Below are 72,089 nucleotides of genomic sequence, written 5' to 3'. Positions count from 1 at the left end.
ACAGAGTCAAACTCTTTGCTAAGGTTTTTTTTTTTTTTTTAATGTATTTTGACCTCTTTCCCAAATGCTCAAAAGCCCTATCTACCAACTTCCACTACCTTCAAATGTCAGACAAACTTCTCATTGCTTTATTATGAAAAACACATTCTTATAAGGTCTTATGATTCCTGGTTTCAGTCTACAAAGCTCTTTTGGATTGTTTGCAAGAAATATTATCAGTGGAATTTTAGAAGCTGCAAGCTGACATTAATTCTGTATAAGTATAGGCAGTAATCATGGTTAAGACAATACTAGAAAGGCAGTGTAAAAAGTTCAAAAAAGGAATCTGTTTTTTTTAGTTTCATGACTATAATTTATTTCAAATGAGGATGTCAGGAAAGTTTATTTTCCATAAACTTCTCTCAGGTGTCTGTGCCTGAGAACTTTGATTATAAGAACTTGACAGTGTAGATCCTCTGAGTCCTCGCATGAGACACGACTACAGTAAAAGATCAAATATCCCCCAACAGAAGTGAGTCTCAATTTTACACAATATGCAATTTCAAATTAGTTAACTTGTAATATTGTTTTCTTTTTCATTTCTACCAAGAAGCTGAGAAGCTGATTTGGGATTCATTTACATTCAGTAAACAAAATGAAATCTGTCACTGCTCCCATCCTCAAAGACTAGAAGAATGTGGCGGAGATTAATGGTCATGATTAACTGCCTACAGGTTGTAGTTTCATGCCCCAGTGATTATTCTGTCATTATTCTGCATGAGATGCTACTAGAGCCATATATGCTTTCAGCCACAAAGCCAGACGAGACCAAAAGGTCAAGCTACTTAGTCGCTTGATATTCCCTCATTCTAGAATGTGTACTCCCAGCAAAAACCATTGAAATCATATAATTAAAGTATTAACATGGATATATTAGGTTATACAGTAGAGTCTATCGTGAAGGATAATAGATTAAAATCAAGAGATGAAGGAACCATTTCCTTTATAGCATCCAGCTTATCCACGTGATGAATGCACTGGACAACTGGCTTTGATCAATTTAATTAGGAGTAGTTTTGAAACCAGCTTTAACCCCTACACCTCCTCCCATTCTCTTTCCATCATTCTGCTTTGTGAATTGCAGATTTTGAATTTCTGCCTATTTCTTACGTTTCCACTTATTCTATATTTTAGGAAAATGGGGCATTTAGTCCTCAGTGTCTGTACTTTTCTCTTTCCGTTGGCAAGTCATTGTAATTCTGAGTTTATCATTCAAAAGAGAAGCTGTATTTTCTGTTACAAAATAAAATGGTCCTCAAATTAAATTCTCTAAAACACAAAGAGAAGATTAATTTCTATGCTCTATTTGGACATACAAATTTTAAAAAGCCTGCTCTTAAACTTTTCCAAATTCCCCAAACGGATTTTCACTAAATATTAACTTCATATTTCTCAGATGTATAGGGTATGGGGGCTAGGATAGCACAACTTTAAGTTGCTGCAGCGCAATGTAGCCAGATTCTGATGCCACAGAAGAATAAATAATATTTCACAAAACTAGAAACTTTGAACAGATTTTCTCATAGGCTTTCATTCTTCAAAAAATTATTTTTTCTCTAAAGTTTTTTCCATACACTTAAAAGAGTATATGGCATTGGTTTCATTTTGCCTGTTGGCTCTGGTGCTAGTTTAATTCTAGATGCTCAGTATTTGAATTATAAGGCATTTGATTCTTCATGAATTACAGCTCTAATATCTTTTACACCTTAAGATTTTTTTTTTTTTTTTTTAATTTATTTATTTATTTATTTTTGGCTGTGTTGGGTCTTCGTTTCTGTGCGAGGGCTTTCTCCACTTCCGGCGAGCGGGGGCCACTCTTCATCGCAGTGCGCGGGCCCCTCACTGTCGCGGCCTCTCTTGTTGCGGAGCACGGGCTCCAGACGCGCAGGCTCAGTAGTCGTGGCTCACGGGCCCAGTTGCTCCGCGGCATGTGGAATATTCCCGGACCAGGGCTCGAACCCGTGTCCCCTGCATTGGCAGGCAGACTCTCAACCACTGCGCCACCAGGGAAGCCCACACCTTAAGATCTTAACCCTCCATGTTGCATCAGTAAGTTTTCTATTTCTTTTGGTTCCGGTTTAGTGTGTTTTTATAAAATCATAATTTATAGGAATACATATTTTATCAAATATTTTAAAATATGTCAAAGTACTGCTAATTCTTATAGAACAATATAGTTTCATTACATGTAAAATTAGTAACTTAAAAGTTAATAGATTTCAGTGCTTTCCACAATTTTAAGAAATCAGTTCTTGAAGGGATGTTAACATTGTTATAAGAATTAATAATATACTTATGAATATATTAATACCTCTGTTCCATAACCATTATTAAGTTGTAATCATACATATTCTGTTGCAATTTAATATAAATGCATACATTTTTGGAAACAAATAATGTATTATTTAACTCCCTATTACTTTATTCCCAAATTTTCTAGTAATGAGGAGAAACAAACTGAGAACTAGGATGATTGAATGATGCATGGGAAACATTACTACTTATCCTAAGGGAGAAGTAATGCTCATAACTTAAGTGAAAATTCAAACTGAGAAGTTTCAGAGTCTGAATACTTGGAGTTGACTTCATGATATAATTTCTAATGTATTCAAAATATTTGTAAATATAATGGTCTTCTGTAAATATAATCCAAAGGATCATTCCATAGGGCTTTGCAATTCAAACTAGGCTAAGGTAAATGGTGGGAAAGATCTTTGCATACTACTACCTGATCTCAGAAATGGAGCTACTATGTGCTGATTAAAAAAATAGAAAGCAAACATTGACTGTAGAATGGAACATTTTTCAGTGTTCATATTTGCTGTAAGGGCTTGATTTCATATTTGTCGAGGAATATTATTATAATTTTAGTTAAATATTTACCAGTAGAATTATATTTGTATATGCGCACCTACACACATGTAAATACTTACACACACATGCCCGTAAATGCACTCTAAAACAAATCAGAAAAATACAGATAAAAAAGCATTCAAAAAGTTAAGTATGTTGAAGAAAACATTATTATCTGATAACTAATTGGGCTAGTTACTAGACAATTACTAGCCTCTTGTGAAATTCTTGAGTGATTAAATGAGGTATGGAGTATTCTTTCAATTCTATTTTAAACCTCTGTTAGAGAGAAATATAATTGTGATTGGAGTGGGCACACTTTAATTTTATTCTGTGTTTAATTTCCCTCCCTTCTCTGACCAAAAATCAGGGTATGGGTAAATCTCATGCAACTTCTTCCTTTTTCTCCACCATTCATTCATTCCCAACACAAATTTTAATTTATTAGAAATTCAGTGGTTGGTCATACCTGTAGTGTTCACATCCCCTGAGTGAGACAGTGCATGGCTGGATCCCTGGGGGAAGATTGAGTATGAAGGCTCTAGGGGTGGTAGTATGCAAAGGCTGAGGGTACAATACAGGTAGGTGAGTGGGTGAGTCATTAGCTAAATGATCCACAAGAAACAAACTAGGTGTTCCAATGCAGTGTGTTAGGTGGTGAGATGGAAAAGGAAACATCACATCATCTTGTTCTCTTCTGAGAATTTGCAGCTATAACATAAAATACGTGTATGAAGAAATTAGGCACTTTTGAGCAAAATTATACATATAAATTTTCAACACTGTATCGTCTACTCTAAGATTGTGACAGAAAGAGAAATCCGTGAGATGGGCTAAAGCCTGGTGTACAGCAGGTTCTGAGAGAGACCTGTGGCAAAGGAAAAGAGGGGATTAGCAAGCCCACCCTCCCACATAGAGTGTCACTGTTGAGAATGGAGAGGTAAGCAGCTCTCCTCAATTCAGAGACTGTTACTTGCAGATTTACACCCATTTAGACCACCCAAGGCTCCAACTGGCTGTTTTTATGCAGAAGAAAGCTTTTCCATCATCATGCTCCCCCTTCCCAATATCTTCCATAACCCTAACGATCAAAAGTACTGTATTCATTTAAAGCTAAATGAAGGCAGAACCACTAGAGTTTCCTGAAGAGTTAAATTATAACAATCCAAGAGACTCTCTTACCACTTTGTAGTGTCCTGCCCTGTCAACTTCCTCTAAGTAGAAAGTCTTCTCTGAAACATGTTACATACAGTAATAACTTGTAGTGTCCTAGACTAACTCATTTTTATCAAGCTCCTCCTGGAACTCCCATTTATAACCATTTCTTGCCTGCTGATAAGAAGCGCTTTGAAGCACCAGTTCTAATTGCCAGGTGCCAGTCATGCCTACATACTCAGAAATATTAGGAAGGTTTAGTCTTGCCAAAACACTTTTCTTGCTGTTTTCTTTTAGCTGTTTCCTCATTGTTGTTCACTGAATTCCAAACTCTTTGGGGGAACAATGAATATGTTCATTAAATATTGAATAAGTGGATAGAAGGACTTTGCTGGCAGTGGTGAACTATAAGGGAAAGCAGAGAACTGGTGGCATGGGGTTCTTTCTGAGGATGATTTGACTACCAACAGTTTTAGCTATTTTTAGTGGCAGAAGAGAAAATTAGGAATTTGCCAAATATTTTGCAGTTAAAAATATAATTTAACCTCTATTGATTTTTTTTTTTGGTAATTAGATTTATGTTTTCCTTTTTCCTCATTGAAATTAATACTTAAGAGAAGTTGTAATGTTATATCCAGGAATAGTGTTACATTCTAAAAACTGTTTAAAATTTATTGTGTCTTTTAATGAAAAGGAAGTCATGTATATTATAATAAACAGATGCCCATTTAAAGGAAGTTAGATTTATATTATCGTATTGAAGAATAAAATCATAGGAGAAAATAAGCTCAGATAGTGTTCATGGTCTCTGCAAAAAAAAAAAAAAAAAAAAAATCGATTATTTAAACAAAGCAACAGGATTTATGAAGGGGCCTCAGCTACATGTGGATAAATAAAACTTATATAGATATTTAGGATTTTTGATACTAATTTCCTATTTCCTTGCCTATTTGCTTAACTAATTCCTTCCACTCAAGAAGTGGTTTATAACACTAGGCATGTATTAGCATCATGCAGAAAGTTTTTATTTGTTTATTCACATTGTTTATTCTGATTAGATTAGATATCAGTATTTCTTTAAGATTTGCAAGTGGTTCTAAAATACAAGCAGGGTTGAAAAACATTGTGTTATGAGTAAGAAAGTCTCTCTTTGTGAATGATACAGACAAAATTACCTCTCTACAATAAATTGGTGGTTAGCTTTATTCCTCCAATAATGAATAATATCTGTGACGATCCCTCCATGTTTCAGTGTTTGGAAAAATGTGCAAATTAATGCTGAATTATATCCTCCATCAAGATTATTGATATCTGTCAATCCAGAATCCATGTAAAAAATGAGCTGTGCCCATTTTTGTATAGGACAGGTCTGTCTTCTTTGAAATACACCCTTTTAACTTATGAAAGGATAAGTGGGTCTCCTGAAATAGCATGCTTCACTACAAGAGAAAAGGAATTAGGTACTTGGTAACATCAAATTCACAATGTATATTTTCCTAAAAGGGTTTCAATTACAAAGGATTTTCCAAACTGCAAATACATAGTTTAAAACCTGAACATCATTGTGCAAATCCAATTTTTGAGCAAATATTTCCTTATTAAAAACTATGAGGGTTTTTAAATTTTTTTCTCACTAGTATTACAGGTCTTTGACATACTCAGTATTGAGATCCTCACCACCTATTTTTTATGAAAACAGAAGAATGCCATTCAAACTGGAGCTATTTTTTGCCTAAGCATTTTTTTTCACTCTGAACCCAAACTGGTCCACAATTCTTTAGATTTTATAATCAGCTAAAAAATTCAGACTAATATAAATTACATTCGCCAACTAATCCACTGGTTTTTACATTATTAAAAAATGTAGTATAAAAATTGCTGTAGGAAAAATTTCTTTAATCAGCATATATTGAAGGACATCCGTTTCTGCTCATAAATATTAACTGCTACAAAAATTATCCTCGAGGTAAAAAATTAAAACTAGAAGACTAGACTAGTTTTCATATAAAAGACTATAGGAACCAATGATCTTAGACTTTGCACAATAAGCACCACAGAACTGTGGTCCCTGAGAAAAAGGAAATAAATGAGGTGAGGTATTTTCCAGGGCACAGCGTAGGAAGTTGAAAGCAAAGTACACCCTAATCATCTGACTGAGCTAAAGAGCTAGAGGCTAGAATTTGGTGAGGTAAAGATGGCTAGAAATTATGGCTCAGACCTCCAGAGGGAGACACTGCACGGAGACCTCCAAAAATATGCACTTCGGCCTGAGAGGAAATGAAAGAAGGGTAAGGAAAGAATCATTAATACTCAGTAGGCAAAACATTCCCCGGAGCTGGGAATAGTTTATAATCCCAGTAGTCAGAAGAGAGAGACCTCAGTTACATGGGGCATTGGCGAGACTCCTCAGAAGGGCTTTATGTGGTAGGCAGACTAATACTGTCTATCCCTCTCAAGGAATGTAATCTTCACACCCTGATCCTTGGTGTTGATTGTGTTACATGGCAAAAGGGACATTACAGGTGGAATCTAGATTATAGAGTTTAAAATAGAGAGATTATCCTGGATTATCCAGTTGGGCCAGATGTAATCTCTTGGTTCCTTAAAAGTGGAAGAGGAAGGCAGAACCATCAGTCAGAGAAATGTGGCAGCAGAGGGGAAAAGCCAGAGAGATGTGAAGCATGTGTGGCTTTGACCTGCCCTTGTTGGCTTTGAAGATGAAGCAAGGGATCCATGCGTGAGTCAAGGAATGAAAATGGCTTCTAAAAGCGAAAAGCAATCCTCGACTGGCAGGTACAAAGAGTATCATATTAAATTAAAGGCAGATCTGTTCAGATCAAAGTCACCATGAGTGACCAAAAAGTTTAGTTTTCAGTCATGAGGAAAACTTCGGATTTTTTAAAGAGACAGACAAGGAAAAAAAAAATCACCTTTCTGTACTCACAAATGGTTTAACTACTGCCCCCATGAAAATATGTATTTTAAAATTTCATTTTAAAAATATGTATTACTTGATTGTTTCTCTTTATGTAATATCAAAGCATTAAATTAGTATCTTTGACTATCAAGTCATATTTCATCAGACAATTTTTTAACTAGAGAAGTATCTACTTACATTGCAATTTGCTACATACACTAAAAGATTGTCATAGCTTCCAAAAGCTAGTATTAACTCATAAAATTTATTCAATGTCAAAGTTTTTTCAATTATTATTTATATTTGTAATTACTATTTACAAAGTGAGTGCTGTAAATTTTACAACCCAATGGAGAATAAACCATTTCATACAATGTCTTAACCTCTAATGTACTTCACATATTCAAGATGTTTTTCTTATGAAAATGTTGAAACATCAAAAAGGAATTAAGATTGTGTGTATGTTTGCATGTGTGTGTGTGACAGAGAGAGACATGGATAATACCATTTAAACATTTTAAACTTTATTTAGACCCTCAAAAAACATTTTTTTATGTGAAAATCGGTGCCATTTTAAGGCAAAATATGGGTATTGTAAGTCTTTCTATGGAGATTGCTAACATCAGCAATTTAAGTTTTTGATTAATATGAAGTTCTGATTAAACCCTTTTTATTGTATCAACTCTTACAACAATAGTGAAGTGAAAAAAATTCAAAGAATAAAGAAACAAAAATCAGAGGAGCTCATAGAAAAGAAAATGGCATGCCTATTTACATGAAGGACATAAGATATTTATATCTTCTTTTGCAAAGTTAAAAGGATAATAAATAAAATATCTCAGTAAAGAGATCTACTTAACTTAATGAATGCCATGAAAATGCAGATAATGTTGATGATTTGTTTATAGCCAGAAAGAGAAGCCTATACATCTATTTAGACTTTGTTTCAATGTAGCACATTTAAAAATTTTTTCTACTCACTTGATTTACAAATCTAAAATCAGGAAATTTTATGCTATGTATTTACTCAAGTAAAATTAAGGCTCAGCATATTTAAATACTTAAATAAGTCAAACCCCCCTATTATTTTGCATGCCTACTGCTTGCCTTGTACAAGCAGCCTGATTTTCAGATGTAGTGAGATGTTTTTTTCCTCCTTTGAGGGGTATATTAACTTGCTAGAGCTACCATAATCCACAAACCGGGGTGCTGAAACGGTAGAAATGTGTTGTCTCACAGTTCTGGAGGATAGAAGTTCAAGATTAAGCTGTTGGCAGAGTTGGTTCCTTCTGAGGACTGTGAGGGAATTTGCTCCCTGCCTCTCACGTAGCTTTTAGTGGTTTGCTGGCAATGTTAGGAGTTCCTGGCTTGTAGGAACATCGTGCAGATCTGTGCCTTCTTCTTCACATGGATTTCCCCATGTGTGCGTGTCTACTTCCAAATTTTCCCTTTTTTGAAGAACACTAGTCATATTGGATCAGGGCCGGATCTAATGACCTCATTTTAACTTGATTACCTCTGTGAATACCCTATCTCCGAATAAGATTATGTTCTGAGATACTGGGGTTAGCCCTTCAACATGTGAACTTGGGGGTGGGCGGTGGGCGGCAATTTAACCCTTAAGAGGGAGTTTCAAGTCTCTGATGGAAAAGATTGTTTATGAAATAATATTAAAATATTGCAAAGCTGTACAAGAATCTACACAATAATACAGAACAAATTGAATATTGAGTAAGATGATTGAATTGTAAACTAAACGGAAATACTGCAAAAGACTATTAGACTCCCTAGAAAGCTTGAGATTTTTAGTTAATTTGTTGAAAGAGTTCCTGGTAATGAACTGTCAAAAAATGTATTGGCAGAAAAAAGACTTAGGAAGAAATATCATGGACATACTGAAGCATTCTTAGGTAAGAAACAGCAAGAAGTGGGATAAAAAACATGCAGATCATCTTAGATCTCAGACTGTACTTGGCTTCAGAAATAATGTTGCAGGTCATAGAACTATGGAGAGATCAGTTGGGGAGGTCATGTGAGCTTGGGAGTTATGACTGAAATACTGTAGTATAAGAAGTCACCTGAGTTGAAGAGCAATATAATAAAAATGTTTGTGGGAAATTATAACATTATGTACAAGAAAAAAAGAAACTGAGAGAACTTAAGCAATGATAGATAGCAAACACTTGTTGGTTACAGTTTAGTAAGTATAAGAAAGTAAAAAGTGGCTATAGATAGATTGACAATAGTTTACAATCAGCAGGACTTAAAATCTGAAACCTGAAATGGGTTGGAGGTAGGGTGGGTATTTGTATGTGTAGGTAAATACACATACACACACAAAAACACACATGCATTGGATACTCTAGAGAAATCACACTATTTTATGGAGAACCTTTACTCAACTTTTAGTTTCCTTCTCTCCGTTGATTATCAGTGAGAGAGTAAGAAGTAGTACCCATTCTTATGTCCTTTTTTTCCTATTAAATTTCCAGTGTAAAATTTTAAGTTTATTTATTAAATGCCTTAATAAAAATATTTAACATATAGTATGCGTGTATACACACACAGAGATACACATATACCAGTATATACATATATTTAGGCAGTACATTTAGGACCATTCTATAATTTGGACCTAGAAGAAATTGACTGAATTATAACATTCTTAACTGACAAATATTGCCTCTTGCCATTCTCACTGTCACACAAGAGACTCCCTTCTTTAAATTCAGAGAAAGAAAAATTCTGAGTTTGAAAAGTTCTGAGTCATAAAATAACCTAAATATGAGTGGATGGATGAACCACTTAAGATCTTATCTCAGTATATATTTGTATGTGAGTGTGTGAGTGTGTGTGTAGTGTGGATATGCATAACAATTGGGGTGTAGACCTACACCTTATCTTAGATGAGCAGTTATAATACAATTATTTTACCTTTTGCTGATTTGATTTTCTTCACAAAACCCACATGTTGATTAATTGGAGAAATAATTTTGTCAACTCAATTTAAGTTTAGTAAGATAAACTAATTTAAATAGTCATCTTTGGTCCTAATATGAATAAGAAGCTCCATCTCCCAGGTGATGGGCTAGCTAGCCAACTCCTTCCCTCTTTCCGTTGTTCTCGCCATGAGTAGGAGAAGGATGGAGAGAGAAGCATGTTTATGGGTGGTACCTAGAGGAGTGGGGCTGCCGGGCCATGAGGTCATCGGCCCTCTCTAGTCCCCAGGATACTTCTGTCTGCCTACAGGTATTGTGGCTAAATTCTGTGGCTACTGTCAGTCCTGTATGGAAAGATGGGATTCTGCCTTGAATTGGATTCCTCTCTGCACTGCTGACATTGTAGGCCCCTAGAGGTCTGGCTCTGATGACCATTGGGCCCGCCATGTTCTGGTTCATTTAGCAGCATTTCCTAAAAAGACGTGTCACTCTTTCTCTGATGAACCTGTCTGGCAAGTTTCCCAGACATTGTCTCAGGTACCTGGGATTCCTCCAAGAATATGAGTATGTATATAAAGTTAAAGAGCTAAAACCACAGAGTCTTGGTGTGATTATACAGCATTATTAGTTTTGTGACTCCTCACATTGTTGCTTTCCAATTCCCAACAGGAAATAGGTTCCTTAACCACAGCAACCCTCAGGGCACCTTCCGTCATCTTAGGAACATGGCCACCTTCTCCCCAGGCAAGGGCCTCGAGGAGAATCCACCTAGCTCTAAAAACTTTGCTGTCTTCTCTTCCTCTTTGCGTCTCCTTCCCATCACTTCCAGGACTTCTTTCTTGCTTGGAACTTCAGGCCATTGCTGATTAACAAGGAGCTCTATGTTTCTCACGCATAAACATGCAGACTTGAGACCTCCAGGCTTGGTTGTTGATAGCCCAAAGAGTCACAAAGGAACCTGGAAAATCCTTTCTCTCTCAACAGCACTTGTTTCTCACACCTGGTATCTTGCTGTCAAATCCTAGTTTTCATGTCAAAGCTGAACTTTACCAGCTTTTAAAATTTTCCTTTTTTTAAACAATATAATTTTTTATTTTTATTTTTATTTATTTATTTATTTTTGGCTGTGTTGGGTCTTTGTTTCTGTGCGAGGGCTTTCTCTAGTTGCGGCAAGCGGGACCACTCTTCATCGCGGTGCGCGGGCCTTTCACTGTCGCGGCCTCTCTTGTTGCGGGGCACAGGCTCCAGACGCGCAGGCTCAGTAGTTGTGGCTCACGGGCCCAGTTGCTCCGCGGCATATGGGATCCTCCCAGACAAGGGCGCGAACCCGCGTCCCCTGCATTGGCAGGCAGACTCTCAACCACTGCGCCACCAGGGAAGCCCCAACAATATAATTTTTTATTGAAGTATAGTTGACATATAATATTATATGTTACAGGTGTACAGTATAATGATTCACAATTTTTAAAAGTTATACTCATTTATAATTAAGTATTGGGTATATTCCTGTGTTGTATAATGTGTCCTTGTAGCTTATTTTACCTAATAGTTTGCACCTTTTAGTCCCCTACCCCTATATTGCCCCGTCCACCTTCCCTCTCCCCACTGGCAACCAATAGTTTGTTCTCTACATCTGTGAATCTGCTTCTTTTTTGTTATATTCACTAGTTTGTTGTATTTTTTAGATTCCACATATAAGTGATCTCATACAGTATTTGTCTTTCTCTGTCTGACTTATTTCACTTAGCATAATGCCTTCCAAATCCATCCATATTGCTGCAAATGGCAAAATTTCATTATTTTTTTATGGCTGAGTAGTATTCCATTATGTACATATATACCACATCTTTTTTATCCATTCCTCTCTTGATGGACACTTAGGTTGCTTCCATATCTTGGCAATTGTAAATAATGCTGCTATGAACATTGGGGTTCATGTTTCTTTTCAAATTAGTATTTTAGGGTTTTTTTTGGATATATACACAGGAGTGGAATTTCTGGGTCAAATTATATGATTAATAAGGGGTTAATATCCAACATATATAAACAGCTCATACAACTCAACATCAAAAAAATAAAACAAAAACATAACTGTTAAAAAATGGGCAGAAGAACTGAATAGACATTTTCCTAAAGAGGAAATGCACATGGCCAGCAGGCACATGAAAAGATGCTCAACATCACTAATCATTAGGGAAATGCAAATCAAAACCACAATGAAGTATCATCTCACAGCAGTCAGAATGGCTGTCATCAAAAAGAACACAAATAACAAATGCTGGTGAGGATGTTGTGCACTGTTGGTGGGGATATAAATTGGTGCGGCCACTGTGGAAAACAGTAAGGAGGTTTCTCAAAACACTAAACATGAATTTTACCAGATTTTTACTCTTGGGAGTTCTCTAAAATGCCAGAGTCACCACTGATCTCTCCAGCCATCTGAAACAAAGAGGGATAGTTCCATGCTGTGGAAGAATAAAAAGAAAGGCAACTTCATTTAAATTTTTCACCCATCTATAGATAATGCTACATATACAAAGTTAAAACTTACCAAATGTGTGGCATCTGGAAATACAATCATCAAATTCTGGATCACTGCAGAGATTAATGAAAGCCATATCTTTAAAGTCAGTCTAACCAGTCACAAAAAACACAAATGTCAAGTCAGAAAATTTATGTTACGTTCAGCTGATCATATGTTGAACCATGGAATTCTCAAATAACCACCAGGCGTCACTTCCTCCTTCTCCTACAACAAGAAAATTAGCTCTGGAGCCAGTGTTCTTTTGAGAAATGCAGTTATACAAAGGAAGGAACCAAATGCCAATTCTAGAGTAATCAATACACACACAAAACAAAACAAAACAAAGCTCACAACACATGTTATATAGACACAGGTTAGGTACAGGTAGGGGGTAATGGATATTTAGTTTTTATTAGAACAATGGTCCTTTCTTTATAAAATCAGTTTGGAGATCTCCCGGCTTACAAATGAAGCTTTCACTCTTCATCTGCAGAAATCAGTGTTGCATGCATTCATTAGTTCCTGTGCTCAATTGCTAGATAACAATTTATTTTTGAAAGGTTTGAAAAATTATATAATCTGCATGTAGTGTGAAATAATGACAATGTAGGGAAACATGATAAAAAGAACAATGACTTAAGATTTAGGCAGTCCAGGGCTTGGTCACATAACTATCTTTTTGAATGTGATATTTAACTTAGAGTCTTGTGTACATTTCTTCACCCGTTCAGTGGACATATGCGTATTTACCCGGAGGGACTATGTTAATATTAACTCTATAACTTGTAAGATTTCTGGCACACTCTCCTTCAGCATAGGCATTTAACACATGAGAGCACATATTGCTATTAATGAACTTTCTAGCAAACAAACACATAAAAATGATTTGTCAAAGTTTGAAAACATAAGGGCATTCAGATGCCTAGCTATGAAAATTGATAGCCACTCTTAAGTAATTGTAAATGATTATTTCAAGTGTGATTTTTTTAATTCAGGGGAAAATATAATTTGAGAAATGCAACTTAATTTTTTTTAAATATAGAAAAAGGCTTCTTAGTAAAGATAGGACTATTAAGCAACATTTCAAAGTACAGTTTAAACCCGAGGATGCACCCCAAGTTCTCCAAAGCCACCATTCTCCATCTCCCTGTGTTACTCAATCCCCTCTTAATCCTCCCACTTTATTAGCCACTTTATGAATCAAGCACCCTTTAACTTGCTATTTGTTTTACTTATCCAGCATCATATTTTGCATTTAATTTAAAAACTAGGTCAGTGAAATGGCTTATTTTGATCTATCTTAAAAGAAAAGAAAAAGAATTTCTCAGGTCATCACTTACCCTAGATAAATAAAAGAAAAAAAGAAGATAATCTTGGATGTTATCTCTAACATTTACATGAACTGAATCTGTGGTGGTGAAGTGAGATATTAGTGCTTCTACTGCTCCTTATTTTTATCTTAAGAACTTGGAGAAATTAGAACTGAATTTGTTGAGATTACCATTGGTGCCTCCCTTGCGTCTGTAGCTCCCGTGGTCACACTTTCTGAACACTACTTCAGGATTCTAGGAAAGGAGGGGGCTCCACCAAGAGTGGTTTGCAGATCCCCCTTCTCGTTCATTTCCCTGCAACATACTGGGTGAAATAAAGCTGTATATTCTATGGTATGTGGATTTATGATGATTTTGTCCAGATTGATTAAGCTAATGTAAATGTTATAAAATTAATAGCAGCTTTAAAGGATTCTTGCAAAGAAACTTTAAAGATATAATAAGGCAAGTAAGAAAAGTAAAAACAGACAACTTTCCTTTTATTACAAGCTTTTAATCAGTTACATTATAATATGTTAAAAAATCTGACAAGGACCAGTCCCATACACACACACACACACACACACACACACACACACACACACACGTGTATATTTATGTATATATATATATACACTTCAGTGAAGTTAAATAGGATATTCTGTATGAGCCAGAATAACATTGTTTATGATCAAATTTTCTCAACTTCATTGGACAGATAAGAAAAGCTCATTTCACATAGGTGGAATATAGTAATAATTTGTAAAACTTTAATACAAAGAAGATGAATTCCCAAGGAAAACTATATAAATTTACCTCAGCTTAGCCTGTTTGGACAAACAAATGTTATTTCTCTTCATCATTCCCTCCCTCCCTTCCTTCCTCTGTCTCTCTCATGTACATGCAAGCACAGCTTTTTTTTAAGTATAGAAATATCCAGTATTTGAATTATGTACCTGCATATATTTCCATTATAATATTCTGTGATATGAAAAAATATTTTGTACAAATTAATTACCCTGTTTAGTTTACATTTAATAGTAAACTGTGGTTCCATTGATCACTATAACAATTATGATGTAAAGGATCCAAACATGGATTCAGCTAAATTCAGACTTGTACAGGGTCAGCACGCAGCCTGTTACCAGAAGGAAAGAAGCGCTTGAGAACATATTTATTTCTCAGCCAGCATTCTTCCCAGATTTACAAACCGATCAAAATGTCAGTTCAGCTGATGGCAAAGAATAAGACATTTGCAAAAGGAATGCATGAGCAAAACTGCTTTCAGCAAAAATTTTTTTGACATTAGTGAAAATTAAAGTTTTTAGCAACATACCACTTGCAAAGTGATTGAAATGAGATTGCAAAGGCAGTGACTATCTTGCACAAAGAGGCACAGTGTTAGGTAACTGCAGATAAATGAACTTCAGTGTATTAAAATGAAGAATTTTAAGAATGTTCTCAGTTAAATTCCTGCATCTTGCGGTTCCATGGCTAGCACGGAAATAAGGCAAATTGTCACTTCAAAGAAGGTAAAACTCAAGAACTTTGATTCATTGGTTGCATATTAATCACTATTCAGTTAGAAGTCATACTCAACAGAATTACTGATATGGCTCTGAGTGATTTGATTTTTATTCCTCAACATGATGTGTAGAAGAGTTACAGGTGTGCACACATAAATTAGAAATAAGATTCTTTTAAAACTTGAATCATGTCTGTAATGAAAAACACTTCATGAAAAGTTTTAGACTTATCTGAGAACATCTGTTCAGAGAAGGTTTTTTTTTTCAGTATAAATTTATTGGTCCTGAAATGTTCTGGAAATAGCAAATAAGGTGCACTCTTGCCTTTAGGGAAGGATATTACATTTCAGATTCACCTTATGCTGCCTCAAATTAATATTATTCGACTTTCAAATGAAAAGAAATTCCATGTGGTTCCCTTTGGATAATCCATGTATTATCCTCACTATCATAAATATGGAAGTGCATTGTTGCTCAAGAAATATATTCAGGAGCAGTGAACTAAAATTAAAGACAATGCACATAAACTGTAGTTTTAACCAGTCATTTTTATTTGTATCACTTAAATCATATCAGCAAATATTTATTGAGTTCCTTTGATAGTAATTGCTGAGCAGACTGAAAAGGAGCATAACACCTGGTTGTTGCAGTCAAATGGCTTCTATCCTTTACTACTTTGCTAGGGCTGCTATAACAAAACACTGCAGACTGGCTGGCTTACGAAACAGAAATTTACTTTCTCACAGTTCTGGAGGATGGAAGTTTTTTTTTTTAATTAATTAATTTGTTATTTATTTATTTAACATCTTTATTGGAGTATAATTTCTTTACAATGCTGTGTTAGTTTCTGCTTTATAACAAAGTGAATCAGCTATACATATACATATATCCCCATATCTCCTCCCTTTTGCGTCTCCCTCCCACCCTCCCTATCCCACCCCTCTAGGTGGTCACAAAGCACCAAGCTGATCTCCCTGTGTTATGCAGCTGCTTCCCACTAGCTATCTATTTTACAATTGGTAGTATACATAAGTCCATGCCACTCTCTCACTTTGTCCCAGCTTACCCTTCCACCTCCCTGTGTCCTCAAGTCCATTCTCTACGTCTGCATCTTTATTCCTGTCCTGCCCCTAGGTTCTTCAGAAACTTTTTTTTTTTTTTTAGATTCCATATATATGTGTTAGCATACGGTGTTTGTTTTTCTCTTTCTGACTTACTTCACTCTGTATGACAGACTCTAGGTCCATCCACCTGACTACAAATAACTCAATTGCACTTCTTTTTGTGGCTGAGTAGTATTCCATTGTAAATATCTGCCACATCTTCTTTATCCATTCATCTGTCGATGGACATTTAGGTTGGTACCATGTCCTGGCTATTGTAAATAGTGCTGCAATGAACATTGAGGTATATGTTTCCTTTGAATTGTGGTTTTCTCAGGGTATATGCCCAGTAGTGGGATTGCTGGGTCGTATGGTAGTTCTATTTTTAGTTTTTTAAGGAACCTCCATACTGTTCTCCATAGTGGTTGTATCAATTTACATTCCCACCAACAGTACAAAATGGTTCCCTTTTCTCCGCACCCTCTCCAGCATTTATTGTTCGTAGATTTTTTGATGATGTCCATTCTGACTGGTGTGAGATGATACTTCATTGTGGTTTTGATTTGCATTTCTCTAATGATTAGTGATGTTGAACGTTCTTTCATGTGTTTGTTGGCAATCTATATATCTTTGGAGAAATGTCTATTTAGGTCTTCTGCCCATTTTTGGATTGGGTTGTTTGTTTTTTTGATATTGAGCTGCATGAGCTAATTGTAAATTTTGGAGATTAATCCTTTGTCAGTTGCTTCATTTGCAAATATTTACTCCCATTCTGAGGGTTGTCTTTTCATCTTGTTTAAGGTTTCCTTTGCTGTGCAAAAGTTTTAAGTTTCATTAGGTCCCATTTGTTTATTTTCATTTTTATTTCCATTTCTCTAGGAGGTGGGTCAAAAAGGATCTTGCTGTGATTTATGTCATGGAGTGTTCTGCCTTTGTTTTCCTCTAAGAGTTTAATAGTGTCTGGCCTTACATTTAGGTCTTTAATCCATTTTGAGTTTATTTTTGCGTATGGTGTTAGGGAGTGTTCTAATTTCATTCTTTTACATGTAGCTGTCCAGTTTTCCCAGCACCACTTATTGAAGAGGCTGTCTTTGCTCCACTGTATATTCTTGCCTCCTCTATCAAAGATAAGGTGACCATATGTGCTTGGATTTATCTCTGGGCTTTCTATCCTGTTCCACTGACCTATATTTCTGTTTTTGTGCCAGTACCATACTGTCTTCATTACTGTAGCTTTGTAGTATAGTCTGAACTCCGGATCCTCATTCCTCCAGCTCCGTTTTTCTTTCTCAAAATTGCTTTGGCTATTTGGGGTCTTTTGTGTTTCCATACAAATTGTGAAATTTTTTGTTCTAGTTCTGTGAAAAATGCCAGCGGTAGTTTGATAGGGATTGCATTGAATCTGTAGATTGCTTTAGGTAGTAGAGTCATTTTCACACTGTTGATTCCTCCAATCCAAGAACATGGTATATCTCTCCATCTATTTGTATCATCTTTAATTTCTTTCAACAGTGTCTTATAATTTTCTGCATACAGGTCTTTTGTCTCCTTAGGTAGGTTTATTCCTAGATATTTTATTCTTTTTGTTGCAGTGGTAAATGGGAGTGTTTTCTTAATTTCACTTTCAGATTTTTCATCATTAGTGTATAGGAATGCAAGAGATTTCTGTTCATTAATTTTGTATCCTGCTACTTTACCAAAGTCATTGATTAGCTCTAGTAGTTTTCTGGTAGCATCTTTAGGATTCTTTATGTATAGTATCATGTCATCTGCAAACAGTGACAGTTTTACTTCTTCTCTTCCGACTTGGATTCCTTTTATTTCTTTTACTTCTCTCATTGCTGTGGCTAAAACTTCCAAAACTATGTTGAATAATACTGGTGAGAGTGGACAACCTTGTCCTGTTCCTGATCTTAGAGGAAACGTTTTCAGTTTTTCACCATTGAGAATGATATTGGCTGTGGGTTTGTAATATATGACCTTTATTTTGTTGAGGTAAGTACCCTCTATGCCTACTTTCTGGAGGGTTTTTATCATAAATGGGTGTTGAATTTTGTCAAAAGCTTTCTCTGCATCTATTGAGTTGATCATATGGTTTTTCTCCTTCAGTTTGTTAATATGGTGTATCACATTGTTTGATTTGCGTATACTGAAGAATCCTTGCACTCCTTGGATAAACCCCTCTTGATCATGGTGTATGATCCTTTTAATGTGCTGTTGGATCCTGTTTGCTAGTGTTTTGAATCTATGTTCATCAGTGATATTGGCCTGTAGTTTCCATTTTTTGTGACGTCTTTGTCTGGTTTTGGTATCAGGGTGATGGTGGCCTCGTAGAATGAGTTTGGGTGTGTTCCTCCCTCTGCTATATTTTGGAAGAGTTTGAGAAGGATAGGTGTTAGCTCTTCTCTAAATGTTTGATAAAATTCGCCTGTGAAGCCATCTGGTCCTGGACTTTTGTGTGTTGGAAGATTTTTAATCAGAGTTTCAATTTCAGTGCTTGTGATTGGTCTGTTCATATTCTCTATTTCTTCCTGGTTCAGTCTCGGAGGGTTGTGCATATCTAAGAATTTGTCCATTTCTTCCAGGTTGTCCATTTTATTGGCATATAGTTGTTTGTAGTAATCTCTCATGATCCTTTGTATGTCTGCAGTATCCGTTGTTACTTCTCCTTTTTCATTTCTAATTCCATTGATTTGAGTCTTCTCCCCTTTTTTCTTGATGAGCCTGGTTAATGGTTTATCAATTTTGTTTATCTTCTCAAAGAACCAGCTTTTAGTTTTATTGATCTTTGCTATGGTTTCCTTCATTTCTTTTTCATTTATTTCTGATCTGATCTTTATGATTTCTTTCCTTCTGCTAACTTTGGGATTTTTTTGTTCTGCTTTCCTAATTGCTTTAGGTGTAAGGTTAGGTTGTTTATCTGAGGTGTTTCTTGTTTCTTGAGGTAGGACTGCTATAAACTTACCTCTTAGAACTGCTTTTGTTGCATCCCATAGGTTTTGGGTCGTCGTGTTTTCATTGTCATTTGTTTCTAGGTATTTTTTGATTTCCTCTTCGATTTCTTCAGTGATCTCTTGGTTATTAAGTAGTATATTGTTTAGCCTCCATGTGTTTGTATTTTTTACAGTTTTTTTCCTGTAATTGATATCTAGTCTCATAGCATTGTGGTCAGAAGAGACACTTGATACAATTTCAATATTCTTAAATTTACCAAGGTTTCATTTGTGACCCAAGATATGATCTATCCTGGAGAATGTTCCATGAGCAGTTGAGAAGAAAGTGTATTCTGTTGTTTTTGGATAGAATGTCCTATAAATATCAATTAAGTCCATCTTGTTTAATGTGTCATTTAAAGCTTGTGTTTCCTTATTTATTTTCATTTTGGATGATCTGTCCTTCCGTGAAAGTGGGGTGTTAAAGTACCGTACCATGTTTATGTTACTGTCGATTTCCCCTTTTATGGGTGTTAGTATTTGCCTTATGTATTGAGGTGCTCATATGTTGGGTGCATAAATAGTTACAATTGTTATATCTTCTTCTTGGTTCGATCCCTTGATCATTATGTTGTGTCCTTCTTGTCTCTTATAATAGTCTTTGTTTTAAAGTCTATTTTGTCTGATAGGAGAATTGCTACCCCAGCTTTCTTTTGATTTCCATTTGCATGGAATATCTTTTTCCATCCCCTCACTTTCAGTCTGCATGTGTCCCTAGGTCTGAAGTGGGTCTCTTTTAGGCAGCATATATACGGGTCTTGTTTTTGTATCCATTCAGCCAGTCTATGTCTTTTGGTTGGAGCATTTAATCCACTTACATTTTAGGTAATTATCGATATGTATGTTCCTATTACCATTTTCTTAATTGTTTTGGGTTTGTTATTGTAGGTCTTTTCCTTCTCTTGTGTTTCCTGCCTAGAGAAGTTCCTGTAGGATTTGTTGTAAAGCTGGTTTGGTGGCGCTGAATTCTCTTAGCTTTTGCTTGTCTGTAAAGCTTTTAATTTATCTGTCAAATTTGAATGAGGTCCTTGCTGGGTAGAGTAATCTTGGTTGTAGGTTTTTCTCTTTCATCACTTTAAATATGTCCTGCCACTCCCTTCTGGCTTGCAGAGTTTCTGCTGAAAGATCAGCTGTTAACCTTGTGGGGATTCCCTTATGTGTTACTTGTTGTTTTTCCCTTGCTGCTTTTAATATTTGTTCTTTGTATTTAATTTTTGATAGTTTGATTAATATGTGTCTTGGCGTGTTTCTCCTTGGATTTATCCTGTATGGGACTCTCTGTGCTTCCTGGACTTGATTAACTATTTCCTTTGCCATATTAGGGAAGTTTTCAACTATAATCTCTTCAAATATTTTCTCAACCCCTTTCTTTTTCTCTTTGTCTTTTGGGACCCCAATAGTTCGAATATTGGTATGTTTAATGTTGTCCCAGAGTTCTCTGAGTCTGTCCTCAAGTCTTTTCATTTTTTTTTTTCTGTATTCTGCTCTGCAGTAGTTATTTCCACTATTTTATCTTCCAGGTCACTTATCCGTTCTTCTGCCTCAGTTATTCTGCTATTGATCCCTTCTAGAGAATTTTTAATTTCATTTATTATGTTGTTCATCACTGTTTGTTTGCTCTTTAATTCTTCTAGGTCCTTGTGAAACGTTTCTTGTATTTTCTCCATTCTATTTCCAAGATTTTGGATCATGTTTACTATCATTATTCTGAATTCTTTTTCAGGTAGCCTGCCTATTTCGTCTTCATTTGTTAGGTCTCGTGGGTTTTTACCTTGTTCCTTCATCTGCTATGTGTTTCTCTGTCTTCTCATTTTTCTTAACTTACTGTGTTTGGGGTCTCCTTTTCCCAGGCTGCAGGTTCGTAGTTCCCGTTGTTTTTGGTATCTGCCCCCAGTGGCTAAGGTTGGTTCAGTGAGTTGTGTAGGCTTCCTGGTGGAGGGGACTAGTGCCTGTGTTCTGGTGGATGAGGCTGTATCTTGTCTTTCTGGTGGGCAGGTCCACGTCTGGTGGTGTGTTTTTGGGTGTCTGTGGCCTTATTATGATTTTAGGCAGCCTGTCTGCTAGTGGGTGGGGTTGTGTTCCTGTCTTGCTAGTTGCTTGGCATGGGGTGTCCTGCACTCTAGCTTGCTGATCGTTGAGTGGAGCTGGGTCTTGGCATTGAGATGGAGATTTGTGGGAGATTTTTGCTGTTTGATATTATGTGGAGCTGGGAGGTCTCTTGTGGACCAATGTCCTGAACTTGGCTCTCCCACCTCAGAGGCACAGCCCTGACACCTGGCTAGAATACCTGGAGCCTGTCATTCACGCGGCTCAGAATGAGAGGGAGAGAAAAAAGAAGGAAAGAAAGAAGAAGATAAAATAAAATAAAGTAAAATAAAGTTATTAAAAGAAAAAATAAAAAAATAATTATTAAAAAAATTTTTTCAATAAAAAAAATAAAAGAAGGAAGAGACCAACCAATAAACAAATCCACCAATGATAACAAGTGCTAAAAACTATACTAAAAAAGAAGAAAAAAAAAAAGGACAGACAGAACCGTAGGACAAATGGTAAAAGCAAAGCTATACAGACAAAATCACACACAGAAGCATACACGTACACATTCACATAAAGAGAAAAAGGGAAAAAAAAAAAATATCGTTGCTCCCAAAGTCCACCTCAATTTGCGATGATTCGTTGTCTATTCAGGTATTCCACAGATGTAGGTACATCAAGTTGTTTGTGGAGCTTTAATCCGCTGCTTCTGAGGCTGCTGAGAGAGATTTCTCTTTCTCTTCTTTGTTTGCACAGCTCCCGGGGTTCAGCTTTGGATTTGGACCCGCCTCTGCGTGTAGGTCACCTGAGAGCATCTGTTCTTTTCTCACACAGGACGGGGTTAAAGGAGCAGCTGATTCGGGGTCTCTGCCTCACTCAGGCCGGGTGGAGGGAGGGGTACGGATGTGGGGCGAGCCTGCGGCGGCAGCGGCCGGCGTGACGTTGCACCAGCCTGAGGTGCGCCGTGCGTTCTCCCGGGGAAGTTGTCCCTGGATCATGGGACCCTGGCAGTGGCGGGCTGCACAGGCTCCCGGGAGGGGAGGTGTGGAGAGTGATCTGTGCTCGCACACAGGCTTCTTGGTGGCCGCAGCAGCAGCCTTAGTGTCTCACGCCCGTCTCTGTGGTCCACGCTGATCGCCGTGGCTCACGCCCGTCTCTGGAGCTCCTTGAAGCCGCGCTCTGAATCCCCTCTCCTCGCGCACCAGGAAACAAAGAGGCAAGAAAAAGTCTCTTGCCTCCTCGGCAGCTCCAGACCTTTTCCCGGACTCCCTCCCGGCTAGCTGTGGTGCACTAGCCCCCTTCAGGCTGTGTTCACGCCGCCAACCCCAGTCCTCTCCCTGGGATCTGACCTCCGAAGCCTGAGCCTCAGCTCCCAGCCCCCGCCCGCCCCGTTGGGTGAGCAGACAAGCCTTTCGGGCTGGTGAGTGCTGGTCGGCACCGCTCCTCTGTGTGGGAGTCTCTCCGCTTTGCCCTCTGCACCCCTGTGGCTGCGCTCTCCTCCGTGGCTCCGAAGCTCCCGCCTCCGCCACCTGCAGTCTCCGCCCGCGAAGGGGCTTCCTAGTGTGTGGACACCTTTCCTCCTTCACAGCTCCCTCCCACTGGTGCAGGTCCCGTCCCTATTCTTTTGTCTCTGTTATTTCTTTTTACTTTTGCCCTTCCCAGGTACGTGGGGGAGTTTCTTGCCTTTTGGGAAGTCTGAGGTCTTCTGCCAGCGTTCAGTAAGTGTTCTTTAGGAGTTGTTCCACAGGTAGATGTATTTCTGATGTATTTGTTGGGAGGAAGGTGATCTCCGCATCTTACTCTTCCACCATCTTGAAGGTCTCTCCCTGGAGGAAGGAAGTTTAAGGTCAGGGTTTTGGCGGGTTTGGTTTCTCCTGAGGCCTGTCTTCTTTTTTTTTTTTTTAAACGTCACGTTTGTTAACTTACTTTTTTTTTTTTACTTTATTTATTTATTTATTTATTTATTTTTGGCTGTGTTGGGTCTTCGGTTCGTGCACGGGCCTTTCACTATCGCGGCCCCTCCTGTTGCGGGGCACAGGCTCCAGACGCGCAGTCTCAGTAGTTGTGGCTCACGGGCCCAGCTGCTCCGTGGCATGTGGGATCTTCCCAGACCAGGGCTCGAACCCGTGTCCCCTGCACTGGCAGGCAGATTCTCAACCACTGCGCCACCAGGGAAGCCCGAGGCCTGTCTTCTTATTGTGCAGATGGATGGCTGCCTTTTCTCTGTGTCCTCATATGGTCATCCCTCAGTCCGTGCACGTTTCTGGTGTCTCTCTTTACCTGTACAAATGTCCTCCTCTTAAAAGAACACTAGTCATACTGGATTGGGGCTCACCGTAAAGCCCTCATTTAACTTAGTCACTTCTTTAAAAGACCTTGTCTCCAAAAATGGTCAAATATTGATATACTTGGGGGTCAGGAATTCAACATAGGAATTTCAAGGGGGACATAGTTCATCCCATAACACACCTTAATTGTTCATAGTACGATTTGACCACATTGAATACAGTTGTTTATCCAAAAAATGTTTCTTTCCAGCTTTTATTAATTAGTATCATTGTCCAACACTTGCCAACACAAGGACCTTGCTCCAGAAATGATCTTCTCTCAGATTCCCTAGATGTTTTTTTAAACAAGTTTTTTAACTTTTTAGCTCTTACTTTTACAGATCTGAGATATTTATATTTTTGTACATGCAGTACCTTCCTAAAAAGTGCAAGAACCTTATAAGAACATTATAAGCAGGCATTATACTTTAAATATTTATATAACCTCAGCATGAATGCAAGGTTAGTTAAATGAAAGGAACCAACATTTATTGAACAATATTCAGGTTGTCAGATTTGAATTATTTGCCTGCTTTGTACTTCAAATCACTTGCTAATAATAATCATTGGTCAAGGAAGTTAAGTGATGTTTTGATTGAAAATCAGCTTATTTGTTTTATGTCAAATATTAATATACTCACTGTAAATGTCCATTAAGTAAATTTATTCCATCTATTATAACATATGCCTTTAGGAATAATATTAATTGGTTTATTCTGCTTGATTATTCACTGTACCCATTTTTATCTGATGCCATCATGACCTTTTACAGAAAGGAAAGTATATATAAACAAATACATAATTTTAAAAATTTTTTGAAGGGAGTGACAGGATTAAGGAGGGGTGCAACATGTATTAAAGAAAAAGAACTAAAGTAAATGTGGAAGATATTTACTAGAACTGAGTTGTTGATGCAAACCTCTTTGTTATATAATTGTAAATATATTTGAATATTTTCTAATAAAAATATTTTTTCAATAATTTTTACCAGAAAACGCCAAAGGAAAGCTAATTGACTAAAAGTTAGTTGGTTTGAAGAAAGCAGAACTCTTAAATTCACAAATAGTAGCAATAAAAATGGCTAAGACTTTCGGGCCGTGTCATTTTTTAAATAAAAATAAATAAAATTTTGTAATAAAAAAAATTTATGCTTCCTCTCTATATTCATGACTTAAAACTTAGTAGTTTTATAACAAACTGTTATTAATAAGTGAAATATATATTAGAATATAGATGCTAGTTAGTTCAGAAGCATGTAACAATCATCAATGAGTAAACAATAATCCTAATTAGGATTATTAGACATCATTAGGATTAGACATTGTTCCTAGAATTACACAGAAATATACATAATTCTCCTTTCTTACCTCAAGAATACAAAATGTGCTTTAAGTTTCATTCATTTTTGTTAAATTTCTACTCTGTGCAAGATTATCTGCTAAGCATTGTACTGTACTCTAGTTGGTTAACTTTCTAGAGAAAGAATAATCACACTTAAACAGTTTTTATCATTTAAAGTTTGCTTATTAAATAAGCAAATAATTCCTCAGCACCTTTTGGAATGAACAAAGTTGTAAACTCTGTTTCCTGTCTCTACAGAGTTAAGAAGTCCTTATGGGAAACTGAAAAGGAAGCAAGATATTACCTCAACACATAAAATTATTATAAGTATTCATATAAGCCACAGTGTTATACATTCCATATCAGTTCGTGATTTCATAGCAAGCTAATGAGAGACAAACAAACAAGTTAGAGAAAATATAATCTATAATCGGTTCTTAATATAAGGTTTCTCAGCATTGCCTAATTTCTCCATCCTCTCCATGCTGCCTTCTTTGCCTAGGTGCACAAAACCCTGATGTTTTTCATCACTTTCTATTTCCCAGTGAATGGCAACGGTCTAATTCAAAAAGTGAGCCCAAAGTTAACTTTTATTAAAATAATTTTTCTTAGTACCTCTCTTATAGCCTGTTGATGATTTTGTTTACATTCCCTCAGAAACGTGTATATTGTTTTCAGGAAACTATCTCACTGTATTTTCCACTTGAATTTTAGCTGTGTTTTATGTGTTCCTTATAAGATTATAAAACCTTTTCCCAACTACTTTCTCAACACTTCAGGGTTTCTTGAAGCCTGTTGCACTTCTGTGCATATAGAAGGTCATTAAGAAATGAATTAATGTGTTAATGAAAAGTTGCCAACAGTGAATTTCTCCACAGCTAATCCTACATTTCATTAATGTTCTACTAAATGAAAGAATTTCAATATAACACAGCCACCATTATGATTATTGCAAACCTCTTAAAATTATCATTCGCTGTTAAATATGTAATTTTATGGTGATATTAATAATGATATCTCATATGTCAAAATTTTTGATACTAATAACTTTGTGTTCTGTTGAGCCCCTCATGTTAAAGGCCTAATGACAAATTAACTGAAACGAACATGCTAGTCGTTAAAGTCACTCAGTGGCTATCAATCTGGATCTTAATATGTTTAATTACGTTAATGTTTAATTACGTTAATGCCAGTCAATTAGTCAAGCAGCTTAGCTTCATCTGTTTCCTGGCTCTGCTGATTATAGAATTGTAAACGTTTATACATGAGGAAGTGAGAAGTCTGCCAACACTCATCAAAGGAAAACATGGAATTATCATTAGTTTCTAAGACAGAATTCCCATATACTTCGGGGAAATTGCAAACTTTGGTGTTAAGTCAATTAGCTAGTTGTTGTTTCTAAACTACATGTGAAAAGACGTTCCAAGGTGAATATTCTGTAATACACTGTCAGCCAACATTTAAGATGGGTTTCATTAGCTACGTAACTCTAGTGTAAGGGATTGAATTTGTTTTGATTGAAAAAGCTGCCAAATGAGAATTGTTGGATCTTATTCAGCAGAATGGAACATATCAGTAGCAGACAAAAATGGGTGTCTAGGTGGAATTTAAATTGTATGTGTCTAATGGAAAGACAAATGGAAATGAAATCTTGGGCAACAGCACGTAGTGGACAGATGACCAACCGACGTGGTAAGCATGCTTCCTTGGCACGAGTCTAATAAACTACTTGAACATTCATTCTCAGTAGCACATAGGAAGAAGTGGTCATGACTTTCATTTTCTTTTCTTTTTTTTTTAAATTTGTCACTCTCACTCTCTTTCCCCTTCATCCCCTATCAAACATTGCTGCTGTTAAGACTTAGATTCTGGTTCATACCGAATACTGTTGCACATTTGACTAATTCATTCATTCCCCTTTTCAAACAGGTATCTATTCAGTTTACCATTGTGTCATATTAATATTCAGTCAAAAAGTATATATTGGACACATACATATGCCACACGATATGTTAGACTCAGAGCTTACCTACCTTTCCACTGCTGTCTCTTTCATCTTTTATGTTGGTATTTTCTTAGTGTGTTTTTTTTTTTTTTGTAATTTTTCACTCCCCACAATTAATATTATTGCTTCACTGGCATGTAGTCATCTTTAAGAAGATTGTTTAGGAGGAGGTATCCATGAAGTATGAGCTAGTGCAGGAGGACAATGTATAGTTAATCCCAAATTGCCAGTGAGAAACTTTACAGTACAGGATAGCCAAAGAATTTTAGTGAAGAGACACCAGAAAACACAATTTAAATAACCAAAATATTTTATTCTTTTCACTTGTCACTTTCAAGTTGCTTAATGTTTATTAATTCCCTGCTTTATTGAGCAGTGTATCATCTTACCATCTCAGCATCAATCCAATGATGTTATGTGGTGGGGCCTAAGAGGTAGTACAATAAACTTGTGTTAATTATACACAGACACACACAAAGAGCTTGTGCTCATGCAGTCAGCTCACAGATATGTCATTTGCTACCAAACTCACCCTAGTCAATTATCATCAAAACAAAGGCCTAAAGTCCTGCTCTCTAAACGTCTTCTTACTGAAGACGGGGTGAGATTTTGACATTAAAAAAAAAATCATGATGACTGTGCTTGATATTGGTATGATAACAATGAAAGGATATAAACTAGCAACCTGATCCAGGACGCTAGTACTTTCTCTGTGCTGAGTCATTGTAACAAAGGTTCTGTTACTCACTTGTCATATGATTCCAGGTGTACCACTCCCTCTGTCAGACTCAGTTTGCTAATGTTTAAGTCAGCCTGTCAAGAAATATTTATGGAAAGAAATACCTTGGTCAAACATTCTGGAAATGGAAAGGATGAGATATATAGGAAAGTAGCTAGAAAATACAGTGGGGTAAGGGAAGAAATTTGTTTTAACATTGGAGAGGTTTGGACATGTATAAAGGAGAACAATTTTAACTGCAAAGTGAATATAATAGCCATTCTACCTACCTTATGGTATTGAAAGACGTTTTACATTAACGTTTGTGAAAGTGCATCCTGAAGGGTGAAGCAGTGTAATAAATGCTATGTAAATTTAATCATTATCATCATCATGAATGCCTCCTATATATAATTGTATACTGAATGGCTAGATGTAAAGTATTCTTTAATTAGAAACCGGATAGATTTTTAAAAATTTCTTTCTTTGCTGCAGAAATTTTTTTTAGAAGATTAAAATGGTCAGGCCAATTTGCTGTACAATTTTTAGAAGAGATATATAACATCCAAATTAACTCTCCAAATTCTTCTAAATATCTTAAAGGAAAAAAACAAAGAGGACATTGGTATGCTGAGCTAATGGATGTTTGTAATGATATCTCTATGAGCATTAGGACAGAAAAGTTATAAGGAAGCATTTTATATATCTGTATATACATTCCTAGTATTTTTGAGACCTTTATTTGATCAATGTGGACATTTCTGCCTACTCATAAGATTTGAAACATGCATTTACATTGTAATATTAAAACAGTTACTTGAATATCTGTGCTTATGATGCATTGTTTATCATTCCTACAATTGATTTAATGCAAAACTTTGGCCACTGGTCAAAACTCCAAGCTACAATTTTCCTCATGGGAACATATAAATGGGTTTAGGAGAGAATTTACCATGGTGAGTCTTAGAAGAGCATTTCTACAGAGAGTGGAACTCCCTTGCATCATAATTATGAAACTAACTGTTCCTCTTAAGATTTTATTTATTTTTTTGTCCCTTCCATTTTATTAGCCTTTACAGAGAGAAGACTTATTTCTGAGCTTACTTCTTAATGGCAACATGTATATTCTTTGCTGTCTATGATATTCATTTATTTACTAACTCTATCAAACATTTGAGAAAATCTACATGGAATTATTGTGCCCAGTTCAAGAAAGAAAATAAAGAATCCAATAAAGTTTCAACAGCTCTGGGATTTTTTAGAAGGAGAAATCATTTGTGACTGAAGAGCAGATGTAGAAAAAATCTAGACTGAGACTCCTTAGAGGAGAAACATCCACGTTAGGTCACTTTTTAAGCTTTTAGAACACCTTAGTTTGCAAGTTATATGAGGATGGAAGGAGAAAATACAAAGATGAATAGAAATACACCATGGGTTTTACTTTCAAATAACTTACAGTCATATGGAATATGTCACGTTAATACATGATTATAACATGAATTATCCATTTTTTAACATGCAAAATTAAAAAACGGTCAAATTCAGTCATGAATATAGATACAAAAATATTTTTAAAATGTAAACAAATGTAAGGCAACAACAAATTGCATGAAAATTATAAGCGTGAAAATTATTTTAAGAAATTTAATATAAATCATCAAAAAATTAGAGATTAAAATAGGCTGACAAAATAATTGATAATTCTTTAATATATAAAAATTCTTAACCATCAAAAGATAATTAGTATCCAATAATCAAAATAAAATAAACTCATCAACAAACAAAATAAAAAGTTTAAAACAAAACACCTTATAGAAATGAGCACATTTAATAGTGAAATGGTAAATGCATGCTCATTAAATCACAAATGAGACAAGAAGTCCACAATCATCAGTTCTATTCAATGTTGTATGAGAAATCCTGAGTGGATAGACTGCACGTATGAAGCTTGAGTGTGAGAAACTTAAAAAAAAAAACTTATTTGCAAGTGGTGTGATTATATTAAATTTAACAAGAAATTTTAGCAAGCTTGGCAATTATGAATATAATTTTATTCACCACTCAGAGGGCTGATACCATTTTAAAGTACATCAAATGTAAATGTGAAAAAAAAAATGTAAATGTGCGTGTGCCTCCTATAGTTTCGACAGTGGACTATATTGTCAACACTTTTTTCCAGTGTTGTAGGTAAAAAAAAAGAAAAAAAAAAGAAAAAAAAGCCTTATCTGGTAGCTTTTATTAACATTGCCTTTATTATGAGAAAAGCTAACTCTCTTCTATGTAAGGACAGTTTGCGTTTATTTCCTCGTAACTATCTGGCCATACATTTGTCCCGTTATGGATTGTTAGTATTGTCTCTACTTTTGGAAGCTTTATCTAATTCATGTTGATCCTTTGCTGTAACTTAATATAAAATGAAAGTATTCTTTTCCTTTTTGTCATTTATTACAACTTGATTATGGTATTTTCCTTGCATACTCCCTATAATACAACTACATAGTCTAATCTTTTCTTCTGGATTGTGAGTCATAGCTGGAATTCACCATAGTCTGCCCCACCTCCCCTTTAAATTTAGATTGGATTCATTTAGAATTTATACTGACGTAAGGATATATTCGCCATATCTTTGTTCATGTGGCTATCCAATTATCCCATTACAACTTATTAAATAATTTTAGTGCTACTAATTTGAGATACCATTTTTAAATCTCATATTTAATTTCGCCATGCACTTGTGTATACTTTTAGATTTTCTATTTTGTTTTATTGGATTATCTGTCTATTCTAACGACATACTACACGGTTTTAACATCTTCAATTACTAGCCATCACCTTTACATGCCTTTTTTCCCCCTCAAGTTTCTTAGCTATTCTTGCTTGTCTAACCTTCTAGAGGAGAGGAAGTTTTTAGTCAACTTTGTATAGCTCCAATAAATAAATCCTGGTGGTGCTTTTATTAAAATTGCATTCAGTTTATAAATTAACTTAGGGAGAAATGCCACTGTTATAATTTTGAGTCTTCCTATCTGAGAACATGGTATAACCCAGCAGTTGTTGAAGACAAAACTTTTGTGCAGCAGGTAGAATTAGATAAGTAAATATTATGGGAATTAGAATTTCCATCACTGTGAAGAAGAGATTCAAACAATTAGAATCACTTAGTGGGAATGTGTGACTTTTTTTTTTTTACATCTTTATTAGAGTATAATTACTTTACAATGTTGTGCTAGTTTCTGCTGTACAACAAAGTGAATCAGATATATGTATACATATATCCCCATACCCCTTCCCTCTTGAGCCTCCCTCCCACCCTCCCTATCCCACCCCTCTAGGTCATCATAAAGCATCGAGCTGATCTCCCTGTGCTCTGCTGCTGCTTCCCACTAGTTACCTATTTTACCTTTGGTAGTGTATACTTGGCAATGCTACTCTTTCACTTCGTCCCACCTTCCCCTTCCCCCTGTGTCCTCAAGTCTGTTCTCTATGTCTGTGTCTTTATTCTTACCCTGCTGCTAGGTTCATCAGTACCATTTTTTTAAGATTCCATTTATATGAGTTAGCATACAGTATTTGTTTTCCTCTTTCTGACTTACTTGACTCTGTATGATAGACTCTAGGTCCATCCACCTCACTACAAATAACTCAATATTGTTCCTTTTTATAGCTGAGTAATATTCCATCGTATATATGTGCCACACGTTCTTTATCCATTCATCTGTCGATGAACACCTAGGTTGCTTCCATGTCCTGGCTATTGTAAATAGTGTTACAATGAACATTGTGGTACATGACTATTTTTGAATTATGGTTTTCTCAGGGTATATGCCCAGTAGTGGGATTGCTGGATCATATGGTAGTTCTATTTTTAGTTTTTTAAGGAACCTCCATACTGTTCTCCATAGTGGCTGTATCAATTTACATTCCCACCAACAGTGCAAGAGGGTTCCCTTTTCTCCACACCATCTCCAGCATTTACTGTTAGTAGATTTTTTTCATGATGGCCATTCTGACCGGTGTGAGGTAATACCTCATTGTGGTTTTGATTTGCATTTCTCTAATGATTAGTGATGTTGAGCATGTGTTTGTTGGCAATCTGTATATCTGCTTTGGAGAAGTGTCTATTTAGGTCTTCCGCCCATGTTTTGATTGGGTTGTTTGTTTTTTTATATTGAGCTACATGAGCTGCTTGTATATTTTGGAGATTAATCCTTCATCAGTTGCTTTGTTTGCAAATATTTTCTCCCATTCTGAGGGTTGTCTTTTCGTCTTGTTTATGGTTTCTGTTGCTGCGCAAAAGCTTTTAAGTTTCATTAGGTCCCATTTGTTTATTTTTGTTTTTATTTCCATTTCTCTAGGAGGGGTCAAAAAGGATCTTGCTGTGATTTATGTCATAGAGTGTTCTGCCTTTGTTTTCCTCTAAGAGTTTGAGAGTGTCTGGCCTTACATTTAGGTCTTTAATCCATTTTGAGTTTATTTTTGTGTATGGTGTTAGGAAGTATTCTAATTTCATTCTTTTACATGTAGCTGTCCAGTTTTCCCAGCATCACTTATTGAAGAGGTTGTCTTTTCTCCATTGTATATCCTTGACTCCTTTGTCAAAGATAAGGTGACCATATGTATGTGGGTTTATCTCTGGGCTTTCTATCCTGTTCCACTGATCTGTTTCTGTTTTTGTGCCAGTACCATACTGTCTTGATTACTGTAGCTTTGTAGTGTAGCCTGAAGTCAGGGATCCTGATTCCTCCAGCTCCATTTTTCTATCTCAAGATTGCTTTGGCTATTTGGGGTCTTTTATGTTTCCATACAACTTGTGAAATTCTTTGCTCTAGTTCTGTGAAAAATGCCGTTGGTAGTTTGATAGGAATTGCATTGCATCTGTAGATTGCTTTGGGTAGTATAGTCATTTTCACAATGTTGATTCCTTCAATCAAAGAATGTGGTATATCTCTCCATCTGATTGTATCATCTTTAATTTCTTTCATTAGTGTCTTATAGCTTTCTGCATACAGGTCTTTTGCCTACTTAGGTAGGTTTATTCCAAGGTATATTATTCTTGTTGCAATGGTAAATGGGAGTGTTTCTTAAATTTCACTTTCAGATTTTTCATCATTAGTGTATAGGAATGCAAGAGATTTCTGTGCATTAACTTTGTATCCTGCTACTTTACCAAATTCATTGATTAGCTCTAGTAGTTTTCTGGTGGCATCTTTAGGATTCTCTATGTATAGTATCATGTCATCTTCAAACAGTGACAGTTTTACTTCTTCATCTCCGATTTGGATTCTTTTATTTCTTTTTCTTCTCTGATTGCTGTGGCTAAAACTTCCAAAACTATGTTGAATAATAGTAGTGAGAGTGGGCACCCTTGTCTTATTCCTGATCTTAGAGGAAATACTTTCAGTTTTTCACCATTGAGAACGATGTTGGCTGTAGGTTTGTCATATATGGCCTTTATTAGGTTGAGGTAGGTTCCCCCTATGCCTACTTTCTGGAGAGTTTTGATCATAAATGGGTTTGGAATTTTGTTGAAAGCTTTTCCTGCATCTATTGAGACTATCATATGGTTTTTATCTTTCAGTTTGTTAATATGGTGTATCACGTTGATTGATTTGCATATATTGAAGAATCCTTGCATTCCTGGGATAAACCCCACTTGATCATGGTGTATGATCCTTTAAATGTGCTGTTGGATTCTGTTTGCTAGTATTGTGTTGAGGATTTTTGCATCTATGTTCATCAGTGATATTGGCCTGTAATTTTTTTTGTGACATCTTTGTCTGGTTTTGGAATCAGGGTGATGGTAGCCTCATAGAATGAGTTTGGGAGTGTTCCTCCCTCTGCTATATTTTGGAAGAGTTTGAGAAGGATAGGTGTTAGCTCTTCTCTAAATGTTTGATAGAATTCACCTGTGAAGCCATCTGGTCCTCGACTTCTGTTTGTTGGAAGTTTTTTAATTACAGTTTCAATTTTGGTGCTTGTTATAAGTCTGTTCATGTTTTCTATTTCTTCCTGGTTCAGTCCTGGGAGGTTGTACTTTTCTAGGAATTTGTCCTTTTCTTCCAGGTTGTCCATTTTATTGGCATGTAGTTGCTCTTAGCTTTTGCTTGTCTGTAAAGGTTTTAATTTCCCCATCAAGTATGAATGAGATCCTTGCTGGGTAGAGTAATCTTGGTTGTAGGTTTTTCCCTTTCATCACTTTAAATATATCCTCCCACTCCCTTCTGGTCTGCAGAGTTTCTGCTGAAAGTTCAGCTGTTAAGCTTATGGGGATTCCCCTGTATGTTATTTGTTGCTTTTCCCTTGCTGCTTTTAATCTTTTTTCTTTCTATTTAAATTTTGTTAATTTGATTAATATGTGTCTTGGCGTGTTTCTCCTTGGGTTTAGCCTGTATGGGACTCTCTGTGCTTCCTGGGCTTGACTGACTATTTCCTTTCCCATGCTGGGAAAGTTTTTGACTATAATCTCTTCAAATATTTTCTCAGACCCTTTCTTTTTTTCTTCTTCTTCCGGGACGCCTATAATTCAAATGTTGGTGCACTTAATGTTGCTGCAGAGGTCTCTGAGACTGTCCTCAATTCTTTTCATTCTTTTTTCTTTATTCTACTCTGTGGCTGTTATTTCCACCATTCTGTCTTCCAGCTCACTTATCTGTTTTTCTGCCTCAGTTATTCTGCTATGAATCCTTCTAGATTATTTTTAATTTCAGTTATCGTGTTGTTCATTACTGTTTGTTTGCTCTTTAGTTCTTCAAGGTCCTTGTTAAACGTTTCTTGTATTTTCTCCATTCTATTTCTGAGATTTTGGACATCTTTACTATCATTACTCTGAATTCTTCTTCAGGTAGTTTGCTGGTTTCCTCTTCATTTATTTGGTCTGGTGGGTTTTTTATCTTGCTCCTTTGTGTGCAAGATATTTCTCTGTCTTCTCATTTTGTCTAATTTACAGTATTTGAGGTCTCCTTTCCCTAGACTGCAGGGTCTTAGTTCTTCTTGCTTCTGATCTCTGCCTCCAGTGGTGAGGTTGGTCCAGTGGCTTGTGTAGGCTTCCTGATGGGAGGGACTGGTGCCTGCATTCTGTTGGGTAGAGCTGAGTCTTTTCCCTCTGATGAGCAGAGCAGTGCCAGGTGGTGTGTTTTGGGGTGTCTGTGATCTTAGTATGACTTTAGGTAGTCTGTGTGCTGATGGGTGGTTTTGTGTTCCTGTCTTGCTTGTTCTGCTTTTCTTAACAGTGCCTAACTTCCTTTAAAAACCTAGTGGGAAACCACGGACTTGGTGCCCATATGAACCGCTACCTCTTATTTATTAGGGCAGCAGAAAAGAGCCAGCCAGAGCTTCTGCCTCCAACCCTTAGATAAGGCAGGAAATCGCTTCACCTCAGCCGACATTTTTTACATAGTTATATTTCTGTTATTCAGGCAGAGATTGTATAATGTGATAACTGAGATGATACTTATGAAAATTCATATACTGTGTTTTAGTTCATAAAAAAAATTTCTTTAGGATTATCTTTTTGAATTGTCAAAGTAATATGATCTTACTAACAAAGGATATGGAGCTTCTAGAAACTAACAGTTTCCCCTAGGATCACAATAGATGAGTTTTATATAAAACTAGCTTTTTTATACAGCCATCCCTCAGTATCCATGGGGGATTGGTTCCAGGACCCCCATGGACACCAAAATCCTATGCTCAAGTCCCTTGGATAAAATGGCTTAGTATTTTCATACCACCTATGTGCATCCTCCCATATAGTCTAAATCATCTCCAAGTTACTTATTTTTTCAATTTATTTTATTGAAGTATAGTTGATTTACAATGTTGTGTTAATTTCTGCTGCACAGCAAAGTGATTCAGTTATGTATATACATACATTCTTTTAATGCTATGTAAAGAATTACAGTTTTGCTTTTTGAAACGTTCTGAATTTTTTTTGTTGTTTTAATTTGTGATCAGTGGTTGGTTGAATCTGTGGATGTGGGAACCTGAGACCATGGAGGGCCAGCTGTACCTACAAACCTCACTTCCTTCCCAGAGGATCATGCCAATCAATTCATTTTGAATTTTGAAGTCCCTCTTACCTAAAATATTATTTCCCAAAGTGGTATCATAGATCATTATTTCCTTGTGTGATTAATGTGCCCTTCCATTAAAATAAAGTCAACTGTAGTGAAATATATTTGAGACATGCTGGATTAAACCAGTTTTATTACCACAGGACTTCCCCAAAGATATATTATACTAATATAATTTAATAGCAAAACTTCCCCAGATAAAGTAAATATAATCGTATTCCTAAAACTTTATAAGGTTTAGATACCAAATTTAGAGAAAGACCCCATGTATCAAGCTAATTAGCATGTGTTGAATTTCTGAGCCTTGGATTCTAAAGTGGTAGAGTGTTTCGGAACAGTTTTATTATCTTCACAGAGATGGAGATATATGTAAGTGGAGTACATAACCACTTTTGCAGAGGAGTTTTACAAAATTTTGTGATACCCTCTATTTCTCTCCAATCTCCCCACTATTCACTAAACCTAAGGATGCTCATCATAGCGGCATTATTTCATTTAATGCTTTATTCTTTGATAAATCAAAAGCATTTAAACATTAAGACACATGGCAAGAGGAAGTTTCCTAGTACAGTAAGTCCCCTACATACGAATGAGTTCCATTCCAAGAGTGATTTCATAAGTCCAATTTGTTTGTAAGTCCAACGCAGTTAGCCTAGGTACCCAGCTAACACAATTGGCTATATAGTACTGTGCTGTAATAGGTTTATAACACTTTTCACACAAATAATACATTAAAAAAAATAAAACATTTTAAATCTTATAGTATAGTACCTTGAAAAGTACAGTAGTACAGTACAATAGCTGGTATACAGGGGCTGGCATTGAGCAAACAGGCAAGAAGAGTTACTGACTGGAGGAGGGAGAGGAGGTGGGAGATGGTAGAGCTGAATGATCATCAGGAAGAGGAGATGGAGGGCAAGCTGCAATTTCACTCACGCCTGACATTGATGGCACAGCTTCTGATTCCTTGCTGGATTCAATTCTATCTACCCTCTTGAAAAAACGATCCAGTGATGTCTGTACTGTACTCTATACAGAACTATACAGTAAAGTACACAAAAGCACAACCACTTGTAGAGGATGCACGCGCGTGACAATGTACGCCAGACACGTGAACTGACTTACATGATTGGACATGTGAATGCACGTTAGCTTCTTTGAAAGTTCACAACTTGAAGGTTTGTACATAGGGAACTTACTGTAAATAATGAGGCTGTATACTATTGTCAAATGTGAGTAACAAAAATACCGACATGTCTAGGTATTGTCTAAAGAGAGAAATAAAATGTTTAGGTTTACTAATTATTTAAAATTATATAGTTGAAGAGAGTTACATAAACGAGTATGCTCAAATGCCTTTATAAAGAAATATCATTAATGTACTAGGTGAGTAATATGTTTTTCCTTTCCAAAGAATGTTATATCTTTCTCAGTTAGAGACTGAAAGTACAGTAATAAAAACATGTCCTTTAAAAATAAAGATAAACCTAAGATATAGAATTATCTTTGCCTTTCTGCCAACACCAGTTATCTTATTAAGCCTCTTTTTTTTGCTATTTTCTTTTACTTTGGTGATATCTAAGCTTCCCACAATTTAAATTTTTTCCTCTTTGCAGATCTGCATCTCCAAATCCAGATATTTTCTCATGAAAATCTTTATCTAAAAATACATCTCCATTCCAAAGTATTTTTTTTTTTTTTTTAATTTTATTTATTTATTTATTTATGGCTGTGTTGGGTCTCCGCTTCTGTGCGAGGGCTTTCTCTAGTTGCGGCAAGCGGGAGCCACTCTTCATCGCGGTGCGCGGGCCTCTCACTATCGTGGCCTCTCTTGTTGCGGAGCACAGGCTCCAGACGCGCAGGCTCAGTAGTTGTGGCTCACGGGCCTAGTTGCTCCGCGGCATGTGGGATCTTCCCAGACCAGGGCTCGAACCCGTGTCCCCTGCATTGGCAGGCAGATTCTCAACCACTGCGCCACCAGGGAAGCCCCCCAAAGTATTTTTAATAAATTTCAGATCCTCATATTAAATTGCTTTTTGTAAATCTCCTTTAAGAGACTTAATATAACATTAATCCCTGCCAAAAAGATAGAGCTTCTGTATGCCAATTACACTTTTAGCACTGAGAATGTACACATTGTTCCTGATATTTTGATTGTCTGTTGTTGTGTAATCAACACCACAAGATGTAGAGGCTTAACTCAGCAAAGGTATGCTTGTTTATGAGTTTCCTATCTGGTTGTAGCTGTTTAGATAGCTCATCTCTGTTCTATGCATTGTCATCTATCTCAACATTGGTTGGAGGAGCCATTCTCCAGATTTCTCTTTTACTTGGCTGGCAAAACTCTTGCTGGCTCAGCTAAAGCTGTTGTCATGGTTCACATTTTTCCCTATAAGAGACACTTCACAAAGCGGTCTGGGCTTCCTTACAGCAAGACAGAGGGACTACCAAAGGGAGGAATCAAAAGATAGCAATCTGTTCAGAGCTGGGTCTGTCTTCATACTGTATCACTTCAGTCCTATTCTATTAGTTTAAGCAGTCTCAGGCCCAGCCAGATTCCAGGCAATGGGAAAACAAAAAACAAATAAACAAAAATCCAAAACAAAACTTAACTTTTGGTGGCAGAAGTAACAAAAATTTTGTGATATCTTTAATCCATCATTCCTGGTATGTGGAAGAGGTAGGGATCTGGCCAATAATTACAAGAAGATTCAAGTAAATAATTATAAATAATGATAAACAGATCCTCACAAGTTTGCAGGTTTCTGTAAATAAGGAACATTGGTATCTTTGTAAATATTAACTAGGGGGACCCTAACAGTTTTAGAGATATGGGAAGGCATCTCTGAGTAAATATTTTTTAAAGTAGGAAATGGAAATTTGTATTGCATTAGTTATTGATCGCTGTGTAAGAATATTACCACAAACTTAGCAGCTTACAGCAATATACATTTAGTAGCTCACGGCTTTCATAGGTCCAGAGTTTGAGCATGGCTTTCCTAGGTCCTTTTTTTTAGGGTCTCACAAGGTAACCATCCAGTTGTTGGTCAGGATTGGGTTCTCATCTGGTAGATTTGCATCCCCACTCATGGGCTGTTGGCAGGATTCAATTTCTTGTGGTTGTAGGACTGAGGGCTCCAGTTCCTTGTTGTCTGTCAGTTACAAGTTTGTCTTCAGCTTCTACAGGCCACCTGCAGTTCTTAGCCAGGCAGGGTTCCACAGCATAGCTATTTGCATTCTTAGACCAGGAAGGGAAGTGGGCCCTAAGCTCTTATGTAACTTAACCACATAATTATGGACACATGATCACATATATCCCACCACCTTTTTTGTATCCTGTAGCTTAAAGTCAAGTCAGAGTTCTCACACACACTCAGCATGAGAGTTCCCACAAGGGAATGAATACCACGTACAGGGATCATGAGGGTCACTTTAAGAGTATGTCCACAGCAAGTAGGATTTAGGTGAGAATCCCAGTGCCTCAATAAGCTCTTTAATTTGGTGACCCTATTTGTGCCAAACTAAATTAAAATCATATTTTCTGGACTCCTTTATCACCTTTTCACTCTCCTTGTCTAGTCAGTTGCGATGTCCTGATGATTATTTCTCTAAATCATAGGTTGCAATTCAAAGGCCAACAGGGGACATATGTCAGGCAGGGGACATACGTGAGTGCAGTGGCCTACATGTTAGGTCTCCAGGAACAGTGGGGACATGCCAATGGAAGAGTGTATTCCCAGTGTGGAGAGAGAGTACAATCTATCTGCAGATTCACTGACTGCCTCCTTTCAAAAGTTGGGGCTTGGTGTACCAGATAACCTGTTGTTTTTAAAGAGAAGCTGAACTTGTTTAGTTTCATGGGAAATTTTGAAATGTTACGGCAACACTGTACAGAAAATGCATCTCTAAGTCACATCTACATTACAGTCCACCAGTTTTTGACCTCAAATCAAAAATATCTCTCAGACTTACTCCTTTGTATATCTTTATATGGTACCTTAGTAAAATATATATATGAAAGAAAATTATTAATTTTAAATAACTTGTGAATATAACATATAAGATGGCGGGCACTACACCAAACGGATGAAAATGTGTTAGTAGTTTTGTGTGTGAAAATCTGAAATTATGAAATATTTGTAATTCAGTATACCATTATACTATCTTAGAAAAATAATGCCACAAAACGAATGAGGTTACTTTCTCACCTTTACTGAAATATGTATCATCTTAGTCTGATGTATAGAAAATGTTAAATTGGACAATATAGTGATCTCTAACTCTCTCATGAATATTCTTCATATAAATCTCTCTAGTATTTCTTCAGTCTGTCCTAAAGGGCACTTTCAAAAACAAGTCTAATCATGTCACTTTTCTGTTTAGAATCTTCATATTATATTCTCTACTTTATGTTTCTCTTTATTCTACTATTCTTTACCTACGTGTACCTTTTCCTTAGGCAGTCTGATAGTCCTCTCATATTCTGGATTTATATTTTTACTGGTATCTTTGCTTAAAATCCCCTTTCCTGTCCATTTTTCCTAAGTCTCTGTCTTTCAAATTTAATGTACCTGTTCATCTTTTCCATTAAAGTTTCTTGCTTTCCCTAAAATCATTTTGATCTCTACTTCTGGTAGAGCTTCCTTTCACTGTAAAGTATTAGTCTCATAATAGTTACATCAATCTTTCTTGTATTATGTTGTGTATTATATGATATAGTTTCTATATTTCCAGATCATAAGCTGCTTGTGAGAGAAAAAAATTGATTTCAATGTAGTATTTTGCAAAACTCTTATTCTAGATACTCAAAATATTTGTATAATTTCATTTATTTATCACAGAGTTTTTTGTTAACTGTGTTATTCAATATTATTTTATACACACACATATGACTTTATGAAATGTGACTTAAACATTATAATATCTATATGAGTTTCATATGACAGGTCTTTAGCTGTCAAAAAAAACCACAGAAATGAACAAGAAATAAAAAGCTGAAATTATTTTGTGGAAATTCCAGGAAATAAATTGAATCTGGTTTTTGCTTCTTGTTATCTGAGTGAACCAGTATATTGACTAAGCACATCTCCTGTATATAAAATGAAATAATCATATTACACATCCAGTAGTATTGCTGTAAGGATTTAAAGTTTATTACATAGTTGGAGCTCAATAAATGTTAGCCTTTATTATTTTGAAGGTCAATGAATAATGGAGTAAACTTTGAAATAAACAAGTAAGAGCCTCAATCACTTAGTTTTGGGCTTGGTTTTCACTTATATATAATTTCAAAGTTTTAAAAATTTCATTGTGCCATTGGTGGGGAATATGTGCAAAAAACGATATGAAGAGAAGGTTATTACATGTTTAGAATCCTGAAGTTCCTTGGAGTTCCTTGTGGCTTGTCTATGAGATTACAGATATTATTAAACTGTATTTTCTCATAACACAAATTTGAATTAATATGAAAGTAATAGTTGAGAAAGCTGATAAAAACCTCTCTCTTTGCAGCACTATATTAACTTTAGTTCTCTAATTGGCTTTCTTCATGTGTGTGTGAACTCCTTTTTCTTCAAGATCAGGCTAGCATTGACCTTTCTCTCATAAAAGGAGAATTTATTCTCATTAAGTTTAATTGTATAGTTAATGTTTTCTTTGAGGTGCCTATTAAGCTCCTCTCTGACATTTCTAAGATCACTTAAGGTTCTGAGCTTGTCAAGGAAAAATGTCAACCCATCAAAATGCCCAATTCCAGTTTATAGATGTACTAGACCCGACTGATTCTCCTGTTTCTTTTAGGTAGTTGTGAAACCTGTTTCACAGATCTGCTTTGGTCATTTCCCAAGATTGTTCCAAGGACCTCCTCACCTTATCATATCCCTTGTCTGTCCTCAGGTCAAACTCAGGACCATATGTATCATTGAAATTCAAACACATCACCATTATTTGTTTTTTAAGCCAGTACTTGAATGAATACATTTACGAAGCAGGTTCATCTACACTTTAAAAAAAAAAAGATGTCCATAGGAGGCAAACATTTCTACCAATCCCCCAGCTGGTTATTCCTTGCCCACTTCATTAATCTGCCCATTGTCACTAACTGCTTGAAGAATCATGGACAACGATTGCAGCTCTGTCATCCTTGACAGCACAGGGTTTCTTTAGGCGTTAACTAATGGACAAATAAGTCAAACTTTGAGGTGGTTTTGAGTTGCTGCTAATATACCTTGACCTCTACCAGTGTGTTATACTTTCCCTTACTCGTGTGTTTACAGTTTGAGTGTGTCATGCACATTCACCTAAAGCATCCGTCTTCTGGATTTAGAAAACAGTCCACGGACAATGAAACTAGTCATCCTTGGAATAGTGCTAAGAAGGATGACGTGAAATATAGAAAGCAAAACGTCATTGTTTAAACATTCTGTTTTTGCCAGATGAGCGGTCTACTCTAAAACTACATTTAGTAATATCTGGGATAGCCCGACAGGTTCATTTCTGAACAACAGTGTCAAAGAGGCTTTTCCTTTTGGGAATATACCTTCTGTTTTCTTTTTTCCGATAAGTTTGTATGACTTTCTAACGGCAAACTATTATTTGTTATTTAACATTATGATTTAATCCAGTCTTTTGGTTGTTTAAAATAATAAGACATGGTATCTGTGTGTTTAGACATGCATTTTTAAAAGAAGTTCAACTTCATAATGGACTAACAAGAAATATTCAACTTGTGTTTGTACTCCTTTGTAAATAGGCACAAGTGCTTCTAGCCTCTTATTTAATCTCTAAGGAGTTATATATATGTATATAAATTGTTAAATTTGTAGGTTTTGGTAACACTTCAGGATAAGTTATAGAAATAACTGATTGTTTAGTGATATAGGTCAAAAGCTTCAGAGCGCTGTTTGTACAGTATCACAGTTTTCCATTGATCTATCAGGCAGTATAAATACATGTGAATATTTGCTTTCAACAGTCTCTCGATTATTTACATTTAAGAATTATACTTGTCTGTAATGCTGGAGAGTATTTTGAGATATTTAATTCTATATTTAAGATATAAAGAAACATATTAGAGGAATGACTCAAGGTCACTTAGCTAGGTATTGGCAGAGTTGACATTTCAGTTTCCTCTATAATGTCATACTCACATTTGAGAAAGAATGACTAAAATTGCCCAAAGCCTTTAGAATTTCTGTGTCCTTGCGGTTGAGTTATTACTCCAGGGCCAATTTGAGTTTAGTGATATTAGATTTGGACTGCAGAATCATTCTTCTTAAGTTCAAACAAAAAGATTAAAAATATAAACTATATCTTAGCCTAGATCTAACTGATTAAATATCAAATATTCCTTTGTAATGTCAGCATTAATATTTAAATTGTACTCAGTGAAACTCCATAATGATAATTTGGGTTTATGTTTTAGGCACTTGTCTTATGAATGCCACTGGAATTTTGTGTCCACACTTCATCTGTAACCTCACCCATGCCCATATTTTGACACTGCACAGCAGTATGCTTTCCCAACTCATGGCAGTTGTTGCTGTGTAGTCAATTTTCCTAACTGTGCTAAAATATTTACCTAATGATGCTTTAAATCCATTTACATTGTGCCTTCTGAAGGGGCAGCACATGTTCAAAACATATGTAAACCTCTCCGTTCCTTTGATAATGAATCACAAGTTTCCTCTACAGACCAGCTGCAGGCCATTATATTTTTTCCCAGGTGTTCAAGGTAATTTAGAGGTGAGATGAGTTGCCCAATTCCCCAGGTGCCCCTAGCCCATTCACTCCAATAATTACTGTTTGAGCCCAGCAGTGTGGGTATATTGACATTTAGAATTTGTTTCCTTGAAATGCAGCATTTGTTAGGAGAACGAGCAAGTAGAAGAGCTGGGCCGTTGTTAGCCAACCATTTGCACGTGAGCATCAAAAATCTATTTCTATTTTCTGAAAACTCATACCATAATCTACTTAATGGAGGCTACCACATTTCTAAGATTCCAAAGCAGTTCAATAAGAATAATGATACATGAACTGTATTTTAAAAAAGTTATTTAAATGTATTTTAAAAATATCGTCTGAAATTTAATTGTTTAAGAGTGACTATAACACTGTATAAAATATTTATAGGCATTTTCTAGCCTTTGATATTAAGATGTTTATATTCTGCATAACAAAGTCACAGGAATTATTTTTTAAATTTTTTATAAAAATGTACGATGACACATGGGCATAAGGCAGGTATAAGTCTCAAAACATACATATCAATTTATATCTATAAGTGTGTGTGACAACTTGAAAATCTACATATCCTCACAGGAGTGACAGTTGAAATAATTTATGATATTATTTTTGGTGAGCACAAGGGGAATAGGCATGCTCATATATTATTCGAATTAGGCATGGCTCGTATTAAGTATAAATTTATATATTCTGAGATGGCAATTTGTTAATGTACAGAAAATTTAAATTATTCATTTGCTACATGCGTAAGATACCTCATGCATTCATTTACCAAACTGTCTTCGCATTTGGTGGCTATTGACATCTAGAAGCCCACTATAAAACCTGTTGATCAGGCAAAGCTAATTTCTTAGATTTACTCTGTAAGGAAGAATGTCAGACACTGTGACAGAGTCTGAGTACTGCTTCAAATGAGGCATTAAAGCAGTAAAGTTTTTTTTTTTAAATTATTTAATTTATTTTTGGCTGCGTTGGGTCTTTGTTGCTGCTCAGGGGCTTTCTCTAGCTGCGGTGAGCGGGGGCTACTCTTCTTTTCGGTGCGCGGGCTTCTCATTGCGGTGGCTTCTCTTGTTGCGGAGCACCGGCTCTAGGCACATGGGCTTCAGTTGTTGTGGCTCACGGGCTCAGTTGCTCCGCGGCATGTGGGATCTTCCCGGCCCAGGCCTCGAACCCGTGTCCCCTGCATTGGCAGGCGGATTCTTAACCACTGCGCCACCAGGGAAGTCCCGGCAGTATAGTTTTATAGTTTTAGCGTCTGCAGAATTCGAAGGTGAATCCTTTAAGTCAGGGAGCAGGTTGGGATTGGGTAGATGTTACAATGTAATAACTGTATTAGCGGGAACTATGAGATGAGGTCCCTAAAGCAAGTCCTGATGAGCAAACGGTTAGTTTTTATAAACATATTGTTTACTTTGTTCATAAACTTACCTTTGAGGAGCTGCTATTTCTTGAAGCAAGCAGAATAAGGGGATTATGAGGAGTTTGAAATGCACTTCTAAACCAGGAACCTAGAATATGCAATTAAACCCAGAAACTCATGCTCAGTACAAAAGCCCGCAGAACCAGACATTTCAAAACATGTGTAAGTCCCACTAAGCTATAGACATTTTATACATAACAATGAGAAACAGAGAATTTAATTTAAAACTATGTTCAATGACCATTGTTTTTATCATTTTACTTCGAAAGTGTCCAGGTATCCAAATTATTTATTTATTTATTTATTTTTTTCCAGATTTTATGTTTTTGGTTTTGTTTTAAACTTTTAAATTTATTATTTATTTACTATTTTTATTTTTGGCTGTGTTGGGTCTTCGTTTCTGTGCGAGGGCTTTCTCCAGTTGCGGCGAGTGGGGGCCACTCTTCATCGCGGTGCGCGGGCCTCTCACTATCGCGGCCTCTCTTGTTGCGGAGCACAGGCTCCAGACGCTCAGGCTCAGTAGTTGTGGCTCACGGGCCCTGTTGCTCCGCGGCATGTGGGATCTTCCCAGACCAGGGCTCGAACCCGTGTCCCCTGCACTGGCAGGCAGATTCTCAACCACTGCGCCACCAGGGAAGCCCCAAATTATTTATTAATTAACTTGATTTAATATTGGTCCAAAGTCTTAACTGACTAAAGATCTAAATATTCAATTTCAGTATAGCATTTATAATATTCACAGTATTAAACATTTCAAAAAGTTATCCATTATTTTAAATTTAGTCAGTTAAACCTAATTTGATGTTTTTGTAATAATCTCTGGAAATAATGTTAACACCATAGAACTGGAATAGTTTAAAAATATAAATTACGAGAAGTTAAACCGAAGTCTTCTATTAACTAACTAAAATATTGTGATAACATTACATTAGCATGGTGATAAAATTAGTGGAATCTCATAGAGTTAATTTAAAGCTAATATCACCCTAATCTTTCCAGAGTCATCTACTTATCAAAGATAAAACATGAAAAGTTTTAAAATAAATAAACATTTCTATTCATATATCAGAAATTATGATCAGGTAATCTCGAAATTTTCCCAGGAGTAGGGAAAATTAGAATGGGATGAATGACAATAGATGTGAGATGGATTTCAGACAGACAGGAAATTATCACTATAATTTAATTATCTTTCCTATATAAGGAGGAGCTTAGACGCAGAAAAACACATTTCAACATGCATATACGCGAGAGGGAGAGAGTCGTGATAGCTGGTACAAAACATAATTTATTCTCTTGACAATTCCATCAAGTCATATGAGTATAAAGCTAGTGTTCTTTAATCCACAAAATATGGAAATAAGATTTTCCCATGTTTAAAAGAATGATCTCTCAGATAATATAGAGTATTTCCTCATGAGGGTTTTTTCTTTCATTTTTAAAGCATTATTTCTTAAAACATCCACCTTCATGGGGTGGTGGTTAATAAAAAACAATATGGGTTTTTCTCCTTTTGTACTCTTATTCTAAATTTTCTCAGTACTAGTTGATTCCCCATGAAGAAAAATGAGAGAAAGTGAAAGCTCTCACGTTGGCTTGCTTATAAGGGTCAAAATATCCTGAGCCCTCTCTTACTTATTCCCTCTTGGCTCTCTCCACCTCAGCCTCATGAGCTTTATGCCATGAATTCAGTGAGCACCTGTTTTTGTTTTGGCTTTTCCTTTTGACGTTTGCTTTTCCTTCAAATTTCTGAATGGCTTACTCTCTTCCTTAAGTCTTTGCTCAGTCAGCACCTTCTCTGTGAAGCTACCCAGAACAGTCTCTCATCCCCACCCATCCATCACCACCTGCAATTAGTCCCTTTGTGCCTTTTCTCCTCTGTTTCACTCTGGGGAACCTGTCATTTCTAACCTGCCATAAAATTTACTTATTTGTTATGTTCATTGTCTTTATCTGCTCTCCCAGCCCCCAAACACAAGAATGAAAGCTACCTGAAGTCAATGATCTCAATTGTATTCCCTGTAAAACAGGGTCTTCTGCATAGCAGGTGCTAATTAACCTTTCTTAAGTTAGTGAATGGAAGAGCACACTTAATTTTCCCCATAGCACACAAGTACAAAGGGTGAGGAGGTGCTTATAATTCATCCCCTGTTACTGTCAACTTTTGCTCTGAAATAATAATTCCCACAATTTTTCCTTATTTGTATATTTGAGAACATTTACTATTTATAACAATTTTCATCAATCATTTATTTTAAATAATTAAATATTCTGGATTCTAGAGTTCTTTACTTTTTGGTTAGCAGAATTTAGTCCACTAGTTTTTCTCCTAAAAAAATTACCGTATTTTATCTACTTAATTTTTCATGTGTTAGAAAGACAGTATGGTCAGATATAAAATATTGAAGTCATGCCCTTTATAAGAAAACATTGTGGGGAGTTCCCTGGTGGTCTAGTGGTTAGGATTCGGCACTTCACTGCCATGGCCCAGATTCAGTCCCTGGTCGGGGAACTGAAATCCCACAAGCCACACAGTGCGGCCAAAAAACAAACAAACAAACAAAACCAGTTGTGGTTATGTCAATTATACCTCAATAAAAAATAAATAAATAAAAAGAAAAGAACGTGACTATTGCAGCACTGTCTCTTAGCTTAGCTCTCTTTGTTTTTCATTGTAAAAACCTGAAGACAAACTGTTTCTCCTTTTCTTTTTTTGATGGCTGATCTTATTTATTTGTTACATGTATAATATCTCATTTTTCACTGGACTCCATTTCTCCTATTTTTTTTTCTTTTACTAATTTGCTTTTCTTTCCCAGAAGCTATGCATTCCTTCTTTAAGATAACTGATATCATAAGGAAAATTCTTGGTATTAATCTTTCTACGTTAATTTGTCTTTGTATAAGGTGTGCTCTTACAGTCTTCAGATTCATATCTATTTTAGAATAATTATCTTTCATTTTTTTCACTTCATGTTTTTCTGTCTCATTTTTTTCTCTCATCTCATGATTATTATTTATGCACATTTGGATCTTCTTTTGACATATTTCTCATTTTCTCTAATACTAAATTTACTTCTTTGTCCTTTCCAATTGATATATTTATATTTTGCGACTTATTCAATTTCTACTCCATGCTCACTAAATTTTCGGGTGCATTGCTAATTATACTGGACTATTGTTTCTTTTTTTTTTTTTTTTATAAAGTTTCCCCCCATTTTTTTTTTTTTTAATTTTATTTATTTATTTATGGCTGTGTTTGGTCTTCGTTTCTGTGCGAGGGCTTTCTCCAGTTGCGGCAAGTGGGGGCCACTCTTCATCATGGTGCGTGGGCCTCTCATTATCGTGGCCTCTCTTGTTGCAGAGCGCAGACTCCAGACGCGCAGGCTCAGTAATTGTGGCTCACGGGCCCAGTTGCTCCGCGGCATGTGGGATCTTCCCAGACCAGGGCTCGAACCCGTGTCCCCTGCATTGGCAGGCAGATTCTCAACCACTGCGCCACCAGGGAAGCCCTGGACTATTGTTTCTAATATGCCTTATTTTTATTGTATTTTCCCATTATTTTATTTTCTAAGTTCTGCAAGCTCAATTTTTAAATTGCATCTGTCTCATAATCTTTCTTTTAGACACTTCAGTATATTTTTTCTGCAATCTCCTTCATTAAATGGAAATGATATCAATCGTGATTTGTGCCCACTCTGATGCACTATTAGTGTAAATATTTTCTTTGTTTCCTGGATAATTTTTTCTGCGTTATTACTTCTTCCTGTTTCTGTGGGTAGGTGTTATGAGCAGAAGGTCCTCGCAGTTAAACATTGTACAATCAGAGAGAAATGGGGAAAGTGAGCAATTAGTCATCATCCTCAGCTGGATTGAATAGTGTGACTTCATCAGTATTATCATTTTATTTTTGTGGCAGACGTTAGGATAATCCTGACCCAGGTATTCCTTTAAGCATTCTTTATTGTTTTCACTCCTTCCTCCTACTCCTCTGGACCATCAACATTTGTTGCCTCAGAAAATGTTTGAAACAGTCAAAAGGAGTTTAAAATTTACCCAATATAACTGAATATCAAATAATCTCCTGAGTATATGAGAGAAGAGGAGGAGAGTGGGAGAGAACCCTGATCTGAAGATTTACCCAAAAGACATTTCCAAACTGGAACAGACTGAGTTACTAGAGTTTTTGAATGGCCAGATAGGCACACGATGGAGAAAACATGGTGAATCTGATGGTCAAGTTATGTTAAGTTATAGAGAAGTGAAGATCACAGTTGTGTATTCATGAAGCTTCTGACCTGTAATGTTTACACCTTTGCCCTGTTTTCACATTTTCTCTTATCTGCACTCAGCAGTTGGGTGGCACCTAACAGAAACTAAATGACATGTGGAAATGCATCCTCCTTCCCTGCCCCTCACTGCATCCCTGTGGGCTCCTTTGGGCAGGATTCAGGGCTATGGATTCATTAACATAGCCAGTCATCCTGCTTCCCCTTCTGCTTCTTGCGTTGGTCATTCCTTGGTGATGATTTGGTTTTCTATAGGAACATTCTCCTTCTCCAGACCCACCCAGCCTCCTGGACTTCATTGCTCTAACCAAAGAGGTCATGGAAAGGCCGTCTAGAATTTAAACTGTAGTTTAAATGAGGGGAGATCTAAGAGCTTAGGATCCCTCCCCAGGTTTGACAAAGACTAGATGATATTTGACTGGCATGCTTCAATGGTGTGGTTTGGTATTACAACCAGTTTCCTTTTTCATTGAAATTGATCTCTAGTTTTCAATGTGATTATATTTTCTCAGACAATTTTAAGAAAAACGAATAAGGGGAAAAATGTATACTGCCATCTTGAAACTGAATTCTTGTAAAATTATATAAGGTCTCCTTCCCAATTCTTTCATCTTACCTCTTACGACCACCCTTTATAACTTTAAATTTGAGTAACACTGAGTATTCTCTGTGATAATGGCCGCTTCTGCCACCGCTCTGATTCCTCTTCCACTTCCACCCTCTTCCATCGTACTTCTAATAGCTGTCCTCAGTTTGCAGTATTTCACATTTTGTGTCATGATAGTGTTTTGTTTGTTTTCATTTGATGATCTATTTCATTCACTTCAAGTTGGAAATGATTTAGAATTATTTATCTAGCTCTGAGGAAGCTATTGTATTTGGGAAAAATAATAGTATCTATAACTAGTCTCCAGTCAGGTGTAATATGAGAGACTGAAAATGCACACAGATAATGGCTGGACCAGATATGACAGTAGAACTCTGACCTACAGTGTCTGCAGCACCAGCCAACAAGCCAACCCACAATCTTTGCAGCAGTTCACCCAGAAGAGTCAGAACCTGATCAGTGACTGCCAGATTCCCACTTTTTACCCTTGCTTATAACTCAGGACCAACCAGAGAGGGTCAAATCTGCTTCCAGACCAATCATGTAACATACCTCACTTCTATTTACCCTGCCTCCAGCTTCTCCCTCCCAACCCCTTCCATTCAGAGCATATCAAAGCCTTTTCCTGTCCTCACTGTAAAGCTCTCAAACCCTCCTGCCAGCCAAAATCACGTGACGGTTGCTGACTCTCTTTCTGTTGCAAGCTCTGAATAAAGAGCCTTTGCTTGTTCTTATGGGGGTAGTCTTTGTTTATTTCCACAAATAGAAAACAGGGAGAATGAAAAACAAAACAAACCTATGTTTTGCACAGTTTCTTGACACTGAAGAACTTCTCCAAGTACATGACACAAATAGTTGTTTTTAATTCTTTATTACCTACTTAAGTGTGTTTCAACTTTCTTTGATCATATGCTGATTTATCTTCTTAGAGGCTGTCAGTATACATCTATCCTTTTCCAACTTTAGTCTTCTAAATAAATGGTACTCAGCAATGAGCACAAAAAGACTCACTGAGGCATGTCTGAGCTATCAAAATATTACTGCAAAACTGTTTAACGATATTTCTAAGAAAAATGAGAGATCAAGATATTTAATGTATTTTATAATTTAATTTAACATTATTTTATATATTCTAATATTGTTCACGTGTGATTATTTGTACAACTACAAGCACTTGAAGCATCTTACATAAATACAACTTATAAATTTTTTCTGTGGTTATACCGTTTACTTATTTACATAGAACTTTGCCAAGAGCAACCTTTCTTGTCAAATTTAAAGACAAAGTTATTCCCACGTAAACCTAAAAATGAAACTTCACAAATGATATTTTACATGTATAACATTTACGATGTCATGAAGCAAAAAACTATATTTTTTCATGTACACACTTGATTTCTGTTTTTCTTGTAACCTTTCCACAATTTTTCTATGAGAAATTCAAGAAATACAAAATATGTGGTAAAATGTGTTAATTTACAATAGTTAGACAATTAAAATTGCTGCTAATTTTGAATGCTAAACTTGTCTGTATTCAGTCAATTTTCAATTATCTTTCCTAAGAAAGGTCAAGGTGACACTGAAAACCAAAGCAGCCTATAATCAGATAATCACTTATAATGCACCTTTGGAGAGTATATTATTGTGTAATATATATCACTACATTTTATTACAGTTTTATTTAGGCAGATATGAAGGCTATTCTTTACTATGACTGATGAGACTAAATCCCCAAAGGGGGGTGCTGTATGTCTCTCAGAATATACAAATGATCTGTTTATCAAAAATATTTGCTAAACATGCTCAGGTTTTTCTACAAAGCAGGAAGAAATCCAACCTGGAATAATATGAAAATAAGATACTATTATATAAAATAAAATAAATACATGATTAACTAGGCAGAAATTAAGTTAGGAAGACTAGGGAAATTGGACATTATGATAACTGGAGTCCAAAATTTAAGTAAAAAGCCATCCTTAGTTGTTACAAAGATGAATCCCCTTACCTAAAATTTTCCTGTGTGAAAGTTAGAAGTACTAAACTTATCACGTGCATATTTCAGTTTCCTGGTGCTCAGGAAATCAATACATGAAAAATGGTGAAAATTTTAAATAATACTCAGTTTACCAAAACCTTTTTAGACTAAAAATAAAGCACAGAGTATACCTAAGAATTGTAAGAAAAAATTAGACAGGTTTTATAATGTTAATTCTCTGTAGAACCCAAGCCAGCAGGAAGTATTGAAAAAATTAAAATATTGTGTATACCTTCGGTCTACGTTAAAACTGCGTATATACTTAAATTTACAAAGAGTTATGCCATATAAATAAAATAAATATTACTTTGAAGTCCTTTGATAATTTTGTGAAAGGATCTACTTACTTTCCATTAAAATACCTCAAAATGTTAAGGGTACCTCATAACTTAACATTTTATGGTCCCCAAAGTATTCTTATTTTGAGAAGAGCTGAATTATAGAAGAGCTGAAATGTATTGAGTGCTCAGTATGTACAAGGTGTTGAGCTGTGCCTTTTTCATGCTCTCATTCCTCACTTACAGGAATTCTATGAAGTTAGAAATGTTAAATGATTTTATGAATATGGAAAAGCACAGCATAGACAGTAAAGCAATTTGCCCAGAATCAGGCAGCTACTGAATTGCAGGTTTAGAATTTGACCTCAAACTCCAGACTGTTAATCACTAAGTAACTTGCAGTCTGCATCTATGCTCTTACTTACCTTCCTCTTGAACTAGTATTTAGACTTCTATACAGCTTGTTCATGATAGCCTTACTCCATCTACTTGGACTTTAAGGTATTTTGTTATCATATCTCCATTTTCTCTTTTTCTTCATTCCTTGATTATTTACCTAAAGTGTTCTCAACTCTTTACACTAAAGTTGAATAGTGAAACTGAAATAAATCTGTACCTGGAGTTGGAGAACTAAATCATGGCATTTTCTGGGTCTCTCATTCTGGAAATTCACATATGTAATCTCTTTGGCTGTGACCTATAAGAAAAAGGAAATAGTTAAAATTCATTACCATTGAGGTCCGTGAACGTGCTATGATTTCTAGAAGTGATATACCATAATGATTGCCATTAATTTGTAGTCTTTTGATCATAAAAAATAGCTTGGGAGGATGTTTGCATGAGTCCAAATTATTATCTATCAAAAATATTAATCTATCAGTCTTTAGCAGGAAGTAATTATTGCGTCACTACTTATTTAAAGTTCTCTCAGATAAGTTTGAGCATACAGAAAAAGACTCTTGCAGTTTGCATATGGAAACAACATTCTAGTATTCTCCTTAGACATTTTAGAGACGTTGAATCTATTTGTGGAGAAGATAACATGACTGTTAGAATACAAAGAAGACCCATTAAAGCATTAAAGAAAGCCTAAATAGAAGTTAAAATTTTTTATTGCCACAGTAACCATGGTTCGTTTTGTCTTGAATGCTTTGTTTTTAGCTGTAGAGTTCCATATTATTTCAAAAACAAATTACCATGACATTTCCACCCAGAGCTTTAGAACTTCAATTAACTTTCAGAAAAACTGTGATTTTTTTTTTTGGAATCTAAGGCATAACTACAAGTAAAAATATAAGAATCATAGAAGGATGTGGGAAAGTATTTTTTATCCTGAACTAGGATATAATTAGTATTATCGATGCATTACAAGCTATTTGTGAATTACATAAGCCAACAAACAGGTCATAGAATATCAGCAAGCCAAAACTTTGAGCTCTTACAAAAGACTATTTTTACAAAGAAAGAATTCTTAATGATGCAATTACCTATCTAAAACATTTAAGTAGAAATAATTTCTTTATTTATGCTTGGAAGTTTTGCTACTTTACTGTTAAAACATTCAATACCCAGTACTAGCCATATGATCATGGCCAATTTACCAAAATCTGCTATCTCATCATCTTTAAAAATAAATATAATGTTATCTTTTAGAGTCGTTTGTTTATTTTCCAGAGTAGGTGTAGAATACTATTAGCTAAACTTGGGAGATATGGAGTCAGTATTTAGTAACTCAAATTTTCCTTTCAAGAGGTAATGTTGAGATATAAATGTATGGAAAACAGTTTGCCACTGAAATTAACTATGAAAGTTAAAACTACTTTTAGTTTGTTACATTACTTTGGCATATAGATGCCACTTAATAAATATTTCTATGAGAAGTCATGTTTTCAGACAACGTCTTCCTCTCTCAGTGATGTCTTAGATTTACATAAATGTGATTTTTATTTAGAAACTATGAACAGCTAATTTTATTATTTCCCTTTCACGTAATAATTTTAATTTAACAAAGTACATTCAAACATACACGCATGCATACACAGCATATCGACTGCCTATATCCTGTCAACAGCAAACATTTAAATTCTAAATCCAGCGTACATGTTGTTTGTTTTGAGTATTTTAGGGAAGAAATAGTTTTGATAGATGGCAAGCCATCAGAAAGGTATCTCATAATGTTTGTGATACCATCCTTTTCTCTAAATTTTGAAAGCTCCCATGATGAAGTAAGATTCAAGGGATCCAAATACCCTGCATGTCACACCGTGCTTAACATAGTGAAAGACTGGCTCACCTTGTCAGAAGAAATGTCTTAAAAGGATACATGAAAATGCTTCAAGTGGTTCATCTCGAGCGAAAGCATTTTTAACAGGATTGTACTATTGTACGTATATGTATAGACCTAGTTAAAATACTATTACAAACTTCAATATTTTAAGCCGTACATAGGTATTTAAATACAGATAAAAGTATTTTCAATGTCTATCAAATGTTCAGAATCCCATTAATATATTTTATAGCTCTAGGATATGTCTTTTGAAATTACACTAACATGTTGAAATTTGAAAAGGATAAAAAGATCTTTTCTCTGAAACAAAATATATGACATTTTTGGAAGTGCAAGGTATAAAAGAGAAATGGCATCCATGGAAATGACAGGCAGGACAGCCAATCAGCCCATGAGAGATATGCCATCGCTAAATGCAACTTCAGACTCACTGAACAGCTTGAGTAGACGGCTACAGCATCTCATGTGCAGGCTTGACATTAGAATCTTGAATTGAGGTTGAAGAAATCTATGAACATTAAACAAGTTTTATTTATCTTTACGCTATCAAAATCTGAAATATTGTCATGTGATTTAAAATATTGCACAATATTTAATAAAATAGTACATATATGGATACAATTCATAATTCCATGCTCAAAACTGTCTAATATATAATTGAGACAAATAATGCAAACATTGTGAAGTTTCCTTAGGATGTATATTTCCACACTTTGAAATAAAATAAGCCTTTTGATATCCTGTGGCTACATAGTGATCTTAGATATAGTGAACTTCCAAATGCTAAAATCTAATACTTTATGAACATGGAGAGAGTATAACTAAGTATATATCTATATCTATATCTCTATATTTATTTCTATATCTATCTATATAGAGATATATACTTTGTTTTCTAAAATAATTACATTTCTTATCACACATAAAACAAGTGTTACTGATCTAGTCCTATGATGCCAATATTTCTCTCCAAGAAATTGTAAATAAATTCTGAAACCTATTAATATGGTTGAAAAATATGTATGTGCATCAGGAATCACAGTGTAGGAAACAGAAAACTCTGAGTTTTTCATTTATTTTAAGAACGGATGAACAAACAGGAAATTCGGTGCATCCACATCCCTGGAGGGTTAGAGGAGAAAACTCAGGCCTGCTGTGGGAATGCAATACTTGGTTTCCGGGCCCTGCTACCACAGTGAGGATCCAGGGGTCTGGAAAACAGCAGTGGTTGCAGCCAGTGGTGCCTCTGCAGCAGCTGCCTGCCGCTCAGAACGCCTGCACAGTCAGAATGTGGGTTCGAGCCCCGCGAAGAGTCCTGTCTGTTGCAGCCGGGCCCTTGGCTGCAGCCACTCCAAGAAAAGCATCCTCTGCCTCCCTGGCGTCCCTGCAGGTTTCCTGTCAATGAAGCTCATGAAGAAAAACCACATTTTGTCTCCAATCCAAGTAACAGAATCTAGCAGTACAGTTCTTAGCTTTCTAGTCTCTGAGATACTAAAGTTAACTAGAAGGGATTGAAAAGGTTGCCAAAATCTAGTAGACAACATCTAGTACAATCCGCCTCTTTACTATTAGAATCAATACACACTCCTTTGATATATATTTAAATGTGAAAACAGAAACAGGAAAAACAACACGCTCCCATCTAATGCAATGAAGTTTCGTGCATGTTAATAAGAACATACTAATCCCTTGTCAAAAAAAAAAAAAGATATCAAATCCATCAGTTGCTTTTTTAACTCTAGATAACATTCATTCTCATTCTAATTTGATCACCATACCACTTTAATAATCATAAACCTGAACATTAAATCATAAAGATGTTTACTCTCACAAAAGGCAAACAAGATGGAGTATAATTTATGTAATATAAATGTAAATGTGTAGATGTAATATATAATATTATTTATATTTAATATATATATAAGTGAAGCATATACTGTTGTATAGTCTTTGTTTCAGCCATTGTTTACAAGAGCAGAGTTAGTCTTTATAACTTATTTATTCACCTTTCCATACCATATTCCTTTTGCTCTTAGATATCATTAAACTTTTCCAGGATATTTGACTTGAAGAAATGACCCAGAACTTCAGTCTTGAAGATCAGGGTCCTTATTAGTCTTGTCTGTTTTAGGTTTATCTAGTTTTCCATTCATACTTACAATAAGACCTGAGTCAATCCCATAGGTTCCAGGAACATTCTTCTCTGCACTCACTATGGTACGGCAATGTACTTTCCTCTTGATAATCAGGAACACTCAGCCAAAACAGCAAACCCCTTGGTCTGTAGGTTCAGTGGCAAGAGGATTCTGAATGGCCCAGTGGAGCCTATTGCATCACTTCTTTTGCTTAAAACTCTTTCATGTGTGTTGCCAGTAAAACTTAAAATATAGTAGTATTTTACTACTTACTAGAAAACATTATAGAGCAGTATTTTATTCATATACTTTCTCTGTGTGCCATGAAATTACTACTTCATTTCTTATATTAACAATAGCGTCTCTTCCCTACAACATATCCCATTTTTGTTTCCACACCTTATCCTCAAATTAATCTCTGAAAACATAAAGAGATGTATTTAAACGGAAAGCAAAGTAAATTTTTCCATCAATAAGCCTGAAAAGCAGGATAGATTCAGTATCATATCACATTACTTCTATAGATAGACACAGATAGAAGAATTGAAAGAGGGGGCATACGAATTAAAAAAAAAACAAAAACTTGAGAGGTTGAATTGATTTGAAATAGAAAGTAATCAGTTGGGTGAACTTTATTTTGTTTATAAAAACATATATACATAAGAATACGTACATTTAAATGCACACACTATATACACACATGCACACCATTTACACGTTTATTTTTCACCATCATTTAAAAGATTTTGGACTTCCATATAATGTATTTTTAAAAACACTGTAAATCATATTCAAGTCACATTACTTTGTGTTACATTATGAGAAGTAATAAGAAATCATTGATCAGCTTTGTATTTACCACTAAGGTAAATATAAAATGCATTGTAATAAAGATATTTTAAATATATATTATAGATAGATGCTTGTTTCTTGAAATTTAACATACTAAGCAACACTTAAAATAGAAATTCTAATCTATAATGTTTGAATACCCACTCTACAAATTGTCAGTATTCATGGAAATAGTAAGCAATTTCAGTTAATATGTGTGTGGTGTTAGCATTTGTATATGTGAGTTTGAAAAGAAAATTTAGTAAATAAGATGGCAATAAAATATGAAAATATAAGCATTAGGAACTAACAAAACATGAAAGATCAAATTCATGAAGATGATTAACTTTTTAAATTTATAAATCTCACTTTGATCAATGTAGAAGAAATTTGACCAGTATGATAAATTTTGTCCTTCAAAAATATTAGCCATGTATACCCAAAGTCATGTGCATTGATTCTTGGTGTGATACAGTTGATGCAATAATTTAGAGAATATTAAAAGGAAGAAACAAGTAAGTACATTATCAAGAAACATTTTTAAACTGATATAATCATTCTCTCAAAACTCACAGAACCAGATTTTGAAACTACTAATGCTGTGCATGTACTAACAGTGTGTTTATATATGAGTTAGGAGAATTCAAAGAAAATAAAACCTTGGTTATCATAATGGAAATAATATCATATGGTACCCATCTTTTAAAATGTTCTATATTTTTAAAGATTTTCTGATAATAAACAATGAGTTCCTTCATGTTTACATTTTTTAAAATTTCTTTTTAAAATATAAAGTATTGCTATTCCATTACAGTAATTTTGTCATCAAGATGTCAGACAGTTCTTGGCATTTCCTAATAAGTTATGTGGAGTAATTGGATCAGAGATATAACAAAGACTGGATCTATTTGAAAATCCATAATTACTTTCTGCATGTTGGGATTTCTGAAATTAGAAATTGTGTTTTATAGCACAAAAAATATAAATATTTACCTCTTATCAATTAGATAGGATGCTTTCAGTTATTATTTGATTTTGTTAATTTCATATTGAAACTGTGAATTTTAAGAATAGAATATATTCTAGAAGTAGATATTTTATTAACAAAAAGTGAAAGCGGTCCAGTGGTTAGGACTCACACTTTCACTGCCGTGGCCTGTGTTCAGTCCCTGGTCAGGGAACTAGTTCCCGCAAGCCACATGGCGCGGCCAAAAAAAAAAGTCACTTCTTTCAATTAGTAAGGTTTATAATTGAAATGTCCTTTTGTAGAGGAAGGTGGACTCTCTAAGTCCTCAAATTGATAAAACCAAGGACAGCATATTTTAATTAAATAACAAAATAATAAAAATACTTGTTATTAATTTAAATGTATTTGAATATACCTCCTTAATGTTTAATGAGTATTTACTGTGTCAACACTCTTTGGCACCCATTCTCTTTGATCTTGGCCCTATGCCTACGTGATGGTTTAAGCAATCTACTGACCTTCATTTTTGGCTCCATGCAATGTCACTTCTACGTTCCCATCCTTATTGGGGTTTAAATTGTGCCCAGGGTCATATTCAGGAAAGATAACTGGCCTTCTATCCTTTTTGTTAGAAATGAGTTAATTCTTTGAATGACCAGCAATCATTACACACATGTCATCTTGAATGGAAAGCCCACAGAATAAAAAGTTTTATTAACTCAAGCCACCAGTCAACCTTAAAACACTGGTATAGTAGTAGTGACAGAGAGAAGAGAGTCAGGAAAGAGAAAATGAGAGAGATAGAAATTAACAGCTAGAGTCACAAAGTGCCTGAGGCTTGAAATAAAGGAGAGAATGAAATAGACCGGATACTGCTAACAAGGGGGTAGAAACACTCATTTCCTTCCACCTATCCCTTTTAGTTTCCAGTGGATTGTTTGCCATGTGTCAGAATCACACCTTAGCAACAGTCTCCCATTTGAAATCTGTCCATCATTTGATCCTTCCAAAGGTTTATCTTATTGTTTTTTCCCGGTAGGGGAATTCTGTTCCCTAAGGTTTCTAACTGCACCCTCCCTCCCTCTATAAAGCAATCCACTGGACACTAGCGGAAAAACTACTATAACATCCCTAAACTACTGTAAGTACAATAAAATGAAATGTACAGCAGAAGCAAACACAGGGAAAGTTGAACAATCTGTTCGTAAGCTAATATATTTGAAAATCTCTGTGAATAGAATGATATGAATTTCAAAAACAGAGTGATTAAGAAATAGAAAACTTAAACAAAATGGTAATCTTGAAATATAAATTTAAATTGCTAAAGCATTTCTCTGCAGACAGATGCCTGGTAATAGACAGTTTTACATTAAAGTTATTTAATTAAAAAAATCTCAATCAATAGAAGCTTTTAATGTGAGAAAAAGAGAACTTTACAATTTATGTAATATTATTCTAACACCGTAAGAAACTTTAAAATGGCAGCACGGAATATTCTAAATGTGTAATATGGTTGCAGAAATCCTTATTACAATAATAGAAAGTCAAATGCTTCTTAAAAGAATATAAAAAGTACATTTAATAGCTATAATAATTGGAATCCATTCTTTGGAAATGAAGAACTCCAAGTCAATTCGTTTAAGCAAAACTGGATCATATAATCCAGAAATACAGTTCTAAACTAAGCTCCAAATATTGCTGAAATCAATTGTTCAAAAACGTCTTAAAAAATATGACTGGTCTACTTTATATTCTGTTTTCCTTTATGGTGGGTTTTTCAGGCAGTTTTTCCATGTGGTGACAATGATGGCCAACATCAGTCTAAAAATCACCTTCTGTTAAATAAATAAGTCCAGGGAACATAGGTCAGCTCAGTAAAATTTACAGGGTGGGAACTAATTGACCTGACCTGGTAACATGCTGAACTCTCAGCTAATCACTGTGACCAGTAGAATGTGCAAATTTTTAAGGCCAGTCACTAGTAACATCCTTACTGATAGGAACAGAATTTGAGATTTCAAGTCTGTTTAAATTACACGGACTAAAAGTGGGTCAAGAATTTCTCCCGAAAGGAAATTTAGAATTCTGTTAGCAGGAAGTAGCTGAGATTACTTACTAGTTGACACTTCTCATGGTATTCTTCTAAAGTATTCTCCTGAGAGACATGTGTTTTGCAGACAGCTGGAATCATTATGACGACTTGCATGACTCCAGACACATCTGAATTTCCTCTTAGTGGTCTACGTGATGTTCAGTACTTCAAACATCCTAATGGTTATATAAGCCTCTGATACTCTGGATTAAATATATTTCTGTCTGAAATACCCATTACATGTTCTTTATTCCCTGTCTGAACCTTGAATAATGTAATAGGCAAAAGCGAAAGATATGCACTAGAACAGGGGAAAACTAGAGGCAATCTTAGGAAAAATAAAGAGGTTTATTCTCATTGTGCTTATCTATATCATTATTATATAAATTTACATTATTATCTACCTAGACTATTCAAATTAGAAAATTGTAAACCTTTTAGAACTTACAATTATGACAAATAAACAACACACATACCCTCCAAAATCAATAGCTTTCCTATGTAAAGCAGTTGGAATTATAATACAAAAAAGCTACCAAAATATGTGTTCATGAATATATCTTATACCAATTGGATCATATCACTTCTCTGCCTAAAGCCTGTTATCAATGACTTTCCTTACTCCTGTTATAAACACTGAAACCCTTATCTTGACCGATGAAGGCTGGAATCATCTAGTCTCTATTTCCCCTCCAGAGTCATCTCAATCAGTGATTGTCTAATGCAGGGGTCCGCAACCCCTGGGCTGCAGACCGGTACTGGGCCGTGGCCTGTTAGGAACCGGGCCGCACAGCAGGAGGTGAGCGGCGGGCGAGCAAGTGAAGCTTCATCTGCCTCTCCCATCGCTCCCCATCTCTCCCATTACTGCCTCAACCATCCCCCCCACCATTCATGGAAAAATCGTCTTCCATGAAACTGGTCCCTGGTGCCAAAAAGGTTGGGGACCGCTGGTCTAATGCTTGTCCTCCTCCTAGACATCAACTGCCTGTGGTCCAGGAGTGTGTCAGTCCTGCTCTTGTTTCTAGCCATCCACTACCCTGGCGAAGGCCTGGCACATCATAGGAACTCGGTAAATGTTTGATGCATCTTTGATGACACAAGCATGGATTCTCACACAATGAAAATCTAAAATCTAATACAGGAACTTTTTTTGTAGGCAATATAAAATATTGCAAAAATCTTCAGTCTTACTGAATTATTTTACACATTAGAGTATAATCAGAATCTTCATGGATTTTGTTTTAATTTGGCAAAAAAGATAAAATGATACAGAAGTTCTCCTGTAAGTATATATATATGTATTATATATTATATAAAGATATATGTATATGAATATTCATAGGAAAATATGATAATGACTTCTCATGATGGCTATTCAAATGTACTGAGAAGTTATGCCACTTAAGCTAATGTGGTCCTGCTGTAAGAACAAATAGAGCACAATAAATGGGAATAAAAATCCAAAAAAAATACACTTTAGTATAACTGACTGAGTCTTCATCAGAGATAATTTTGTTGCAAACAAAAGAATCCATAGTGTTCAGTGAAAAAGAAGAACTTATTGGAATGACAAAAGGGTACCTCTCAGCAAACACTGCATCTCCTCTCAGTAAATTACAAATGTCCTGAACATCCACCAGGAGCCATAGCAGCTGCTTTCCCTGATTTACTTTCTCTCCTTGAGGCATAAAATCTGTCACCACTCCTTTTAGGCATTTATTTTATTGTTTTATTTCTCTCTCTGTAGGTCAACCTCTTCATGTAGAAAATGATTTCTCCAGTCCTGTGGTTTCAATGACCAATATTAAATGAATTGACTAAGTCTCCAAAAGCCAGTTCCTAAGTTCCAGGAATAAGAACCGATTGACCAGCAAAGGCCAGGTGCAGGGTACCATGTATACTTCCCTCTCAGAAAGACAAAGAAAACTAAATCTCTAAGAAATAAGTTAGCAAGAATAGGGTATCAGCTTAGAAAAAGTGATTGGAATTCCTAGTGGAGATAAAATTGCCAACAGTAACTAAAATTTATTAACAATTGGAGCTGGAAGAGTTACTTAAACCTACTTAGATCCAAAATATTAGCTCTTGGTCTAATATTTCAAAGGTAAACACGTTCCGGTTGGAACAAAGAAATAAATGTAAAAGTCATAAGAAAACTAGAAGGAAATATAGTTATTTCAATCTTGTTTTAGCATTAAGAAGATTTTTCTAAGCTCAAAAATAAGATACCAAAAAGATCTAGCTAAATAAAAATTAAATTCTCCATTTCACAAATTGGCATGGGTTACAATGAAAACACAATGATGCTTTCACAAACTTGGAGGACGAAAAGATTCACAAATTATGTGGTAAGCCAAAAGATAATATTCTTAGTATTAAACAGCATTTGCAAATCATCAAAGTTTGAGGCAGATAAAACAAAAAAAGGAATAGCACATTACAAAAGCAGGAAAGAACATAAATGGCATATAATCTTATGCATGATGTTTCCTCTCACTATTGATCTGAAACAAGTAAGTTTATCTGATATTGAGATGCTATTATCAAAATTATCAAGTACAAACACAATTCCAACAAAAATAAGTAATAATACCTAGCTGTGGGACAAATTATAGAAAATAAGAAATCATGAACTGTTCTTGAAACTGGCAACTGATGCATTTTAGGTGACACTTCAGGAATTTATTTAGAAAGTCAGAGAGACATGCATTGACAAAGTGAATTTTAATTGTATAAATGTATTCTAAGAACATGATAAGAAATTCATGTGAAGTGAAGAAAGTTATCCTCAAGTCCAAGAAAAACCAGTCACAGCATTATTTATAATAGTAAAATAGGAAAAAAAATGTCAAAAAGAGAGAATTAGTGAAGCTATGGCACATTCAGTTAATGGAATGACATAAGAAAATACCTATATTAACTATAAAAGTGCTGGCATAAAATAATATCTTAAGTATTATCATTATAAATTATATAAAATCAAACAAATTTTGAAAGACATACATTGAAATGTCAACAGTTTGCCTTATTCGGCATGGGTTACTTTTTTCTTTTTAGTATTTTCTTTGTTTTCTAATCAGTAACTTCAATACAGTTGTATTAAATATAATAAGACATTAAGAACATAAAGATCCTTTAACATTGGACAGTCTTATGTTTGAATCTCATCTTTACAACCCATTATATATAGAAGCTTGAGAGAATTAACATTTTAATGCTTATTTTCTTTACTATAAGCTTGTAGTATTGATGCCACTCATAGCTCTTGTATGAATTATTGTGTGGCTTGAATGGGTTTATATATGCTGATTACCATGTCTTATAAAATAACAAATGTTTAACACATGATATTGCCTATTTAAAAATAGTACATAGATTACTTAAAATAAAAATTCATTTCTAAAAAATGGTACAGATAATAAAAAGTGAAGAGCAGGATGTGAAAAGTTGGTTAGGTATACTGCAAGTATATATACGTGTGTATCAAAAAAATCCCACATCATGTAATAAAATGGTACAAATAATATTGCATGTTGATAAGCTCGAATAACAGTTAAGTAACTCAGTCATTACAGTTAAGTCAAGCATAACACACTGGTCAAAGGTGAGGTTTAAACTTTTCTAATTGCCAAGGACAAACGCTCACCTTCTATTAGTTTTTGGTGATCCTTAGTCAAATATGGTGTATAACTGCCAAACATAATCATTTCCAAATTGAATCCACAATCATATTCACTTATATCTCTCCTTTTTTAATTAATAAAATTTATTTTTAGAGCACTTCTGAGCTCACAGCAAAATTGAGTGGAAAGTACAGAGTTCTCATTACTCCCTGTTCCCACCCGTAGAAGCCCTACCCAGAGTCAGACATGTGTTACAATCGATGAACCTAAACAGGCATATCATTATCATCCAAAGTCCATAGTTTACATTAGTCTCTTTTTCTTTCCAATAAGAAACTTTATGACTAAACTCAAAGACAGAATCTCATTAGTATGAACTGTACGTGTAATATAAATAATTTAAAAAAAAATTATGTCTGAACACTAATCATCTGACTTCTACAACTCATCCCCTTAAAGTTTATCATTAAAGATGGTTATGCTGGTTTTTGTCTTTATTACTGAGGTATCATATAACATATGTCTAGTTTTCTTTTTTAAGGTAAAAAAATCTTAAAATATATAAACTAGAGGGCATCAGGAAAATTATGAAGATATTAGATTAAAGATGACTTGTTCACATTATAGTTGCAGGGGCCAGAATAATGTCTGACACAGACTCCAATTCAATTTAATGAATTTTTATTGAGTATCTGCTATGTGCCTAGAACTAGTCTAGGGGCTTGAGAAGGTACAACAATGAACAAAACAGAAACAACCTCCCTGCTTTCAATGAAATTACATTCTAGAAAGTAAGAGAGTTCATAAATGTAATGTAATATGGGGAAAAGTAGTAAGTGCTGAGGAGAAAAATAAAGCAAGGCAGGTGGGAGTCCTTGCAGAGAGATGCAGTCCTACACAGTTTGGTCAGAAGAGGCCTCACTGTGAATGTGATGTTTGAGTGACAGCTTGAAGGAGATGAGGGACGAAATTTTAGAAATGTCTTGGAAACAAAGAAATAAAGTTAGAGAAAACAGTATTATAGACCTATGATAGGAGATAGAGTTAGATAGATAAGTTTGAGAGAAAGAAAATTAAATCTGAGAGGTAATGAAGCTATTAATTCTTTGCAATGATTATAAATGAAGACTTTGTTTTTTACTCTGAGTGACATGGAAAACAACTGAGAGTTGAGAACAGAAAAGTAACTTAATGGTTGGGTATATTAAAATAATTACTGTGATTTATGTTGAATACCCTTGATATGTGGCATGGATGGAAACAGGGAGACCAGCTAAGAAGCTACTGCCATAATTCAAGTTCAGTAGGATGGTGGCTTGGACCATGGTGGTATGACAGCAATGAAAAGGAATGAGGAGTGATTGGATCAAATACACAGAGGGTACTATTTGTGAAGCTGTGTTTACAGGAAGAGAGAACTATCGACTTGTCCAATATACATAAGTTCTGAGAACCGGCCTTACCTTTATCAGTAGAAAACGTTGATGACCTCACTAAAAAATATTTTCAGTGAAGTGGAAAAGGAGAATGGCCACTTAGAGTGGTTTTAAGAAAGCAGAATTGGGGAAAGCAGAATTAGAAAGAGTATAAAAAACTCTTAGAATAATTTTAGCTGCAATGGGGAAAATAGAAATGTAAGGGAGCCAAAAGGAGGGGTGAGTCAAGAGAGATTATATTTTTAGGGTAGAATAAATAACAGCAGGATAGGAGTGATCTAGTAGAGAGAGGAAGTTGATGGCATGAGACAGAGAGTACAGGAATACCAGATAGATGTTCCTGAGTAAGCACGCGACCGGTTCCCTACTTAGAATCATGTAGCACGTGAGGGTACTGAGTTCAGGAGGCGAGGGGAACTGTCATCTTGCTCAGGTTTATTGTCAGCGCTTGTATCTCAACAAAGGGCTAAGTCCACTCAGAGGAGGAGGAGCCCTTTTCTTTGCAAAGAGACCTCATATAGAGATCAAGACCCTGGAGAGAGGCCTTTGCCAACGTTACATAAGTGGAGGTGTTGGCCTTAGACACACTAATAGGAGTGAAGTCAGAGTATGCAGGTATAAATGCTATCAGGAACATAGGTGTGAGGACAGGCGATTGGACCTCGTTCCTCAGCAAATTAGGAAGCCAGTCCATCAACTTCATTTGCGTATGAGGGAGGAGATGATGAATGTTTGAGGAGAGCAGGAAAGATAGAGTACAGAATAGTCATTTAAAAGAGTAGGAGAGAAAAGAATAGAAAGTTGAATTTCCTTAAGGTATAAGGAGAATGTAAAACGAGATCAGGCAGTATAGTTATGTGTTTTTCTCCAGTTATGGCAGTGCTCAGATTCAGGACTGGATTAGTAAAGAACTATTTAATTAGAGTCAGGGTACAGCCAAGTTGCATGACAAAATTGAAGAAGAATAGTGTAGTCGAGGGTATATGCAGGGAAGTCATTAAAACAACTGACTGTGGAATTTAAGCTTGGTTTTTATGGAAGAGAAAAATATAAGTTTGATGAGGGAAAGTGAAAATAATGTGGGATCAATAAATATACGTCCCGGTGGCATAATGGCTTATTGGAGTGGGGTTGCTTGAGGCAGTGAGTACAAGCAAGAAGTCAGGAAGTCGAGCTGACAGAGTGTGATGTGTGAAATTGAGATTATGGAGGAGTTGCTATTATAGGTAATGCCAAGGACTAGGTCATGACTACGGAACTGAGTGGCCTGGGGAGTATGCAAGACAAGAACTTCACAATAGTTCAGGAAGCTGAGAAGCCACAGTATAGTTAGATTTTCTGTTCACTCTGAGGATTAAAATCATTAAAAATTCTGACAGCCAAAGTAACGGTGGAGTGGGAACTAGAGACATCAAGAATCAGTGAGAGCCCAGGGTATCTGTAGATGATGCAATGATGAGAGGTCCTAAGAGATAATACCTGCTAACACGGGATTCAAATCTCTGTGTAAGACTGAGAATAGACTGAAAAGAACAAGGAAGTGCAAATATTGATACAAACCCCATTTGACTTACAAGCTCAGTGCTAAGAGAAATATAGAGGAAGCAAAAATAAAACGTAACCAAAATCCTCTACCACTTTGGAGCCCTGCAGGGGAAGTGAGTAGTGTCCTCAGGGGAGATCCAGGCATCCACTAGAGCAAAACTGTAAAGGGCACTTTCAGTGAAAAGGTTGAAGAAAGAAAGATTTTTGTGGTGATGAAACTTTACTTTTGCAAAAGTATATCTAATAGGAGCAACCGCTGGAGAATTGGGAAGGGCAGTGGCAAAGATAAGAGTCTTCTAATTTTTACTTCAATTCAATATTTTTTTTTGGTAGCATCTTTTTAGTTTTAGTTTTAAAAATATTTTATGTGTTTTAAATGTCAGTACACACAAAAATGAATAGAACAAATGAGTTTTCCCAGAAAAATACGGCAGAACAGCAGTGCCTGTGATCTGTGATAATTGTGAATTGTTCACAGTGTACAATTCAGATTGGGTATCATGTAAGGTAATGATCCTTCAATCCTTCTTATCACTCTACATTCCTATTACTATCTTTTCCTTTTTGTTTGGTGGTAAAAATCATTAGTTTGCTGCCTGCTGCCATATGGCTGCCACTATCACTGCTATATACTGTGTTGTGAAGAGAATAGAAAAGGATAGTGCTGATCTGCCTTTATCCAAGGAAAATATAGGTAGCTTTTGAAAATAATAATGTCTTCTTTAGGTTGACCAATTTCTAACAGTTGTGAATTCTTTATCCAGCATTCCAATACAAGTTTCATGCATATTGATAATGTATTTTACATTTACCCCTTTGATTTTATCATCCTGACTTGTATCGTTTACCAGTTTTAGTTTTTCTATGGGCCCTACTTATCACAACCATTTAACCAACAGTTTTGCTATGAAGGCATAGTAAGTTCAACAGTCTCTGTATTGTGTTACTCATTCACCTCTGACATATGTAATCAGTCTAAGTTTAAAGAACCATTATCTTATAAAATCATGGTTCGACAGAGGTTCTAAATTACATTTATGAAGGTTGTGAGAAAATCCTTTACAAGGGAGAAAACTTGACCAGTCGTTTCTGGGTAATAGAGAAAAAGTTTTTAGAGAAAGTAGAGACATTTAAAATATGTAGATGTTTGCCAAATGGAAATTATCTAAAAGAGTGGGAAATAGCAAAACATGAAATGGAGATACCAAAAAATACAAGATAATTAGCATCTTTCTTTGTTTTTATTTATTTATATATTTTAATTGAAATAATTGTGACATATAACATTTTACAAATTTAAGGTATATAACATGTTACTTTGATGCATTTATATATTATAATTATAATATATATTATAATTATAGCAATACCTAGCACCCTATCATGTTACATAATTATCCTTTCTGTTTAGTGGTTGGAATAATTAAATTTTAGTTTCTTAGCAAGTTTGGCGATTATAATACAATATTGTTGTCTATGTTCACTGTACTGTGCATTAGAGAGGGCTTATTTATTACTTGCTGCAAATTTGTGTCCTCAAAAAATATCCATCCCATTCCCCCAACCCCCATGCCCTGGTGATCACCATCTTACTCTCTGTTTTTATGAGTTTGGCTTTGCTAGATTCCACATATAAGTGGTATCGTACAGTACTTGCCTTTGTCTTACCTCTCTTAGTGTAACGTGCTCAGTTTCCATACACATTATAGTAAATGTGTATATAAATGACTTGATTTTTTTTTAATTACTGTTATATTTTTTAAGTAGAGGCAGCCATTTATGCCATTCCTGACATTTAAGAATCATAGCAGATTATAGATGTTGTATAAAACATGTATGCTGAATAAAAGATGAGCCTTGGAATTGGAGATGAAAAATGTTGGTAACCATTGCTACCTTATGCACAGTAGCCAGATTGACTTACATAATCCTTAACTCAAATAATCTTTAGGTAAACTGATCCTATTTTCCATTATTTTTGATGAACAGCACTCAATTTTGTATATTTTTGAATCCATAAAACATTTCCAGGCTATCTGTAATTTTGACATTATCCATTTCACATTATCCCTGTCTTTTCCTTGCAGCAAGGCAACGTTACCTTTATTCCCCAACCATGATTTCAGAATATTTATTATGATATTTATGGATTATTTTAGGAGAGTTAGCAAAGTAGAACACATTCCTCTTTCTCAAGTTACCATTAAGATTTTAAGTTTGCTAAAATAATAGGCCTGGTTCATTATTTGTCTATGAGGACAAACAGGATGAAAGAGCGGAACAAAGATGCACATTCTCCTAAAAAACTCAAACTCCACGCCTCACACGGGATGTAATCAAGGAAAAGAATTCTGTTAAGCTTAGAGTCACTGATGATGCATTGCTCCTTGTAATGAGAGGAAAACTTGTAACAATCAGAGTGCCTGTGCATAGCTAGGACTAGAGAAATAGTAAAATGTGGCTGTTACCCATAATCTCTGCTAAAAGCTTAATACAAAGACAGTTTTAGTGATTGGAGGAACAATGAAATTCTGAAATACAATGTAATTACTAATCCTTAGCCTGTATGTGTTTATTTAAAAGTATGTAAAAGAGTTGTTGGATATAAACATTATCTGAGGAATAATTTTATGATATCTAAAACATAATTTATATAGCAACAGAGAACTCAGATTCTAATAGCACTGCAAGTGTGCAAAATTTTATTGATTTTCTGAAAAGAACTTCCCAATTTCATATAACAATAGAAATCGTATAATGTACCTTGTATTCCTGTATTATAGGTCATGGCGTAATAAATCAGTTTACTTTCAGTAATTGCTTGGAAATGATCTCCCTATTCTTGACGTTCATTAGTCACTGAAAATAAAAATGGCAGAGAAACCAATAATGTCTAATTTGAAGATTTTTAAATGTTTATAGATTTCTAAGCATGATTAGAAAATGGGAAAGCTGCCTTCCCTTCAGGATGATCAATCCAGACATGTATTAGAAACCAGAAAATCAGACTTCTCAAGGGCAGTGATTTAACATCCCTGCAAATGTGATTGAAACCACTGCTTTCTTACATCTTTATTAGCAGGTGTGGAAAAACAATTACAGATTTAAAATTAAAAGTGCATAATAAAATAAGTTTGCCACCTTAATTAACAATTGATTTTTAAAATTATTGCTTCAAGCTTTAATTCCTCAAGTACATTGTATTCTGCACTTTATATTATATGAGACTTGTAAAGACTGTATTTGAATTTACATTAATGCAATATTGGAACTAAAAATATAATTCAAGGCATTAAAACCTAATACAGTATAATAGTTTCTCAGAGAAAAATAATTATGATCCGAATATCAACATTATGTTTACTCAGATTGCTTAAACATAACAGTAGCCATAATTTGGTATGTTAGTAGAACAGTATTAAAATGTTTATTGAAATAAATTTATTGAAAGAGCCCTTATAATATTTCATTTAGTCATAAGAGTCTATAAAAGTATTTCACACTAATCAATCACATTAATCAGTATTATGATTTTTAAAAATTTCTCTATTTAATATAAGTGTTAATATAAAATTTTAATAATATAACTTGAAATGTCATTTACTCTTAAAATTTCAATTCAATTTCTTTCTTTAACAACAGAGTTCTATGCTTATACACCATTCTGGAATACAATATTTTTGCATTATTACACATATTTGCAGTCTTCTGTAAAAGAAAGACAAGGGGACATAAGACAATTTTTGTTGTTGATGGAGGTGGTTGTTTGTAAATGTCATTCTTGATGTTGATTATGCAGTTGTTATGATCCACAGCTGTTATTGCTTCCTTCTGAATTCTTCTGTAGTCTCCAGAATGTACTGGTCATCCCTTCTTCATTTTATCCTCAGTCTTCCCTTAATTGATTCCTCCCTTTATACCTATAAGCATCACCACTGGGTTTAACTAATTCCTGTGAAAGATAGTAATTAACTTAAACTCTGTTTGAGTTTTTTGTTTGCTTACTTGTTTTTTTGCTGTGCAATGTTGTTTGCTGTTTAATCTCATGACCTGGAAAGTAGCCATTGCTTTGTCTATCGTGTTCACAAAAGCAGGAGACAAGATCAGGATGCAGTCTGATCATGAACAGGTTTTTGGGGGCAAAAACCAATACTGCAGAAAATATTTAGATGTGTTAAACGAAGGAGTTGTTAACTCTGCTATGTTTTAAACACTGTACATACTCTTGTAGTTTTGCTCTGGAGCATGTGACTCCATGGGAAGATGATCTTGTGGAAATGAAAATGAGGCCATCCTTAAGCTTCAAATAGAGTTTTGGGCAGAAACAAGGTAGTCATATTCTTCAAAACAATTTACATGGAACCAGAATACTTAGTTCAAATCTTGGTTACATCCTTTTACTTGTACAAGTCACTTTCTCTCCTGTGTCTCAGTTTCCTCATCAATGCAACATGGATTTGTTGGAGGAGGTAGTTGAGAGGATGTGACCACCAGCTGACTGGCGAGGTGGACCTCGGCAATCACAAGCTACTCACCCATTCCCCTGTCCTTGGATCGTATGCTCTGCCCCCTGGTCCTACCACAGGATCTGTTCCAAGGACAAAGCCTTGAGAGAGTAAGGTGTTGTTGAGACCATCTTGATAGCGGCTGAGCCCAGGTAAGGTCTCTATAAAGGCTTTAAGATTCTGGTGGACAGGGGCAGAGATCTACTCGTCTTGCAGCCGCTCAAGACAAGCCTCTTATGTCAGTTCCCTTGCTTAGTAAACATGCCATGTACAAATCTGGAGTGGTCTGCCTCTTTCGTAGGTCTCTCCTTGCCTTCTGTGTATGGAGGTTAGCTTCAGTTTTCACCTGGGAAAGTCTCGAGGTTGCAACCCAACAGGATTATTATAGTGTATACTGCAGAGCATTATTATGATGATTGATTAATGCAAACAAAACCCTT

General features: G+C 35.5%; 1 long non-coding RNA gene across 1 annotated transcript; it reads right to left on the bottom strand.

Annotated features, from left to right (window-relative positions):
- Window positions 1-50,617: 50,617 nt before the first annotated feature.
- On the bottom strand, window positions 50,618-55,027 carry LOC309653711. Its single transcript, XR_014259404.1, has 3 exons — window positions 54,947-55,027; window positions 52,845-52,925; window positions 50,618-51,344 (listed from the first exon to the last, which is right to left on the bottom strand). It is a non-coding gene; the product is annotated as an uncharacterized lncRNA (long non-coding RNA).
- Between the last annotated feature and the right edge of the window lie 17,062 nt (window positions 55,028-72,089).

This window comes from Balaenoptera physalus (genome assembly GCF_965194825.1).
Source record: "Balaenoptera physalus genome assembly, contig: HAP1_SCAFFOLD_971, whole genome shotgun sequence".
Taxonomy (NCBI): Eukaryota; Metazoa; Chordata; class Mammalia; order Artiodactyla; family Balaenopteridae; genus Balaenoptera; species Balaenoptera physalus.
This window is presented reverse-complemented; position numbering and strand designations above follow the sequence as displayed.